Source organism: Humulus lupulus, chromosome 3 (assembly GCF_963169125.1).
Source record: "Humulus lupulus chromosome 3, drHumLupu1.1, whole genome shotgun sequence".
Taxonomy (NCBI): domain Eukaryota; kingdom Viridiplantae; phylum Streptophyta; class Magnoliopsida; order Rosales; family Cannabaceae; genus Humulus; species Humulus lupulus.
This window is the reverse complement of record NC_084795.1, coordinates 192,332,737-192,404,825: the sequence shown is the minus strand read 5'-3', so window position 1 is coordinate 192,404,825 and position 72,089 is coordinate 192,332,737. Positions and strand designations below refer to the sequence as shown.

The window sequence follows — 72,089 nt, the reverse complement described above, 5'->3', positions numbered from 1 at the left end:
CCCCAGACAGTGCTTGGGCACCTAATTTGAGCTTTGAAAGAAGTTTGGTTACTAAGGTGGTTGTCAAGATGGCGATAGGAACCAGGGAGGTTATTGGTATACATGAGGAAGAGGATGCCACCTGAGAGGAGGCCAGGTGAGGGCATGACTTCTACGTAGAATGACTCGAGATGTTAGGATGGATTTCCCATGGTGCGGGAAACGGAGAACTGGAATGCATCGATACATTCGAGGTTCGAGGCTGAGTCCTCAAGGATGAGCATTTAACTGACGAGCTTATGCTTTGGACATGTAACGAACTGGAAGGGCTCGGTGTTGGGAATGTTCCGAGAGGGAGATGGACATAGAGAGGTTGCCTCAAAGGTGCCATTTGAGAGGCCGAGGACAGTAATACTTATTGAGAAGGAATTAGAAACTCTGGCAGATGAATTGTTGAGGATATCATCTGGAGTACGTAAAGGAGACAGAGCTGATCAGTGGAAAAAATTACGTGGGTATGTAAAGAAAGATTTAGGGGATACTTCAAGGTCAGACTACAGATAAGGATCGGTATAAGGAATGTTGTAAAAGACGGTTTTGGCCGACAGAAAGTCTATTGAAGCAATCGAAGGAATCTGAGCCTGGTATAGCCAGTGTGCTATACTGCGGGGATTGTTGGCATCGTCGGGTTAGAACAAAAGTTTAATGTTGGATACAAGATGGGACGATGTCTCCAAGAGTTGATCTAGGACCTGGATTTTACCAGTTGGAAACCAAGGATAAAGACTTTTCGTGAATTGATTAGGTGGCACCGGGTAGGGTGTGAGAAATTGGTAACAAGGATTCTGGAACTGTTCAAGCTGCAGCAGCACAGGTAAATTCTTTAGGCGGAGAATGCGTGAACGGTATGGACAAGTCCCCTTCAAGCTCACGAGCAGTGCATGTGGATTACTCCCAGACGGAAATGGTGAGCAACTGATTATTAGGCTGAAGACGTTAGTACCCAGAAGGCGGTGTCTCAGGTAAGGTTCTACGGAGTGTTAGTTTGGGAGTCGTCAAGAGTATTCAGAATAGAGCTACAAGAAGAAAGGACAGGTATGAGGAGATTTGATCTGAAGCCGCAAGGAAGCTAATGAAGAACATCCAAAGAATTGAAGGCATAACAAGACTGGTAAGCGCGTCATCTACTGCATAAGCACCTCCGAAGATTACTACATCAGAGATGAGAAGAACAGTAAAGTTTGAGGTTAGATGGACTGAGTGGTGTCAAATCAGAAAGAAATTCAGAAGACAAGGTAAGATTTGATTGGTTACGGACGATGATGGAATTTGCGTGTGTTTTGGTTAAGTAAAGAGTGATTTCATAAAGGACCTGATCTATGGTAAGGTTATGAAAATGTGGGAGTGCATCACGGGTTGGGCACGCCCAGGATTAAATTGATGCGAGGATGGATTAAACCTTGCGGGAGGCGACAGAATGGATCATGGTTGATGCACTTGGAACATTAAGTCGACCGTTGTGTATGGCATAAGGAACTTAAGTCTTGAGTATTAGTAAGAAAGGTTATCATTGAGACTCAGTGCGGTGAAAAGTAACAGACGGATGATCAGTGTTTGAAATCCTTGATTGAAAGAAGGGCGATGTAATTGGAGGCGGAACTCCTAGCTGTGAGGCATGTATAAGTCAAAGGATAACGCCATAAATTGTAATAGAATAGACAAGGCAACGTCTGAGATTGGCATAATGTTAGTAGGCAATGGTTAGCTGGTGGGTGTCACTGAGCTATGGAATTCAAAGTGTTGGCTTGAGTTGAAACAGGGAAGGACCCTGTCATGGTGGTACAAGTAGGATACCAGGATCGAGTGAAGGATCCAGATAGGATTTGGTTTTGAATGAGGGTTCTGTATGGACATCATTCCACCTCCTAGGGTACGTCGTACCGGGAGGGTCGAGCGGGTGACGGAATCTTGTGTTTTCCTTTGGACCCTGAGGGGTTAGGTGATGTGGTAGTGTATCACGGGAATAGACCACTTTGGACCTTGAGTAAAGTGATTGGACATGAAAATTTTTTAACTCGGTGGTTTGAGTTGATGTAGTTGGTTCAGGGGAACTGGTAGCAGGGTAAAACGTCGATGATACGGAATTGAGACCCAAGAGTATTTTAAATTGTTGGAATGGATTTAGAGGACAAAAAGAACAGAGTGGGAACCTGGAATTATCAGTTGATTGCAAGTGATTGGCAGTCTGAAAGTTATCAAATGTCTTATCGAGTTGAGCGCTGAGTAGGCGAATACTTGAGGTATTAAGGGAAGTGTAATCCCTGATGGATTAGTCGTGGTGGCAATTGCTGGTGTCTTGATTAATGTAACGCGACATAGGGCTTGGTAAGAGGTGAAGGATAGTGAATGCTACAGTTTGGCTTTAGTTCAGAGTGAAAGCCAAAGAAGTCGTTGAAACTTCTTAAGGCAGGAGTGTCTGCCTATTTTGAAAGATTAAAGAGTTGGTAAATTGCTAATTTATGAGGAAATAAAGTTCCGGAAGGAAAGAGCTGCGTCTCTGCGTAATAACAAACGAGGATTGGTAAGGTGTTCAGAGGACGAAGGGAGAGTTCTGACTCTTAATTCAGCCTAAAATTCTGAAGTTGTATTAAGTGTTAGGCCAGCGGGGCCTACAAGCTGATCCCACCTAGTAGAGGTGATGACGTTTGAGAATCTCTGGAATCAGGAATAAGACAATGAATTGGTCATTGTAACCTAGGCAGACCCTGGGCATCGGCAGGGTTGCGGTGTAGCGAAAGGCTATCGAGAGTATGGCCGTGAGACAAGATCTTGTGAGGCAAGATTGTTACTCCTGTAAGACTGTTGTTGAAAAGTAAAGTAAAGGCGGTGGACCTTGGAAGTTATGGCCAAGAGCTGCGGGTTTATTGACTGATATGTTGGATAAATTTCGAGGACGAAATTTTTATGAGGAGGGGATAGTTGTAACGACCCAAATTCGCTAATAAGGCTTAAGGACCTTGATTAGTGTGCCAGGAGGGCAGGTTGGGATTTATGTGTGATTTTATGAATTAAATGCATGGTTATGATTTAAAGCATGTTATTTGACTATTTGTTTATCTGAGATGCATGACTATGTTTACTAGTATGCATGTAGGCCCGGATCGTGTTAGAAGGGCGTAAATGTAATTTTGGCCATGATTGGCATAACGGTATTGATATGTGATAATTGTATTCTGTGAATTGTACCACGTGGGTGTGGTTGTATTATTGTGATGCACGTGCCGAGACGGTCCTAGAGAGCTAGTTAACTCAAGAGTTGCAACGGGATTTCTGTACCCGGCTCGGGAGGAGCCTAGGGGTACCTCGGGAATTTTATGGTTAAGTTGAGATTTAGCGGGTAATGGTTATTGGAGATTTAGTAACCTGGGTAACCATTAGTTACTGCTGAGAGTAACAACTTTTAGAGAGAAAATGGTAGAAATGAAATAGAAATGAAAGGACTTAAGTGCCCTTGAGGTTTAAGTAGGAAAAGATAGGTAAGTAAGGGTAAAGTGGTCATTTGGCAAGGTTAATAGACAAATTTGGGCTGTGTATATGGGGTGTACGGTTTGGGGCTTATTTATGTTTAGTCTTGATAGAGTTTGAAGAGAAGAGAAATGAGAGGGAAAAGCTAGGGCATGAGGAAGAAGAAGAAGAAGAAGAAGAGAAGGAGAAGTGGGAGTCTAGGAAGGGGTCAAGCAAGCCTTGTGTGGATTCTCCATTGGAGGTAAGAGCTTTATACATACCTAAGTTTTGATTTCTGTTTTGAATTGTAAAATCTAGAGCTTGAGTTAGTTGTTTGAGTTTTGGGATGAGTTGCTGAAAATAGGAATCAATGGGTGTGAATCTTGGGTGTATTGATGTTTTGAGCTTGAACCTTGAGTTATGGGTTGTTATATAGTCTATTTGATGTTTGAAAATGATTTTGGGGTTTGGGTATTGGTTTAGTATGAATTGGGAAGGTTTTAGCTCGGAGAAAACGCAGGAGAAAACCCAGAATTCTGGGTCTGCGAAGGCGTGCCGCGACACAAGTTTTTCGTGCCGCGGCAAGGGAGCCTCTGGCTGGTGGGTGCCGCGGCACAAGGATGTGGTGCCGCGGCACAAGGCAAATTTCAGGGCATCATTTTTAGGCAATTTTAGGCCTTTGCTCCGGGGGTTCGGGGGATGACTCCGGGGTGTTGTTTTAAGGTTTTAGAAGTCCCGAGAGTGCGGGATTGGTCCCGGGAAGTGGTTTTGGGTTGATTAGTATTGAGGGATGTTTCTTGTGTGTTGTGACTAGGTTGTTGGTGAGGCTCGTGCTTGAGGACCGTGCTCGTGGCTTAAGTGCATCAGGAGGCTCGGTGTGCAGGTAAGAAAACTATAACACCCGAGGTTAGGGCATGGCCCCAGATTGTATTATGTGCAAATGTTTAAACCTTAAATGAATCATGATGTGAGTGAATGATTATTTTGAATGTACTATATGTGTGATTATGATGAAATGAGCGGCAAGGGCCGAGTACGGCGTAAGCCGGGGCGGCCGTGGGCCGGGTACGGCGTAAGCCGGGGCGGCCGTGGGCCGAAAGTAACACCTAGCACATGGGATGCTATATTCAGGGTGGGACCCAAGGGATACATGAGTTATCCTCGCGGTGAGAACCGATACCCCAGGCTTCGGTAAGGCTCTGGGGCGGCATGGCCGTGTTTGCTTAGTCTAATGATTGACTTGTTTAATTGTGGATTATCTGTTATGATAAACTGTATACGTTGCATATGTTATGTTCTGCATGAGTTTTCTTGCTGGGCTTCGGCTCACGGGTGCTCTGTGTTGCAGGTAAGGGCAATGATTGAGTCAACCAACCATGAGTACGGAGAGCGTGAAGCGATGCGTACATGTTTGGCCTGCCCGACTGCTTTGGTTGGGGGTTTATTCGAAAATGGCTGTAATAATCTATGATTTTGTAACCGATCAACTGTAAACTTATTTCATGATGTAAATAGTTTTCAAACCTTATTTTGGGATCCCAATTGTTTAAATACTAGAAGTTTTTATTGAGTCAACGCATTTTCAAAGAGTACAGCCTTAACTTTTTATTAGTCACACTTTTGTTTCAAAACCTCGGTTAGCGAGTTCATTGCACTGTTTTGTCTTAAAACTCACTTAGTAACGGCTCTAAGGATGTAGGGCGTTACACAAAATGCCCCCAACCAAAGCAGTCGGGCAGGCCGAACATGTACGCGCCGCCCCCACGCTCTCCATACTCATGGCCGGTTGACTGACTCCTTGCTTTTACCTGCCACACGGAGCACCCGTGAGCCGAAGCCCAGCAAGAAAACCCAAATAACACATAACATATGCAAAGTAAATAGCTGGCAATAATTCACTGATACATAAGAAAACCACCATAATAAACAAGTACGGCCATGCCGCTCCCAAGGCCTTACCAAAGCCTGGAGTTTCGGTTCTCACCGCGAGGATCACTCATGTATCCCTTGGGTCCCACCCTGAATATAAGCATCCCATGTGCTGTGTTACTTTCGGCCCACGGCCGCCCCGGCCTATGCCGTACCCGGCCTCTGCCGCTCGTTTCATCATAATAACACATATAGTACATTCAAAATAAACATTCACACACATCATGGTTCATTTAAGTTTAAGCATTTGCACGTAATACAATCCGGGGCCACGCCCTACAATCACACAGTGGGGCCATGCCCTAAACTCGGGTGTTACGGTTTTCTTACCTGTATCCCGTGCTTTCCAAAGTACCACGGTCACGAGCACGGTCCTTTAGCACGAGCCTCTCCGAAATCCTAGTCACAACACACATAAAACACTTTTAATACTAACCAAACCCAAAACCACTTCCCGGGACCAATCCCGCACTCTCGGGACCTCTAAAACCTTAAAACAACACCCCGGAGGCATCCCACGAACCCCCGGAGCTAAGACCTAAAATTGCCAAAAAGAGCTACCCTGAAAATTGCCTTGTGCCGCGGCACCACATCCTTGTGCCGCGGCACCCATCAGACAGAAGCTCCCTTGCCGCGGCACACAAAAACCCTGCCGCGGCACGCCTTCGCAGACCCAGAATTCTGGGTTTTTCCTGCAATTTTCCCCGAGCTTTAACCTCCCCAAATCATCCCAAACCAAAACCTAAACCCCAAAACTCAAATCCAAACCTCATATGAACAATCTAACACCCCATAAACACTAGAATCAAATCCAAAACATCAATACACACAAGATCCACTCCTTTGATTTCAAATTCAACAACCCAAATCAAAACCCATGAAAATCTTAACTCAAGCATTAAATTCCTCAACCAACACAGAAAACAAACTTAAATAAGCATAAAATCCTTACCTCAAGAGTAGAATCCACCCTAAAAGTTCCCTTGATCTCCTTCTAAGCTTCCCACTTCAGCCCCCTTTCTACACCTCTTCTTCTTTCTTCTTCTTTGCCCTAGCCTTTCTCTCCTCTTCTTTTCCTTCTCTTCTAATTTATCAAAGCCACAAGTGACCCAAATGCCCAAACCGTACCCCCTAAATCCCAGCTGCATAATGTCTATTTGCCTTGCCAAAAGACCAAATTACCCCTCCTTACTAATCCTTCTAAGCTAAACCTTCAAGGGTACTTAAGTCTTAACACTTTCATTTCAATTCTACCACTTCCTATCTTAAAACTTGTTACTCACAGCAGTTACAAATGGTTACCAAATTACCAATACTAATCACTCTTTCTAAACTCAACTTACAAGATTCCCGAAGTACCCCTGGCCTCCTCCCGAGCCGGGTACAACAACCCGTTGTGACTTTTAGACTAACTGGCTCACTAGGACCGTCCCGATGCGTGCATCCTGGTAAAACATCACACTCACATGGCACAATTCACATAGTATAATTATCACAGTTATGCCCTAACATGGCCAAGTTACAATCATGCTCATTTTAAGACAATCAGTTCTACATGCATACCGATTCACATAGTCATGCATCTCAAATAATCCAATAGTCATATAACGTGCAATAAATCATAATGATGCATTAAACTTAATAAAGTCACACACAAGATCCCATCATGCCCTCCAGGCACACAACTCCAGGCCCTTAAGCCTTAACATTGAATTTGGGTCGTTACAACTATCCCCTCCTCATGAGAATTTCGTCCTCGAAATTTACCTGAACAACTCGGGATGCCGCTCCCGCATATCTGATTCCAGTTCCCATGTCGCCTCTTCGACCTTGCTGTTTCTCCACAATACTTTAACCAAGGGGATGGTCTTGCTCCTCAAGACCTTGTCCTTCCTATCAAGGATCTGAACAGGCTTTTCTTCGTATGATAAGTCCCGATCCAACTCCAAGTTCTCATAGCTCAACACATGAGTAGAGTCCGAAACATACTTCCGGAGCATGGACACATGAAACACGTCATGAACTCCTGATAAAGCTGGAGGCATTGCTAACCTATAAGCCACCTCCCCAATTCGTTCTAGAACCTCAAATGGGCCAACAAACCTGGGACTCAGCTTGCCCCGAACGCCAAATCGTTTTACTCCTCTCAGGGGTGAAACCCTGAGGAATACATGATCACCAACCTGAAATTCTACGCTCCTGCGTTTCTGATCTGAATAACTCTTCTGGCGACTCTGGGAGGCGAGCATACGAGCTCTAATTTTCTCAAGTGCCTCATTGGTCCTCTGAACCATCTCAGGACCTAAATACCTTCTCTCACCTGTCTCATCCCAGTGAATCGGTGATCTGCATTTTCTACCATACAACATCTCATACGGAGCCACTCCGATAGTCGCCTGATAACTGTTATTGTACGAAAACTCAATCAGAGGGAGGTACTTACTCCAAGATCCCTCAAAATCCAAGACACAAGCTCGTAACATGTCCTCCAGTATTTGAATTGTCCTCTCAGACTGTCCATCCGTCTGAGGATGATAAGCGGTACTAAACCGAAGCTGCGTGCCCATTGCCTTCTGCAGGCTCTTCCAAAACTTGGAAGTGAAAGTGGGGTCTCTGTCGGATACTATTGACCTCGGAGCCCCATGAAGTCGAACGATCTCCTTAGCATAAAGCTCTGCATACTGCTCCACAGTATAAGTCGTCTTCACAGGTAAGAAGTGGGCGGACTTGGTATACCTGTCCACAATCACCCATACCGAGTCATGCTGACCCACGGTCTTTGGCAATCCTACCACAAAGTCCATGGCAATATCTTCCCATTTCCACTCGGGAATCCCAAGAGGCTGTAATAATCCTGCTGGCCTCTGGTGTTCCGCCTTAATCTGCTGACAGGTTAGGCATCTAGCCACATAGTCCACCACGTCCCTCTTCATGCCTGACCACCAATACAAAACCTTCAGGTCATGGTACATCTTCGTAGATCCTGGGTGCAAAGAGTAGGGAGTGGTATGAGACTCGTCCAAAATCTCTCGCCGAATGTCTGGATCAATCGGAACACAAATCCGTCCTTTGTACTTCAACAAACCCATCTCAGAAATAGAGAAGTCCTTAGCTGCTCCCGATAGGACGTTCTCTCTACGCTCAACTAACTGGGGGTCCTTTCCCTGTGCTTCCTTAATCCTCTCGAGGAGTGTTGACTGAAGAGTAATGTTAGCTAACCTCCCAACCACTAGCTCTATACCTGCTCTGGTCATCTCTCCTGCTAGTCTGTCAGATATCTGCCTCGAACTATACAACTGTCCTGGGCCCCTTCGGCTTAATGCATCGGCCACCACATTAGCCTTCCCAGGATGGTATAGGATATCACAATCGTAATCCTTTACCAGTTCAAGCCACCGTCTCTGGCGCATGTTCAAGTCCTTCTGGGTAAAGAAATACTTTAGACTCTTGTGATCAGTGTATATCTCACACCTCTCTCCATACAGATAGTGTCTCCAAATCTTAAGTGCGAATACCACTGCAGCTAATTCCAGGTCATGCGTGGGATACCTCTGCTCGTACTCCTTTAATTTCCTTGATGCGTACGCTATCACTTTCCCAGCCTGCATCAACACGCATCCCAGACCCTGTCTGGAAGCGTCACAGTAGACCACAAACTTCTCATTATCTGTTGGCAGGCTCAGCACTGGTGCAGTAATCAACCGCCGCTTCAGCTCTTTGAAGCTATTCTCGCATCGATCTGTCCACACAAACTTGGTCTTCTTCCTTGTCAATTCTGTCAACGGAGTAGCAATTCTGGAGAACCCCTCTACAAACCGCCGGTAGTAACCTGCTAGTCCAAGGAAACTTCTAACTTCAGGAACATTGCTGGGTCTAGGCCAAACCCTCACTGCTTCCGTCTTACTTGGGTCGACCAGTAACCCATCCTTACTGATAATATGGCCCAAAAATGAAACTTGCGATAACCAGAACTCGCACTTACTAAACTTGGCATATAGCTTATGCCCTCTTAACCGCTGCAACACTAGACGCAGATGATGCTCATGCTCTGTCTCTGTCTGGGAGTATACTAGGATATCATCAATAAACACAATCACAAACTTATCCAAGTAATCCTTAAAAATTCTGTTCATCAAATCCATAAATGCCGCCGGGGCATTGGTTAATCCAAAGGACATAACCAGAAATTCATAATGCCCATACCGAGTCCGAAATGCAGTCTTTGGTATGTCCTCATCTCTGATCCTCAATTGATAGTAGCCTGATCGGAGATCAATCTTCGAAAACACTATACTCCCTTGAAGCTGATCAAATAAATCGTCGATCCTAGGCAATGGATATTTGTTCTTGATGGTCAGCTTATTCAACTCCCTGTAATCGATGCACATCCTGAGCGATCCATCCTTTTTCTTAACAAATAAAACTGGAGCACCCCACGGCGAGAAACTCGGTCTGACAAACCCCAAATCAAGTAGTTCCTGCAGTTGAATCTTCAATTCCTTCAATTCTGCTGGAGCCATTCTGTAAGGTGCTTTGGATACTGGCTCTGCTCCCGGAGCTAACTCTATGACGAACTCGATCTCCCGCTGTGGCGGCAACCCCGGCAGATCTGCTGGAAACAAGTCTGGAAACTCGCAGACGACTCTGGTTTCATTCGGTCCCACTGCCGCCACCTTAGAGGAATCCACTATACTTGCTAGGAATCCTATGCAACCCTCTTGCATCAGGTCTCTAGCCTTTAGTGCCGAGATCACAGGTACCCGCGGTCCATCCACCGATCCCACGAACACAAAGGGTGCCTCGCCCTCCGGTTCAAAGGTCACCATTCGTCGCCTACAATCAATTGTTGCTCCATATCGCGTCAACCAATCCATCCCTAGTATTATGTCAAAATCGTCCATATCTAGTTCAATCAGGTCAACAAACAATTCTCTACCATCTACCACTACTGGTAAGGCTCTAACCCACCTCCTAGAGACTACCAGCTCTCCTGTAGGCAATACAGTCTGAAAACCCCTAGCATACAAAATACTAGGTCTACACAGCTGATCAATCACTCTAGCAGAAACAAATGAGTGCGTAGCACCAGAATCAATCAATGCAGTAAACAAGGATCCAGCGCTAAAAATCTGACCTGTGACCACTGATGGGCTGGCCTCTGCCTCAGTCTGAGTCAAGGTGAAGACCCTAGCAGGCGCGAGGCTGTCACCCTGCCTAGGCTCCTCCTTCTTAGCCTGCGGGCAATCTTTCTTCAAGTGGCTGGTGCTTCCACAAACAAAACATGCCCTGATGCCGGTACCCGCTCCAGAGGCGGACCGGCACTCGCCCTGATGCCGTCGCCTGCATCGAGGACACCATGGATAACTCCTCCAGTTGTCATTACCGCCCTGGCGGCCACCCACGGAACCGCGAACCCTCCTGTCGGAACCATAGGGAGTAAATGAGTCTGGTACTCTCCTCTTCTGCTCACTGGGGCCGCTGCCCCGACTAGGCCCAGAAGAAGAAGGCATTACCCTCCTGGTATCACGCCTAGCAGCGCTATCCTTCCAGATCTGATCCTCAGCCCTCTCAGCAGTGAGGGCCTTGTCTACCACTTGCGCATAGGTAGTCTCTGGAGCCATTGTAATACTCACGTCACGGGCGATCATTGCACCTAATCCCCGTACAAATCTGTCCCTTCTGGCCATATCAGTCGGCACAAGCTCTGGCGCAAACTTCGCCAATCTATCAAATACCAAGGCGTACTCAGTGACAGATAACCTGCCCTGAGTCAGACTGTTAAACTCATCCGCCTTCGCCGCTCGAACGGCTACGCTGTAGTATTTCTCGTTGAAAAGGCTCTTGAATTCCTCCCAGGTCATAATAGCAGTATCTCTTCGCTGCCCCACCACCTCCCACCATATTCGTGCATCATGTCTAAGCATATAACTGGCACAATCAACCCTATCCCTTCCTTCAACCCTCATGAAGTCCAGGATTACCGACATTGTACTCATCCACTGCTCAGCCTGCAGTGGGTCTGCTCCCCCCTCAAAGGTAGGAGGTTGTTGTTTTCTGAATCTTTCATATAGAGGTTCCAACCTGTTCCCAGTCACAGGTTGAACCGGAGCCGGTACCACACTAGGCGGTGGTGGTATCACAGTGGCCGGTGGAGGAGCTGGTTGCCTGTACTGACTAAGCTCATCCTCTGTTTTCTTCAACCTAGCCTCCATCTCTGCTAAAATCTGTTGCCAGTTCTGAGGAGCAGGTGGAGGGTCCTGCCCCTGGTTATCATCCTCGGCCTGAATGCCGCGGAGTCTCGATGATTGGCGAGGCATTGCAACTAAATGCCTGCAATCAATGACACCGCTCATTAGGCATGATAACAAGGTCCAATTTCCACCTCTCAATCTCAACAACAACCAAGATCAATCGACCAAAGTGCCATACAAATATCATGCAGCATACAACGGGCCTTGCCCTGGCATCATGCATATGTTATTTCAATGATCATGCTCATAATAATTTAGGCAGGCACACAAAGCATTAAACACATATTCATGAATATATCAACCGATCATACCAAACTACCCTGAGTCGAGCTTTTCAATGGCAGCGTGCGTACATGTTCGGTCGATCTCCAGAACCAATAAACCTTGGCTCGCTCTGATACCAAGTTGTAACGCCCTACTACCTTAGAGCCGTTACTAAGTGAGTTTAAAACAGAAATTGTGCATCTAATTGACTCAAGTGGTTTCTAAAACCAAAAGTGTGAATAAACCAGAGTTTAAGGCTGTACTCTTTGAAAATGTTTAGTTTCATTAAAAACGTTAATTATAAAACATCTGGGATCCCAAAATAAGGTTTACAAAATATTTACAACTCAAAATAGATTTACACTTGATCAGCTATCAAAAGAATGGTTAAATACAGCCATATACAAAATGCCCCCAACCAAAGCAGTCGGGCAGGCCGAACATGTACGCGCCGCCCCCACGCTCTCCATACTCATGGCCGGTTGACTGACTCCTTGCTTTTACCTGCCACACGGAGCACCCGTGAGCCGAAGCCCAGCAAGAAAACCCAAATAACACATAACATATGCAAAGTAAATAGCTGGCAATAATTCACTGATACATAAGAAAACCACCATAATAAACAAGTACGGCCATGCCGCTCCCAAGGCCTTACCAAAGCCTGGAGTTTCGGTTCTCACCGCGAGGATCACTCATGTATCCCTTGGGTCCCACCCTGAATATAAGCATCCCATGTGCTGTGTTACTTTCGGCCCACGGCCGCCCCGGCCTATGCCGTACCCGGCCTCTGCCGCTCGTTTCATCATAATAACACATATAGTACATTCAAAATAAACATTCACACACATCATGGTTCATTTAAGTTTAAGCATTTGCACGTAATACAATCCGGGGCCACGCCCTACAATCACACAGTGGGGCCATGCCCTAAACTCGGGTGTTACGGTTTTCTTACCTGTATCCCGTGCTTTCCAAAGTACCACGGTCACGAGCACGGTCCTTTAGCACGAGCCTCTCCGAAATCCTAGTCACAACACACATAAAACACTTTTAATACTAACCAAACCCAAAACCACTTCCCGGGACCAATCCCGCACTCTCGGGACCTCTAAAACCTTAAAACAACACCCCGGAGGCATCCCACGAACCCCCGGAGCTAAGACCTAAAATTGCCAAAAAGAGCTACCCTGAAAATTGCCTTGTGCCGCGGCACCACATCCTTGTGCCGCGGCACCCATCAGACAGAAGCTCCCTTGCCGCGGCACACAAAAACCCTGCCGCGGCACGCCTTCGCAGACCCAGAATTCTGGGTTTTTCCTGCAATTTTCCCCGAGCTTTAACCTCCCCAAATCATCCCAAACCAAAACCTAAACCCCAAAACTCAAATCCAAACCTCATATGAACAATCTAACACCCCATAAACACTAGAATCAAATCCAAAACATCAATACACACAAGATCCACTCCTTTGATTTCAAATTCAACAACCCAAATCAAAACCCATGAAAATCTTAACTCAAGCATTAAATTCCTCAACCAACACAGAAAACAAACTTAAATAAGCATAAAATCCTTACCTCAAGAGTAGAATCCACCCTAAAAGTTCCCTTGATCTCCTTCTAAGCTTCCCACTTCAGCCCCCTTTCTACACCTCTTCTTCTTTCTTCTTCTTTGCCCTAGCCTTTCTCTCCTCTTCTTTTCCTTCTCTTCTAATTTATCAAAGCCACAAGTGACCCAAATGCCCAAACCGTACCCCCTAAATCCCAGCTGCATAATGTCTATTTGCCTTGCCAAAAGACCAAATTACCCCTCCTTACTAATCCTTCTAAGCTAAACCTTCAAGGGTACTTAAGTCTTAACACTTTCATTTCAATTCTACCACTTCCTATCTTAAAACTTGTTACTCACAGCAGTTACAAATGGTTACCAAATTACCAATACTAATCACTCTTTCTAAACTCAACTTACAAGATTCCCGAAGTACCCCTGGGCTCCTCCCGAGCCGGGTACAACAACCCGTTGTGACTTTTAGACTAACTGGCTCACTAGGACCGTCCCGATGCGTGCATCCTGGTAAAACATCACACTCACATGGCACAATTCACATAGTATAATTATCACAGTTATGCCCTAACATGGCCAAGTTACAATCATGCTCATTTTAAGACAATCAGTTCTACATGCATACCGATTCACATAGTCATGCATCTCAAATAATCCAATAGTCATATAACGTGCAATAAATCATAATGATGCATTAAACTTAATAAAGTCACACACAAGATCCCATCATGCCCTCCAGGCACACAACTCCAGGCCCTTAAGCCTTAACATTGAATTTGGGTCGTTACATTTTTCTTCTATCTATTGGTCGTAGATTCTCACTTCCCCTTTGCTTTTCTCAGATTTTCATGTATGATCCCTGGGGAGGTGAGAGACCAATAGATGAAGATCTTCTCGCTCTGCTGTTCGAGGATCAAGAACAACCTTCTCTATCTTTTCCAGAGCCTCTGACACCACATCCAATTCCTACACCAGCCTTCCTGACAATCCTCCAAAGAACCAACCGAACATGGGTCGTGTCAAACACATTCCTCATAGGAAAGGAAAACCCACAAACTCACCTACTAGCCAGCCAGTTTCCAATATCGAGGGTCCTTCAAATGACCCTCAACCTTTGAACTTTGCTCCATCAGAGATTCAACCCATGGTCCGTCCTCATGAAGGCCCTCGAGCAGAAGAAATGGTTGAAAAATGAAACTTTTGGTGGTTGTTCGAGTTGTATTGGCATTAAAGATGAGTTAGAAGAAGTTTTGATGAAGTTTTGATGAAGGTCAGACTTAAAATGGTCAATTTTTGAAAAAAAAATAGAATTAGAGTCGTGGCATGGGCTTAAGAGCCACAACTTTAGCAAAGTCAGAAACTACCCAAATCTGGTAGGAATTAATGTCGTGACATGATGAGTGGTAGAGAGCAAAGAAAATCTGGGGTTTCACATGGGCCGCGGAATGGTCTTCTAAGGACTGCGACGCTTTAAGATGGAGGCGCAAATCTCCTAGGCATTTTGAAGACACGGGTCACGGCATGGAAATGCATGGGCCGCGGTGCACCTCCTTGAAGAGAAAAAAATATCTTATTTAGGTTAAAAACAATATAAATTAGGAAATGGATTATGGTTTTTAATTGACAAGTTTTTCAGAGCATTATTGACGGCTAAGCTTAGTTTCTGCATTTTTTTTTCTTTAATTTCTTTTCGAGTTTTGGATATTAAAGATGATAGCATTTATTTTTATGGTGTTAGCTTTGTTTGCCATGAACTAAATCCGTCCTTTTTTCTTCAGTAAGCCTGTCTCTGAGCTAGAGAAGTCCTTAGTCGTTCCAGTTAAACATTCTCTCTACGTTCAACCAACTGGGGATCCCTTCCCTGTGCTTCCTTAATCCTTTCAAGGAGCGTTGACTGAAGAGTTATGTTGGCTAACCTACCAACCACAAACTCTATACCTGCTCTGGTCATCTCTTCAGTTAATCTGTCAGATATCTGTCTCGAACTAAACAACTGTTCTGGGCCTTTCCGGCTCAATGCATCAGCCACTACATTAGCCTTCCCAGGATGGTATAGGATATCACAATCATAATCCTTTACCAACTCTAGCCATCGTCTTTGGTGCATGTTCAAATCTTTCTGAGTAAAGAAATACTTTAAACTCTTGTGATAAGTGTATATCTCTCACCTTTCACCATACAGGTAATGTCTCCAAATCTTAGGTGCGAATACCGCTGTAACCAACTCCAGATCATACGTGGGGTATCTCTGCTCATACTCTTTTAATTGCCTTGATGCATAAGCTATTACTTTACCAGCTTGCATCAACACACATCCCAAACCCTGTCTGGAAGCATCACAGTAAACCACGAACTTCTCATTGTCTGTCGGCAGGCTCAACACTGGTGCAGTAATCAATCGCTGCTTCAATTCCTTGAAGCTGTTCTCACATCGATCTGTCCATACATACTTGGTCTTCTTTCTTGTCAACTCTGTCAATTGAGTAGCAATTCTGGAGAACCCCTCTACAAATCGTCAGTAGTATCCTGCCAACCCAAGGAAACTTCTGACCTCAGGAACACTGCTCGGTCTAGGCCAATCTCTCACTACCTCTATCTTACTTGGGTCAACCAGTATCCCCTCCTTACTGACGATATGACCCAGAAATGTAACTTGCGGTAACCAGAACTCGTACTTGCTGAACTTAGCATATAACTTATGCTATCTCAATCGCTGCAATACCAGGCGCAGATGATGCTCATGCCCTGTCTCTGACTGGGAGTACACTAGGATATCATCGATAAATACAATCACAAACTTATCCAGATAATCTTTGAAAATCCTATTCATCATATCCACAAAAGCTGTTGGGGCATTGGTTAATCCAAAGGACATAACCAGAAATTCATAGTGCCCATACCTTGTTCGAAAAGCAGTCTTTGGTATGTCCTCCTCTTTAATCCTCAACTGATGATAGCCTGACCGGAGATCAATCTTTGAAAACACCGTACTCCCCTGCAACTGATCAAATAAATCATCGATCCTAGGTAGTGGATACTTATTCTTAATAGTCAACTTGTTCAACTCCCTGTAGTCAATGCACATCCTAAGCGATCCATCCTTCTTCTTAACAAATAACACTGGAGCACCCCATGGCGAGAAACTCGGTCTGATGAACCCCAAATCCAGTAGCTCCTGTAGCTGAATCTTCAACTCCTTTAACTCTGCCGGAGCCATTCTATAGGGTGCCTCGGATACAGGCTCCGCTCCTGGTGCCAACTCTATGACAAACTCGATCTCCTGCTGTGGCAGCAATCCTGGCAAATCTGCTGGAAATAAGTCTGGAAACTCACACACCAATCTAGTTTCATTCGGTCCCACTGTTACCACTCTAGAGGTATCTACAACACTTGCTAGGAATCCTATGCAACCTTCCTTCATTAGGTCTCTAGCCTTCAGTGCTGAGATCATAGGCACTCGCGGTCCATTCACCGTCCCCATAAACACAAAAGGTGCCACGCTTCTGGTTCAAAAGTCACCATTCGCCGCTTGCAATCAATCGTTGCTCCATACCTCGTTAACCAATCCATCCCTAATATCATATCAAAATCATCCATATCTAATCTAATCAGATCAACAAACAATTCCCTACCATCTATCTCTACTGGTAACGCTCTAATCCATCTCTTATAGACTACCAGTTCTCCTGTTGGTAACAAAGTCTGGAAACCCCTAGCATACACAACACTAGGGCTACAAAGCTGGTCTATCACCCTAGCAAATACAAATGAGTGGGTAGCCCCTGAATCAATCAATGCAGTATACAAAGAACTAGCGCTAGAGATCTGACCTATCACAACTGAGGGGCTAGCCTCCGCCTCAGTCTGAGTCAAAGCGAATACCCTGGCAGGAGCGAGACCATCTCCCTGCTTTGGCTCCTCTTTCTTAGCTTGTGGGCAGTGTTTCTTCAGATGGTTGGCACTCCCACAAAAAAAACATGCCCTAATTCAGCACTCGCCCTGATGTCGTCATCTGCATCGAGGACACTTTGGAAAACTCCTCTAGTTGTAACCTCCGCCCTGATGGCCACCAATAGAACCTCGTACCCTCTTGTCAGAACAAGGAGGAACAAATGAATCTGGAACTCTTCTTTTCTGCTCACTGGGGCCACTGCCCCGACTAGACCAAGTAGAAGGAGGCACCGTCCTCCTGGCATCGCTCCTAGCAACGCTGTCTTTCCATATCGGATCCTCAGCCCTCTCTGTAGTAAGGGCCTTATCCACTACTTGAGCATAGGTAGTAGTCTTTGGATTTAAGGTAATATTCACGTCACGGGCGATCATCACATTCAACCCCTGTATGAATCTATCTCTCCTCACTGCATCTGTCGGCACCAAGTTTGGCGCAAACTTCGCCAGTCTATCAAATCTCAGGGCGTACTCAGTAACTGATAACCTGTTCTGAGTCAGGTTGATAAACTCATCAACCTTCGCAGCTTGAACTGCTACACTGTAGTATTTCTCATTAGAGATACTCTTAAATTCTTCCCAAGTCATAACTATAATATTCCTCTGTTGAATCACTACATCCCACCAGATGCGGGCATCCTCTCTAAGCATGTAGCTATCACAAGCTACCTTTTCATTGCCTTCAACCCTCATGAAATCTAAGATTAAAGAAATCATATTCATCCATTGCTCGGCCTGTAGTGGGTCTGATCCACCCTCAAAGGTAGGAGGTTGTTGCTTTCTGAATCTTTCATACAAAGGTTCCCACCTATTCTCAACCACAGGCTGAACCGGCACTGGCGCTACATTCTGCTGAATTAGCAACCCAGAGACATGTGAAGGGGCCTGCTGCCTCAACTGACGAAGTTCTTCCTCTGTTCTCTGCAATCTAGCCTCCATTTCGGCTAATATCTGTTGCCAGTTCTGTGGGGCAGGTGGAGGGTCCTGACCCTGGCTGTTATCCTCGGCTCTGCTACCGCGAAGTCTAGATGATTGCCGAGGCATTACAACTATATGCCTGCAATCAGTGGCACCGCTCATCAGGCATGATAACAAAATCCAATTCCAGCTCCCATTCTCAACAACCAACCAAGATCAACAATCCAGATAACATACAGATAACATATAACACACAACGGGCCATGCCCTGACATCATGCATATGTTATTTCATTCATCATGCTCTTTTAAACTAAACAGGCAAACAGGGCATTTAGGCACATATTCAAGCATAATAATCAACCATACCAATCAACCATGAGTCGAGATTTTCAATGACAGCGAGCGTACATGTTCGGTCAATCTCCAGAACCAATAAACCTTGGCTCGCTTTGATACCAAGTTGTAACGCCCTACTACCTTAGAGTCGTTACTAAGTGAGTTTAAAATGTGCAATTAACTCGCTAAACGAGGTTTTTAGAACAAAAGTGTGACTAAGCAAAAGTCAAGGATGTAATCTTTGAAAATACTCTATTTCATTGAAAGTCTCAAGTGTCTAACATTTGGGATCCCAAAATAGGTTTACGGATAACTAACTATCAAAATCACAATTTAATACAGCCATTTCTCAAAATGCCCCCAACCAAAGCTATCGGGCAGGCCAAACTTGTACGCGCCGCCTCACGCTATCCGTACTCATGGCTGGTTGACTTTTTCCTTGCCCTTACCTACAACACAGAGCACCCGTGAGCCGAAGCCCAGCAAGAAAACTCAGACAACACATAACATATGCATATTATATAACCATTATATCAGATAATCCACAAATAAACAGATAGTCCATCAGACTAAACATATACGGCTATGCCGTCCTAGAAGCATTACCAAAGTCTGGGATCTCGGTCTTCACCGTAAGGATATCCCATGTATCCATTGGGGTCTCACCCCTAGTGATATGCACTCCACGTGCCAAATCTTACCCTCGACCCCACTGCCATTCTTGGCCTTCGCCGTTCCCGGCCCTTTGCCATTCTCAGCTCCTTGCCGTTCCCGGCTCCTTTGCCGTTCATTCTACTATAATCACATATAGCATAACTCAAACAACATTCAAGCAGATAATAATCCAATCAAGGCTACACCCTAACATGTAATACAATATAGGGCCGTGCCCTGCAACAACACTATGGGCCCATGCCCTGCTCTAAGAGTACTACAGTTTTCTTACTTGTATCCCGAGCTTCACAATGGACCAAAGTCACAAGCACGATCCTCTAACCCGAGCCTCTCCGGAAACCTAGTCACAACACATATAAAACACTCATTAATACTAATCAATCCAAAACCACTTCCCGGGACCAATCCGGTACACTCGGGACCTCCAATTTCCCTAAACAATGCAACAGAAACATCCCCCGAGCCCCCCCCGGGGGTAAAAGCCCTAAAATGCAAAATATCCATGCCCAGAATTAGCCTAGCGCCACGGCGCCCAACAAGAAGGGCTGCGGCGCCTAGAAACTTCTCTGCTGCCTGATGCAGCCTTTTTCCGCGGCACCAAAGAACAGGGCCGCGGCGCCCCTTTGCGAACCCAGATTTCTAGTTTTTCCCCTGCATTTTTCCCAAGACAAAACACCTACAATCCAACCCAAACACATACCTAAACCCCAAAAATAATTTGAAACCTCAAATGAACCATCTAACAACCTATAAACACCAGCAACAAGGTCAAACACACAATCACACCCAAAATCCACACTTTGGTTTCAAACTTCAGAAACTTAAACCAGTAAGCCATAAACTTAAACCAAAGCTTGAAAAACTTAAACCATGCTTCCAAATTCTTAAACCACATTAGATACGAAAAATTCAAAGATGTTTAAAACTCTTACCTCAATCAATAGCTCAGCTTGAACTCCCTCCAATCCCAGCTTTAAACCAATTCCTCTTGATTATCAAGCTCTGAATAATCCTTGGCCTGAGTTTGATTTTACACCCTTAAGCTCTTCATTAGCCTCAAAGAACTCAGCTCACTTCCTCTTCTACTTTGCCTTCTAGGTTCTTAGTTTTCCTTTTCCTTCTTGATTCCTCTAGCCTTCCAAAAGTTAACTTCAGTCACACTTAGCATAAAGTATCGTGAATATTCATTTCCCTCAGCTGAAGGTTCCTATACCCTGCCAAAAGACTACTTTACCCCTCCATATAATTTCTTTCCTAACTAAACCTCAAGGGCATTTTGCCATTTCAACTTTCCTACAATTCTACCATTTCACATCCAAAATCTGTTACTCTTAATGGTCACTCAAGTTACTCAATTACCATTAACCATTAACTCACAAACTCAAATTTTAAAATTCCCAAAATACCCGTTGTGACTTTTAAACTAATGAGCTCCCTAGGACCATCTCGGCACATGCATCACAATAATATCACCACTCACACGTGGTACTAATCATATAATACAATTATCACATTTATGCCATCAGCGGGCTAAGATTACCAATTTACCCCTAACAAACAAACGGGGCCCACATGCATATTTATTCCACCTAAACATGCATTCTAATCACATATTCATTTAAATTCATTTATTAACATGTTAATTCACTTATTGCCCTCCATGCACGCTAATTAATGTCCTAAACCTTATTAGCAAATTGGGGTGTTACAGGTATTAGATGTATTATGGGGTTATCGGGTTATGGAAATAAATATTTGGAGATATATTTGAGGTTAGAATGTCTAGGAAGGGATAATGGGGAAATTTACCATTTTGCCCTCGGGGACGTTTTTGGCACCCCGAGCCTTGAGGTAACCTTAAAGCTTGAGTTAAATAAAAAAAAGTCTAGGAAGCTTTTGGAGACTTAGAAACCGACATTCACCTTCCCTACTCAGCTGAAGATAGTTTCTATTCTCTCTCATCTTTACTCTCTAAGACAATTCAAGGACTCAAGCAAGGAAAAGAAAAGCAGCCAAGAACTAAGAATTGGGGCATAGCTTAGGAGATTCTAACCAGTAAATCAGGGCTTGGAGCTTGAGGAATTGAATTTGGGAATTTAGGGGATCAGCTCTGAATCATAACTCAGCAAGGGTAAGCTCTAACTTTGGGAATTATGGTTGATTTCTACTGTTTTCATAGGAAATGCATGTAAGTAGGATTTGATCTGTTCAAGGGTGTTCAGCAGAGTTTTTGGAGCAGGTTTTTGATAGGTTTTGATGTTGAAACTGGGCTAGAACCTTTTTGATGATTATCTGGAATTTCTAGTTTGGTTTTGGGTGAGATGGTTTGAAAAAAATGCAAGAAAAGATGGAGATTTCTGGGTTTGGAGGCGAGGGCCACGGCCTGTGTGCATACGAGGCCTTAGGAGGCCATGATGCTCGAGGCGCGCTGCGACGCTCGGTCAAGTGCACCGCGGCCCGTGCGTGTTTTAGGGAGGTGTTAGCCTCTGTTTAGAGGCTAGTCGCGATGCTTATGGGGTTGGGCCGCGACTCTTAGTGCCATTTTGTGTTTTTAAGTGTGTTTAGGCTTGGGAACTCAAAGGATAAGGCTTGGGATGGATTTTATCACCCAGATTGATAGAATTCAAGGTCCCCGAGATTAGAGATATGGCTCTAAGTTATTTAATGGATTAGAACTTGATGGATGAATATTGTTAATGTGTTGGGACTAGGGTTTCGGCGAGGCTCAAGTTAGAGGACTGTGCTCGGGATTTCGGTGCTCGGAGAGCTCGGGACGTAGGTAATAAAACCACTGTTCCCGTAGAGCTTGTATGTAGGGCTGAGCCCATTATGATTGAATTGTAGGGTGTTGCCCTTTGTCTGAATTTGTTAATGTTCAGTATATGTTTATTATGCTATGAATGGTACTGTGTAAATGTTCAGCAAGAGCCGGGAATGGCGCAGGCCGAGGTCGGCAGGGGCCGGGAACGGCATTGGGCACGTTGAGTGCAAGGCCGAGTACGGCAAGGGGCCGGGAGCTCTCACAGGTGCTCTGTGGTGCAGGTAAGGGCAAGGAGAAAGCCAACCAACCATGAGTGTAGCAAGCTTGAGGCGCCGTGTACATGTTTGGCCTGCCTGGTTGCCACAGCCTGTGGATTTTGGGATATGAATGTAATAAAACCTAGATTTTTTCATTTAGCCGACTTTGTTGTACTTACAGGTTGTAAATATTTCTAAACAGTATTTTGGGATCCTAAGTGTCAAATACTTTATGATTTTCAGTAAATGGAATTATTTTCAAATTTTATTACTCTATTTATGATTTAATTACACTTTTGACTTTAAATCTCGATTAGTGAGTTAAATACACGTTTTTAAACCCACTTAGTAACGACTCTAAGGAGGTAGGGCGTTACAGTGCGACCTAAGGGCGTTGACCCTGGTTATCATATGTGAATTTGTTATTAGTATTAAATGATGAATTTGGTATGCTGAATACTAGATTATTGTGAATATATACATTGTTGAGTATATGATTGTACTGCATGGGTTATCTAGTTGTTTGTTTGATGATTATGCTCTATTATTGTGTTTTCTTGCTGGGCCTCGGCTCACGGGTGCTATGTGGTGCAGGTAAAGGCAAGGGCAAAGTGGACCAATCCTGAGATGGAGAGCTTTGGGGCTGAATGTACATAGTCAGCTGATCGGCCGCCATGACCGAGGAGTGGTACAGGACGAGAAGAGCCTAATTGTCTGTTTTGCCCTTAGAGTGGCTAGTAACTGTACTTTTACCCTGAAATTTTGTAAAGTGTCTTTTAACGTTACTACTTTTGGGATCCCATGTAAAAATGTTTGATTATAAGAAATGAGGATTTTGTGACCAAAATCTTTTAACCCTAGTTCAACTGTAGTTTCAGTAACACGTTTCTAACTAAATGACTTGATTAGCAAGTATTGCACATTTGTAAACACACAGTGTAACAGTCTTGGCTATCCAGGGCGTTACACCTCCCAGTTTGGTCCAAGTACTTCAGGAGCCTGATCGTGAGTGTTGAGAAAAACTCTTCTAAGTACCAAGTCTCCTATGTCAAACTTTCTTTTACGTACTTTAGAATTAAAATATTGAGTGACCTTTTGTTGGTAAGCTGCCACTCGTAATTGAGCCTGTTCGTGCCTTTCGTTAATAAGGTCCAAAGGCTCCATTAATAACTAGTTATTCGTATTCTGGTCATATGTTATCCATCTATGCGACGGTGGATCTAACTCAACTAGTAACATGGCCTCATACCCATAGGCTAAGGAAAATGTCGTATGGCCTGTTGCTGTTCGGTGTGATGTTCTATAGACCAAAGTACTTCGAGCAATTGTTCCGGCCATGCTCCCTTCGTTTCTTTGAACCTTTTATTTAGTGTCCTTCAGAGTTTTGTTCATAGCTTCTACTTGTCCATTGGCTTGTGGATGGGCAACTATTGAAAAGCTCTTCTTTATGCCATGCCGGTCACAGAAATCGGTGAATAGTTCGCTGCCAAATTATGTGCCATTATTCGATACAATTTTTTTTTGGCAACCCATATAGAATGTTTTTTACAACGAAATCTAGCACCTTCTTAGTCGTGATTTTCGATAGCAACTACTACATACTTGACATTCCCTTATCCTGTGGGCAAGATTCGATCATATCTATTCGCCAAACTGAGAATGGCCTTGGGCATTGCATTTTGTTGACACGGTTTTTCGCCAACATTGTATTAATAAATAGTAAGGCAAATTAGTGCTTAATGGTAAACCATAATATATAATAATATGAATTCACTGAAGAACGCAGAACTTTTACGTGGTTCAGTGGTTAAAATCCACCTAGTCCACGAGTCAATATTATTGTTGTTTCTCTCTCTATTTTGGCTGAGTTTTGGTATTACAGAATAATGCCCCCCCTTCCTGTCCAACATTCCCAGAATTTATAAGGGAATTCCATGGACATGTTTGGGTAACTGCGTGAGTCAATCACACATTTACATAATAATAACATTTGATACAAACAATTCCCATTTATACAGTGTTGACGGTGAGAACTCGTCAACGAAGTTAAGTTGGAAAAATTATCAAATTGAAATCGCTAATTAGAAAGCTATGAAAACTTGAACAATGACTCAAGAACAATGGAATAACAACAATGGAGAATTCAGTATCTCATTCACACTAATGTCTCTGCTACAGTAAAATTTCCAACCCCTCTACAGGTGGCCTTGGAATTCAATTTATAGTAGGCTCTAACGGCCTTAGGTACATAGTGGTCCAGGGGACCAAACGGTACAAACGTACTGTACTAGGGGAGTGGTTTCAGAGGTTGTGGCTGTACATCCCGTACAGGAGCAGGTGTCAGGGGGATGTCTCCACTACTTGTCTGTACTCCTTCTTGAGGCGTGGTAGCAGGCGTGGTGGCACAGGAGGTAGTGGTGTCGGCTCTGACCCATGGCCGTAGACGTACGAACCACGATCCTCGCTGGCACTGGCATCCGTACCTAGTACCCGGTCGTACAAATATGTCTCATTCGACTCGTTCTGGATCTACTAAGCATAGGGACTTTGAGGTTGTGAAAAAGGGGATCTTTGGTGTCCGTATTGGCTGTGGCGTTGAATAGGGGTCTTGGGCCCATGCGCATCAAGTCACGGTGTGTCGGCCTCCTGAGAAGATGGTGGGCTGGTGGACCTCCCGGGGCGCGCGCGCGTGGGACCTTGCGCGGCCTTGCGCATGGGGTGCCATTGGCGGCCTCGCAGCCTCCCTCGGCCCCGCGCATGGGCATGGTAGGAGTGGCCCAAGGGCCTCGCTGAATAGGGCGCCTCGCCCTATGATGGCCTCGCTGGACAAGGCACCTTGGCCCTATGGTGGCCTCGCTAAATAAGGCACCTCGCCCCTATGGTCTCGCGGATCAGGAGGGCCTCGCCATATGACGATCTCGCGGATCAGGAGGGCCTCGCCATAGGACGGTCTCGCGGATTAGGAGGGCCTCGCCACTTGGTGGCCTCGCGGAAGGCGACTCGGTGGCCTCGCGGAACAGGGTCCTCGCGAGACGGGGTGGTCTCGCGGATCGGGGGGCCTCGCCACTTGGTCGCCTCGCGGAAGGCGACTCGGTGGCCTCGCGGAAGAGCATCCTCGCGAGACGGGGCGGTCTCGCGGATCAGGGGGGCCTCGCCACTTGGTGGCCTCGCGGAAGGCGACTCGGTGGCCTCGCGGAAGAGCATCCTCGCGAGACGGGGCGGTCTCGCGGATCAGGGGGGCCTCGCCACTTGGTGGCCTCGCGGAAGGCGACTCGGTGGCCTCGCGGAAGAGCATCCTCGCGAGACGGGGCGGTCTCGCGGATCAGGGGGGCCTCGCCACTTGGTGGCCTCGCGGAAGGCGACTCGGTGGCCTCGCGGAAGAGCATCCTCGCGAGACGGGGTGGTCTCGCGGATCAGGGGGGGGAGTACGCCCAGGTGACTACCTTGCATTTCCCCTTGATGAGATTATGAGTATCAACATACAGGGATATGATTTGATAATATAATAAACAGGTTCCCGCTATCTCGAATAATTAATATGTTAATCTGGTCATAAATAAACATATAAAGGGAATCCGAGTCTCTGGGGATCTGCGGGTATGCAATATACTAGAATTATCACGAGCTGGATATCTCCTCCAAGCTCGTGCTTTGACAGCTATTAAAATTATCAGCTCGCGCTTCATAGCCATTGAATCCTTAGTTTGGGATAAACTCAGGACGCCTTACACCACTAATGACCACTATGAATCTCGAGTTGTCCACGTGGATAAAAGCAGATATCATTCTCGGCTATTTCTCCATATAATTATCTGCCAACTTTACTTGAGCTGAGTGCATGGACTCGAGCTAAAATCATGGTACAAAATTTTCCCCCTAAGCTCCTTCTCGTGTATGATGTCGTCACTTTCTGACCTACACAATAGGGGCTTTTAGACTTCTGTCCCATAAAACCATGCCTGCGTACTACTCGAGTACTGGACATGTGGTGTACAACAAATGGCATCTCTTCGGGTTTTGAGGACTGCAGCAATTGTCTTATCAACTATTTTTCGCCGTTTGGTCCATTTAATCTTGGCCCTTGGATCTTGAACTAACCCTATTTGATGGCCCAAATTAATTTCCACAATTTACGTATAAATAGGATGGTAAAATTTCAAACTTTGCCACCTTTGTATTTAAAAATTTCCTTTTTCTGAACTTCCAAACTTCCTTTCTTTCTTCAGAATCCCCAAAATCATTCATCGTGCCCAAACATTCAGAAGCTTTCCCAGAGCTTCTTGCTGCCGAGTCTACATCTTACCATCGACGAACACACTTCCTGTAAGTATCTAATTCTTTGGTTTGAAGATTTTTTTCCTCTTTTTTTTTTTTATACAATGGAATTTATGTTCTTACCCATGTTCATCCACAACACATATTGTAGTTACTGGTAGGAGATTTCTAAATCTTCATAGGGAATAGGTTTCGATTTGAAACTCCATAAGTGATACCGAATATGAAGGTATTCATAAAACTAGGTAATTTTCTAGGTCAATCTAGGGTAATTCTAATCTCAAATAGGTTTAGGAAATACCTTTTGGGGGCATAAGAAATCGTAAGGTTTCTAGGTTAAAAAACCAGGTAGCTTAAGGGTTATGATTCCTTCAGTGGTTTTGCACAAATCCGCTTTTCAGAGGAAAGTAGTGGCCCGCCATTTCTGACACACAGATCCCTAAATATCAGTGGACTGTTAAGAAACCGAGGCACGTGGCCTAGGATATCGCGTGGCATCATGCGAAGTGGCTGAGGCAAACTGTAACACCCTATATAACCAAAGCCGTTACACTGTGTATTTTTGATGGTGCAGGACTTGCTAACCAAGTTATATAGTTGAAAACATGATCCTATAATCATAAACAGGTTTGGTTTAAAAGATTTTGGTCAAAACAGATAATCTTCATGAAAATAATTATTTAGTCCATGGGATCCCAAAACAGGGTTTAAAAGTCATGTTTACAAAATGTCCAAAGGTTATAAACAACCATGGCCACTATAATGGTAAAATATACAATTTTAGGTTTACTGCCCCTGAACAAACCCTCGACCATGGTGACCGACTAGCTGACAATGTACACCTCGCCCCAAGAGCTCTCCAACTGATGGCCGAACCACCAAATCTGTAACGCCCTACCTCCTTAGAGCTGTTACTAAGTGAGTTTAAAATGTGCATTCAACTCGCTAATCGAGGTTTTAGGTCAAAAAGTGTAATTAAATCATAAACAGAGTTATAAACTTAAAAAATAATTCCATTTACTGAAAATCATAAAGTGTTTGACACTTGGGATCCAAAAATACTGTTTAGAAATATTTACAACATATAAGTACAAACCAAGTCGACTAGACGACAAAATCTAGGTTTTAATACAATCATCTCTCAAAACCACTGGATGTGGCAGCCAGGCTGGCCAAACATGTACGTGCCGCTTCACGCTCTCCGTACTCATGGTTGGTAAATTTTCCCCTTGCCCTTACCTGCACCACAGAGCACCCGTGAGCCGAAGCCCAGCAAGAAAAGCCCCACAAGCAGTAAACATATGCATAACAAACCCTTAGCATATAAACAGGCCATCAATAGGCTAAACACATACGGGCATGCCGTCCCAGGAGCTTTACCAGGCCTTGGGTTTGTGGTCCACATCGTGAGGATATCCCAGGTATCCCATAGGGTCTTGCCCGATTAACTCGCTCCCCACGTGCTCAACGTTGCTCCCGGCCCCTTGCCGCACTCGGCCTTGCGCTCCACGTGCCTAACGCCGTTCCCGGCCCCTGCCGACCTCGGCCTGCGCCGTCCCCAGCTCTTCCGAACACTTACACAATTGCATTCATAGCATCATAAAAAATATAAAGAACATTAACAAATTCAATCAAAGGGCTACACCCTGCAATTCAAGCATATTGGGCTCTGCCCTGCATACAAGCTCTATGGGAACAGTGGTTTTCTTACATGCGTCCCAAGCTCTCTGAGCACCGATATCCCGAGCACAGTCCCCTAACTTGACACTACAAGAAAAAATGCTTGTAATAACACCAAAAATGTGTTATCAAAACATACCATAACAGTTTCTGATGTGTTAAGACCGACTATGTTATCGTAGGTCAGGGTACTTTACATAACACTTTATCATTGTTATACATATGTGTTATTATATTGTCAACGATAACACATTTTCTGTGTTATTTTAATATATAGATAAGTGTTTAATTATGTTATTTATAGTCGTTTATATAACACATTTCAATACATATAAATTTGTGTTATACTACACTTTAGTATAACACTTTTTTTGTGTTATACTACACTTTAGTATAACTCATTTTTTGTGTTATACTATACTTTAGTATAACACATTTTTTCAGTTATACTACACTTTAGTATAACACATTATTTGTGTTATATAATGAAGTTTGCATAACACAATTCTTTGCATAAAAAGTGTTATTGTAATAGATATTATAACACATTTTTCGTATTATTTTAATATTTAGATAAGTTTAAATTCTCATTATATATTCATTTATATAACACTAATTTATTCTATTCTATTTTAATTTTTTTATATAATTAAAATTAGCTTTCTAATATATACTAGCATCATCAAATGAACTTGATTTTCAAATAACAAATAGTAAAAACATTCAACATTATATTAACTATCCACAAATTAATTTAAAACATTCAACACTGTCATCAACAACAAAATGTTCTTAAAGTATTTAAGTAGTCTTAAATATTCAACATATAAGCCTTGAATAAGAAAATTCAAGGACGTGTCTAATTTGTTCTTGAGGTATCTGCTATACGAGAATCTTTTCAAGTGGAAAACAAGAATCTCGGGCAACATCCACAAGTCTAGTTTCTTGGTTGCTTGTCTATGTTCCTTGCACCTGGGGCAGTACCTATTGAAAACAAAATGAACAAGACATCGATTAATGGCAATTTATTTCAAAGGTCAAAGTATAAACTTATCTGAATTTGAATAGGTATCCCATCACATGTCATCAGTCCCAGAGGTTCTTCCTTCAGAAATGCCTCCAAGGATGTAAACAAAGAAATAGCTTCTGGTCGAGTTTTCTTCACGGTAAACCCAGCCTTGTGAACCTCAGCGAGATCCTCGAGAAAGCTGATATCATACAAGTTGTGTTCTTTGTCAGTCCAGTCCAAATATACCTTTACAACTCTACTAGAATTTAATAAAGTGTCCTTCTCAATGGGCTTGCAGCTCGAACTGTTTCCATCAGTAACAAAAAGTTGAAAGGATAACGCTTCGCTGGATTTTTCCTCTACTTCTGCATCATCCATTTACAAGTTCTTAGAATTGTAGCTGTTTGATGGTTCTTCAATAACCTCTTTTTCAAATCCATTTTCCTTACCATTCTGGAGCTTAACTGAAGGACACGTTCTCTTCAAAGGTGACAACAATCTAGTAACAGCTGCTTCAACATTGGCTCCACATATTGGCTCTTTTAAATAAGTAACAAAAAGGGTACCGATAAGCTTTCCCTTACAACCCTTAAAACTGTCTGAAGGGCATCTAAAAAATCCAACTATCTAAGTAAGGAAATCCAGCAGAAGTCTAACAAGCAGTCTGCGTAGATGATCCAAGACATAAAATGACTAGGATACAAAAAATTAAAACACATATTTCTCATAAGCAGATAATATAGCCAGTATTATCCAGTCAACACTTGACTTGGAGTGCTTGAACTTTATTCATACGGACTTCAGCTTCTTAATGAACAATTCTTACTTATGTAAGGCCAATAATTATTTTAATTGATACTATAATCCCCTTTTGAAATTACTTAGTTAAAGCTATTTTTCAATAGAAGGATTGGCAACACCAGTTTGTACATCACATGTTTACCAGTGCTATTTACCAATTACATAAGGATAGGGATGCAAGCTTAATTTTCATGTGGTCGATGAATTATTTCAACTCTGGATCTTCCCACGACGTTTTTAGAAAGTCTATAAGCCACAATATGGCCATCCTCCTTAATTGGAGCCAATAGCTCTGAGGGGTTTTCCAAATATCGAAAAATCTTATGTTCATAAACCTGGCAATCAAAATTAGTGTTACTCAACCACTAGAACTAAAAATAAGGGAATAAATAAAATAAATTGTTGTAGATATCAATGGAAACCAAATTTACCTCTGCAAGCAGAAGAATCTCATCAGCATTCAAGCAACAAGCATTACTTAGTTGTTCACTAAGATCTTTACAGCAACCTTGCTTTAGCAAACTAACAGTGTATGGCATAGGAAGACCACTTCCATCGCCGTAAAACACAGTCACAGTTATTTGCCGAGTTGCAGTTGAAGGTAGCGGCAACGACAAATACATGAAGGGATCAAAAGTGATTGAAATATTTCCACATGCTGGGCAAACCAGTGTTGACTTATATTGACCCTGACCATTAACATATAAACATTGTAAGAGAAGAAAATACTTTTGTACCAGTACAGGAAAAAATAAATGCTTATGGTTCAAGGAAAGAAGAAATATAGCTTTCAAGAAAGAAGACTTTAATTCCCACTCACCTGGCAAACATCCACTATCAATGAGTCATTCCGGGCCCTATGATTTTTCCAACACTCAACGACAACTTCCTCATCTGGGCGACCATCTAAATCCTTTGCTTCTATGTAAGGTTTTCGTTTAACATGATGTAAATCCTCTTGCAGTCCATCCAACAAAAATGCAAGAAGTCCTTGCAAAGAGAAAATTTTATGACATGAAGCAATATAGTGATCGTAAAAAAAAGTAAACTATACAAATATATTTATATATATATAAGAGTCAGTTCAATCGGTATGCTTCTTTAGCCTATTGATAGGAACAAATAATTTGTATGAAAAGTAGTATTTAAATTTTTTGGGGATTGATGATATATGGATAAAGGTGATATATGGTGGACTTTAGATTAAAATCAAGAAGTCAAAATTGATTTCTCGATTGATAGTGAAAAAAATCCTGTTGTGACGACCCCATATTATATATACATGTATGTGTGCTACATGTAAACTACCCTGAATGGTTTATCTCATTTACAATATGGACAAACTAATCATACAAAACATATCTAACAGACCCTAACGTCATAAAGTACAGATAAGCACAATACAATTTTTTTTGCTGAAGCCACACAAAGAGGTTTTAATTTTAAAATCATCAGCTCAATGAAGTGACTAAATATTAGTAAGAAAAGCATTTGCCCAATTTAAAAAGGCTGACAAAAAATAAAAGCAAAACTTAGACTTAGTCCCCGTATCATCTGCAAGCACAAGTCCAAAACCAGAGTACTATAAACATAAATAACTGATTGATTTCTCTAACTTCATGCGCTAAAATTTCTCCCAAAAATAAACATCAGGACATAAAAATACATTAAACATTGACGTATTCAGTATTGAAAGCTTTGCGATTATTATTCAATATACAATACTAACTTGAGAATCATGGTGGTTATGGCCACTGAACTGGGGAGTAAATCGAGCTAATTTTCCCTTGAAAACACGTGGTGCAATTGTAGTTCGCCCTGAGGACCATAATTTCCTCAACAAGTCACCAAAGGCGATTGCAAGCTTACCCTGCACAGTTAAAATATACTTTAGAAATTGTATAAGCACTAGACCTACTTAAAATTCAAGTTATCCCCATAAAATAAAATAGAAAGAAGATAAAAAAAGAACTAAAACCTACATGCATTCCCAAAGGATTTTCAGTATTGATCTCATCTTTGTAATCTTGCAAGAAATACTCAACAAGAGGAGGCGTGTGAACTAAACATTGCAGGGCACTATTCATAAAGCAAGTATTTTCCAGATTCTGCAATCCTGCCAAACCTCCCCTTTCTACTTTTGTTGACTTGTAAACATCATATCCATCATCTTAGAGAAGAAAATAAGAATCAAGACCCAAACCAACACTAAGCTATTATCCCTTTTTTCCCTCAAGAAATGTGAGCTAAAACCCTAAATAAAACATACCCATAACAATAGAAGCAAAATAAGTATAAAACATTAAGTATAAACATATAAACCAACTGCTAAAGAACCAAAATATTCCACTTAAAACAGGTTGTGAAATGTGTTTGTATGCTTAATGGTCAAAATGCATGTTTAGAAGAATTGATTACAGAACTTGAAACTCTGTCAATATGTACCAACAAGATAAGAGAATTATCTACACTTGCTTATTATCCAACATAATCATATAGAAAAACAATAATAAAAAAAATGCACCTGAAAAATTTCTTTAGCATTTTAATCAGTTAAAGGTTTTAGCCCAGTTTCTTCAATATTGCTTACTGTTAGCCAAAATACCCATATAAGTGCATAACAAGTTTTATTTGATGAAAAGTGCACCAAAAGCACCCCAATAAGGGATCAAAATCATTGGGTCAGATCAAATCATTAGTTCCATGTGGTTGTTATTTCAATATTGCTGCAAGCCCAAATATGAATGAAAGCTAAATGGTAATTGGCACCAATCCTTCCATAACTTCTACAATTTATTTTAAAATCACAATAAATAAAATGGAAAGGGGATATTTTTAATATAGAATAATGTACACTAAACAAATAGAAGAAGAAAAAACATATTTAAAATGTCATAAACAGAGAAAATAAAATATGATCACCATTAGATAACATTATAAAATATTCAGCCAATTATTTAAAACAAGTTTTTCTATTATAAATTAATATTTTTAATGAAAAATAAACTTAATCTAACTAGCTAATGCTAAATGTCCAAAACAAGAGAGAAATACACAAGCAAAAACATAAATCAATGTTTAAAACAATGAGAAAGTATATATACCATGGACATGAGTGCAAGGAGTGTTCTCAGAACAATATATATAAATATATATATATATTCAATTAGTATTGTATTATATATGTTCCAATAAATTAACAAGCAGGAATAGAAATAAGCATTAAATATGCATGCACAAAAATAAGGCAGAAGCAAATGAGGGAACACTTGAGAATAGGCATTTCAACACAACCCATGAAATCATAAACTTAATTTAGGATCAACAGTAATAGAATTGAAATTTAAACCAGATGCATAAAAAATAAATCACATGAAAACAGAGGAATGTATCCACAATATGGCACTAAAACTTCAATCCAAAGTCAAAAAACACATAGCAATTCATATCAGTGGAAAATTCTAGCCATCAAAATCTATCGCTGACAAACTTTGAGGATATGCAAGAGAGTACTATAGTATATATATAGTATATGTATGTATATATATAGTATATGTATGTATATGTATGTATATATAGATTATTCTGTCTTTGGCCATCAAACAATTTTAGTTCTTTCCCATTTCAAATCCAAAAAAAAAATAAGCCAAGACAAATAAAAAATACACTTACAAAATTATGCCTTCTTATCATTTATATATCTCAGTGCTCAGAAATGCAAGTCCAAAAACAAAAATGTTTAAAAATTATGAGATAAGAAAAATGCCAAAAGCTCACCAGTAACAAGAAAAAGCCAATATGAGAGTTGCTTAAGGAAAACAACTCATTTCCCCTTAAAGCGAAAAATGAAAGTGGAAAACTTATAGAAATAGGGATATTGGACTTAGAAAATTAGTAAATATGTTAATAAAAAGAGTCAGTTGCACGTTTAACACATTCATATCCTCCATAAGATATCTCACCCCATCCTTTCCAACCACAGTCCTGAAAATTTTGACAACAACACATTAGTATATGCACCAGAGCTCCAAATAAAACTTTCAAGCACAAGCATGGTACACGAAAAGAATAAACCTCCATTTGCTGCTTATGTATTACATAATGAATCAGCCAGAAATATTAAAAGCATCACCTTTGGAATCAATTGCAGGAGTTTTTTAGGGACCGAACCAGCAGAGGATTTTGCTCCAACACAAAGAACCTTGCAACTATGCTCATGATTGTGAATGATAAAATAATACATTTTTTTTGTAAAATTAGCTCGAAGTTTATCAACGAATCACCAAATTTATTTTTACAATCAAGAAATGTAATCTATTAAGGTTTACCATAGCAATATCGATGCTAGTTTGTTCAGATGGTGTATAATGTCCCCTATTAATATAAATTAGAAAACCATTACTGAGAACAAAATAATTTAAGATAAAAAGCAAGATAAGATCAGTTAATGATGCAAAGAATCACACATGGTAAAAGGTTCAATACTATGCATTACCATTTGAAAATGAAAATAGCATTTGGCTGGTTGCCTTTGACTTATAGACAATATCTGAACAAACTAAAGTTGTTATAATATATAACGAAAATAATTTCATATGCACACACACATGTGTGCTCTAATATCCCAGCATAAATCCCCAAATCTTGCTTGGTGGGTTCAAGTTCAAGTTAATCCCCAAAACTTGCTTGCTTGTCTGATTGCTTTTCCAGACTAGAATGAAAATTATGTTTCACTATGGCAAGAGAAATAGTTTTCTGAAGCTAGAGCTCCCACCATAAGAGTGAAATGAAAAGGAACCTATAAATGAAAATCCCTAAAAGTATGAAAAATAAGATATAAATATTGAGAACAGATTCATAACAAATGCACCTTAACAGTATTAACAAACACTTTTCATTTTCATAAAAGAAAAGCAATGCAAAACTAATACCCTCCAAGCTAGCAAGACTTCTCTTTCTGTATCAAAGGACATCACGTCGACACCAACTATAGGAGAACATGACTTAAGGGTCATGACATTACGGATTAATGGTTCAGTATTTCCTTGTAAAGTTAACAGATTTGCAATCTACAAATAAAAGAGCAATATCCGTTATCAATTTTCTTATAAACAGAATGACCAATAAAAAAATTTAAAATAAATAATTAAAAGTCAGTAAATTTTATATAAACTATAACAGATGAACATGTCCGACCTGGATAACAGTCTCACATACCATCAATCCAAGTCCTTCCCCATTTCATTCTAAATAATAAAGCTGTCCTGTACTTTTCTACTTGTCTAATCCTGCAACTCAATGACTAAAGATATTTCACTGTATTGACTTATACGGTGCTCTCAGTTCCTCCTAAATTAAAAAACAAATAAGGGTTCAGATATCCATGCTAATAAGAGGAAAAATTGTAAGTTAAGAAAAACTGTAAGTCTCAAGTTTCCTAGTCCAAGAAAGAAGGAAATAAAAAAGCCTCCAATCTTACAGGAACTGTGAAAAATCTTCCAGGCCTTAATCTTATTCTCCATTTCATTGCTTTAAATTCTGGATTGTGACGATTTGAAATCCCTTCATTTCTGAATATTCGACCAATCTCATAAACTTTTTCAAACCCTCCAACCTGTCATCCACAGAGATTTAATTTTAGTGAAAAAGATTAAAAATAATATGGAGAGAAAAGTAAATGACGATAGTCGATTTTTTTTTTTTTATAATGGGAACCAAAAACGTGCATGCAAGTGAAAATGTTTGGTAGAACAAACCAAAAAGAAAAAAACAAAAATAAATTAGATGGATATGCAAATATGCATTGATCTTCACGGACAAGATTATAAATGTCGACACTGAGAGTACTAAGTAGAAAACTTCGCACTGTGCACATCTCTCTCTCTCTCGATAAATATATACATTTATACATATATATATTGTAAGAAATGAGAACTTTAATAAACTAATGAATGGGAATAGTTATATAAACCAATTTTAAAAAAAAGTAAAATCTATAAAGAGGAGAAATTTGGTGTAGGCATAGAGACGGATAAGAATTTTTCTGTATGTGTTCTCTTGTACAGATATCCAAAAGATTCCACTCTCTTGCATAACTTTGATACAATCTAATCCACCAAAAAGAAAAAATAGCAAAACATCTTTAATGTATAAACAACAAGATGCCTCAACCACTCTATCTAGGGAATAATATTGAATTTATATATGTATACTTCAAAATGCCCAAACTAGAAACAACTTGGTATACCATCCTTCTTTTGCTCAAGTTTTCAACAACTTCATAATTGCTAAATACATTCAACCACCGTAAGCACTCTAATATTTAGAGCAAATTTGTTCAAAAGAAAGATAAAATATCCATAACTTGCATAAATAAATTATCTCCTTAAGTGTTAATGCTGTTAAGGAACTTAATATAGAAATTATAACCCAGTAACCTTTTTTTCAGAAAAAAAATAAAATCCAATGAACCGTGCTTCAACTTAGGAAAGGTCATTTAATGCTATTTTTGTTTATTCAAATACTTCATCAGAAGCAAAGTACACTTGAAGCAATCATGTAAGATAGTTCTAAGGTCCTCAAGTTAATAAAAATACTATTTCTGGAAAGAACATATACTTTAAATAACTAAAAGGTCTTTATTTACTCCTCAGCCTAACTTACCTTTGCTCTCTTCCGAAATACATCAGCAACTTCAGGATTGGAAATCATATCAATGTACCTTTAAAAGAAAAGTAAAGTTCAGTTATAACCAAGTATACCCCAAAAAATATATATTTTCTTTAAAATTCCATTTAGACAAATCTTTTGCAAGCCATTTAAGAGCACAACATTTTACTCTGTTTTTGTATAACAGTAACGAACATAAGGTGTTGGTTTCAGATTTCGATGTATGAACATAAAATTTTACTCTATTTAAGTAAAATAGATAACAAAGATAAAGATGATGTTAGTTTCAGAATTCGACATACGAACACAACATTTTCAGCAAAAATACCATCTTTTGTTGAGGATTCTTTTAGTGTGATAGTTTCTTAACAAAAGTAAGCATCTAATAATGATTTACAGGTGGTAATTTAGTAGTCTTTAGATATATCCATTTTCTTTTCTCTCTTTGGCTTCCTTCAAAGTTGATTCATCCAATTATTTGGAGATGACTCCAAGAATTCCAAATATTCTTAAATTATGTCAAATCAGGCACTAACAAGTTTTGACTAAGGACAGGACCACAGACTGAAGGTATAAAAGTAAAGCACATGCAGTTGAAACAAGCAACTTAAGGCTTATTAGAATTATATGAGCAATGAGATTATTACTCGCGGCCTAGAGTCTGTAGTATCCACATGGTAGTCCAAGTCATCTTGCACAACAACATAGTTGCATTATTACTCGTACAGAGTAAAGTGCATTTTAAAATATAAACAATCAAGGTGAAATATCATAGACAAAACCCATACAATAAGTTTGGTGTGCAGATCTAGTTCTTCATTAACTGCCAGTGCAATATGCTTTGTGCTTATTACAGTTTCCTCCAACTTCTCAAGGCCTTCATCTTCGCCATTTTAAATTTTTATAAGTCTTGCTCACCATTCATTTCTTCGCCATTTTCTAAATTTTTATAAGTCTCTTGCAGCTGATTAGCAAAGTGAGTCCTGTCCCACTTATATGCATACAGTTCCAGCCCTTTGCTTCTCAATTCTTCTATTTACACAAAACACATCCACACAGACCTATGTTTATTGAGCAGTATTGAAATAACAATGTCCCTCTAACACACATTTCAAAACCTAGAGTTGGGAGTTAATCATCTTCACAATTTTCTAAAACAAAAATACATATATATATGTATAATAATCAATTATCATAGAAATACCTCAATCAAAACTTTGGAGAAACCAATTCAAAGAAGAATGATAAAGAACAGACCTTCTGCAAGCGAATAGCTCGAATTGACTCTGGTGTTGTGTGAGGGCTTGGGTCCGTGTGGTTGAAGCTTCGACGGCCTCTGAAGATCCCTAGCCGGCACTTGTAGGGGAAGGTAGCGGTCGGTCTCCACAAAGACAAAGGTGAGAGAGAAAGAGTGAAGGAGAGAGGTGTGGTGGGAGAAAGAGATCCGAGAGAGAGGAGAGAGAATGATGAGGAAAAAGGAGAAGGAAATGAATTGGCCCCAAATGAAATGAAAAAAAATGAATAAAAAAACTAAGTGTAAGTGGCGGGATGGTTTTATTATTACTGCCCAATTTTCATAAAGTGGCACATACTCTAGCATAATACTTTTTTATTAGTATTATATTCATGTGTTATGGAAATGGGTATTTGGTGTAGTGTGAGCCTCGCCGAAACTCTAGTCACAATGCATTAAAAATATTCATCCATCAAGTTCTAATCGAATAATTAGTCTCAAACCATAATTATAATCTCCGGGGTTTTGAATTCTATCAATCCAGGTGATAAAATCCATCCCGAGCCTAAAACCCCTCTAGAACCCAAAAATACCTTAAGTGTCGCGGCCCTAGGGACCCATGCTGCGGCCCCCCAGCTTAACCCAAGGATTTGCCTCAAGATAGCCCACATGCGTCGCGGCCGTTGTTGAAGGGCGCCGCGGCGCGCCTCCAATTCCTGACGTCCCAAGATCAAGGGGGCTACGGCTCAGCAAGAACAGAGCCGCGACCTGTAACACCCCAAGTTGCTAATAAGGTTTTAGACCTTGTTTAGCATGCTTGGAGGGCAATAACTGAATTTACATGATAATATATGAATTTGAATGAATATGTGATTAGTAATGCATGTTTAGGTGGTATATAGATGCATGTGGGCCCCGTTTGTATGTTGGGGGTAAACTGGTAATTTTAGCCCGTTGAGGGCATAAATGTGATAATTGTATTATGTGATTTGTACCACGTGAGGGTGGAGTTTTTATTGTGATGCACGCGTCGAGACGGTCCTAGTGAGCTAGTTAGTCTAAAAGTCACAACGAGATTTTGTACCCGGCTCGGAAGGAGCCTAGGGGTACTTTAGGAATTTCGTAAGTTGAATTGAGAACTAATGGTTATAGTTATTGGCGATTGAGTAACCTGTGTAACTGCTTTGAGTAACAAGTTTTAGATGGAAAATGGTAGAATTGAATAGAAGTGAAAGGACTTGAGTGCCCTTGAAGGTTTAGTTAGGAAGGATTATTAGGAAGGGGTAAAGTGGTCATTTGGCAAGGGATTTAGACAATTTTCAGCTGGGATATTGGGGTACACGGTTTGGGCATTGGGTCATTTGATGGTTTTGATAAAAATTGAAGAGAAGAAAAACTAGAAGAAAGAAAAAGCTAGGGCAAGAAGAAGAAAAAGAAGAAGAAGAGTAGAAGGGGCTAAAGTGGGAGTTTAAGAGGAGATCAAGGAAGCTTTTGGGTGAATTCTCCACTTGAGGTAAGGATTTTATGCATATTTAAGATTTGTTTCTGTTTTGATTTGAGAAATCTAAAGCATGAGTTAAGTTTTTAAAGTTTTGGGTTGAGTTGCTGAAATTAGAAATCAAAGGGTGGATCTTTGGGTGGGATGGTGTTTTGATCTTGATACTAGTGTTTATGGGTTGTTAGATGGTTCATATGAAGTTTTAAATTGATCTTGGGGTTTAGGTATTTGTTTGGGAGGATTTGGGGAGGTTGTAGCTTGGGAAAAACGCAAGAGAAAACCCAGAAATCTGGGTTCGCGAAGGAGCGCCGCGGCCCTGTTCTTGGGCGCCGCGGCGCGAGGATGCTTTAGGAAATGGCCTAGTCGCTGGGCGCCGCGGCCCTTGAGGGGAGTGCCGCGGCCCTAGGCCATTTTGGCAGCCAAAAATTTGGGTTTTTAGGGCTTCTTCCCGGGGACGCGGGTGATGGTTCCAATGTATTGTTTTAAGGAATTAGAGGTCCCGAGGGTACGGGATTGGTCCCGGGAAGTTGTTTTGGGTTTGGTTAGTATTAAAAGTGTTTTATGTGTGTTGTGACTAGGATTTCGGAAAGGCTTGTGCTAGAGGACCGTGCTTGTGACCTTGGTGCATCGGAAAGCTCGGGATACAGGTAAGAAAACTGTAGCACCCGAGAACAGGGCATGGGCCCATAGTGTTATTGCAGGGCATGGCCCTAGATTGTATTACGTGCTAATGTATAACCTTAAATGAATTATTATATGATTGAATGATTATTTCGAGATGTACTATATGTGTGATTATAATGAAATGAACGGCTAAGGCCGAGAGCGACGAAGGCTGAGAACGGCCGTGGGGCCGGAAGTAACACCTAGCACATGGGGTGCTTATAGTCAGGGTGGGACCCAATGGATACATGAGTTATCCTTACGGTAAGGACCGAGACACCAGGCTTTGGTAAGGCCTTTGGGGCGGCATGGCCGTGTTTGTTCAGTCTGATGGTTTTCCTGTTTATCAGTGGATTATATGTTAACTTTATTATATGCATATGTTATTTACTGTATGAGTTTTCTTGCTGGGCTTCGGCTCACGGGTGCTCTGTGCGGCAGGTAAAAGCAAAGGGTCAGTCAACCAGCCATGAGTATGGAGAGCGTGGGAGCGGCACGTACATGTTCGGCCTGCCCGACTTCTTTGGTTGGGGGCATTTTGAATATGGCTGTATTAACTTATTCTTTTGATAGTCAATCAAGTGTAAATCTATTTTTGAGTTGTAAGTATTTTGTAAACCTTATTTTTGGGATCCCAGATGTTGATACTTAAAGTTTTTAATGAAACTAAGTATTTTCAAAGATTACAGCCTTAACTTCCGGTTAGTCACACTTTGGTCTTTGAAAACCTCGTAGAGTCAGTTAGTTGCACAATTGTGTTTTAAACTCACTTAGTAACGGCTCTAAGGTAGTAGGGCGTTACATGACCCTACCCTTCAAACCCAGAAAATCACCTTGTTTTTACCTCAAAAATCAATCCAATTATACCCAAAATCAAGCTAGCGATTCCAGATAATCATCACAAAGATTCTAGCCCAGTCTCAACATCAAAACCTATCAAAAACCTGCTTCAAAAACTCAACTAAACACCCATGAACAGATCAAATTCTACTCACATGCATTTCCTAAGAAAACAGTAGAAATCAACCATAATTCTCAAAGTTAGAGCTTACCCTTGCCGAGTTATGATTCAGAGTTGATCCCCTAAATTCCCAACTTTAATTCCTCAAGCTCCAAACTCTGGTTTTCTGGTTAGAGACTCCCAAGCTCTGCTCCAATTCTTAGTTCTTGACTGCTTTCTTTTCCTAGCTTGTTTCCTTGAGTTGTCTTAGAGATTAAAGGTGAGAGAGAATAGAATCTATCTTCAGCTGAGAAGGAAAAGTGAATGTCGGTTTCTAAGTCTCTAACAACTTCATAGGCTTTGTTTTATTTAACTTAAGCTTTAAGGTTACCTCATGGCTCAGGGTGCCAAAAATGTCCCCGAGGGCAAAATGGTAAATTTCCCCAATATTCCCTCCTAGACATTCTAACCTCAAATATATCTCCAAATATTTATTTCCATAACCCGATAACCCCATAATACATCTAATACCCAAAATACCCCTCGACTCGCCCTGAGTCGGATTCTCAACCCCGTTGTGACTTTCTAGCTAACTGCTCTGTAGAACTGTCTCGGATCGTGCTACACAGATATATATCACATACATATCATATTTATCACATTTATGCCCTCAACGGGCGAAAATCACAAATGTAACGCCCTACTACCTTAGAGCCGTTACTAAGTGAGTTTAAAACAGGAATTTTGCATTTAATTGACTCTAAGTGGTTTCTAAAACCAAAAGTGTGAATAAATCAGAGTTTAAGGCTGTACTCTTCGAAAATGGTTAGTTTCATTGAAAATGTTAAATGTAAAACATCTGGGATCCCAAAATAAGGTTTACAAAATATTTACAACTCAAAAATAGATTTACACTTGATCAGTTATCAAAAGAATGATTTAATACAGCCATATACAAAATGCCCCCAACCAAAGCAGTCGGGCAGGCCGAACATGTACGCGCCGCCCCCACGCTCTCCATACTCATGGCCGGTTGACTGACTCCTTGCTTTTACCTGCCACACGGAGCACCCGTGAGCCGAAGCCCAGCAAGAAAACCCAAATAGTACATAACATATGCAAATCATATAGCTGGCATAATTCACTGATAAACAGGAAAACCATCATAATAAACAAGTACGGCCATGCCGCCCCTAAGGCCTTACCAAAGCCTGGGGTTTCGGTTCTCACCGCGAGGATAACTCATGTATCCCTTGGGTCCCACCCTGAATATAAGCATCCCATGTGCTGTGTGTTACTTTCGGCCCCACGGCCGTACCCGGCCTACGCCGCACTCGGCCCTTACCGTTCATTTCATCATAATCACACATATAGTACATTCGAAATAATCATTCACACACATCATGATTCATTTAAGGTTAAACATTTGCACATAATACAATCTGGGCCATGTCCTACAATCACACAGTGGGGCCATGCCCTATTCTCGGGTGTTACGGTTTTCTTACCTTTAGATTCAGTAGCCTTGATCAACCTGACTCCTTGAGCACGATCTTACCCGAGCCCTAGCGCTTACCTAAGCAAAATCCACAAGTCAAAGTCATCACCAAACCTCAAGTCCGAAACCTATCCTCGGGACTAATCCCGAGCCCCCGGGAAGTCCTAGATCCCCAAAACAACGTGGCGGAATCGAGCCCCGAACCCTAGGTCAAAATCCCTTCACAAAATCCCAAAAATCCCCTCTGTGAACAGTGCAGCGCTACAGCCCTCAAAAGAGGGCGCTGTAGCGATACAAGCAGAACCACCCTCACCAGACAGGGGCTAGCGCTACAGCGCCCCCTGCCTAGCGCTGTAGCGCTAGTTGCAGAAGGCCAAAACCAAAAATCGCATCTTGCGATTTTCTTCCCCCATTTCGACCCAAACTTGCCCAACTCTTTCTCAAGCCCAAAAACAAACTTATACACACCACACACTCATCCCAAGCACCCCATGAACTCAATCCCAAGCTCAAGCAACCCAAAATTCAAAATCTAACCCAATGAACCCAAAAACTAGAAAATCACTCAAACAACAAGGATAGGGTCTTAGAAATCATACCGTGGGTGGAATTTTGACCTTGAACTGAACCCTAGACCTCCTTGGCTTGCACCTTCATAACCTTGACCTGTTTTCCCCAAAAACCCCATCCATTTAGCTCAAAAACACAGCTCAAAACCAGCAAAACCCTAAAACCGAAAACCTCAAGAACTTACCTCAAATCTCTGATGTGATCTTGCTAATCCCTTGCCAATCCTCAAGCCTAGCTTAGGATCCTTGATGCTCAGCTAACCCTAGCTTCCCACTGAGCTTAACCTCAAGAAAAATCAAGGGAAATAGTTGGGGGAGCCACAAACCGAATCTTCAAAGCCAAACCCTTCAGCTTTCCCTCTCTTTTCCTTTCTCTTCTTTCTTTCTTTCTTTTCAGCCTATAACTTTTCTCTACAAAATCCACTAAGTATAAAGAGCTTCCTTATTTTATCTCTTACAAGCCTAATGACCAAAATGACCTCCTTTACTAATTCTAAACCTTTATGTCCATAAAAGGGCATTTTAGTCATATTACCCAAAATCCCACTAATTCCTCAAGTGTTCCTAATAATTCCCGCTCGCTACCCAATACCGGATTAATCATCAAATATATTCCCAGATTCTCAATTAAACTCCCCAGGCTTAACCCAAGCCTGGCACAGGTTCCCGCTTTGACTTTCCGCTAACCGGCTCATTCTAAGATCGTCTCGAGTCATAGATCACAGGTATCAACATAGTCATGCCCAACATGGCCAAATTACAATTATGCTCAATCAGGTCTACATGCATACTAATTCACGTAGTCATGCATCACAATTAATCACATAATCATATAACGTGCATTAAATCATAATCATGCATAAAACTCATTAAAGACACACACAGAATTCCTTTATGCCCTCCAGGCACACTATCCCAGGCCCTAAGCCTTAATACCGAATTTGGGGTCGTTACAACAAACATACCCCTAATATTCAAACGGGGCCCATATGCATAATCAATTCAACTAAACTTGCGTCTCTATCACACAATCACATAAATTCACATATTAACATATTAAATCATTTATTGCCCTCCAGGCACGCTAATCAAGGCCTTAAGCCCTATTAGCAAATTTGGGTCGTTACAAAATCCATGTCTTTACCTACACCACGAAGCACCCATGACCCGAGGCCCAGCAAGAAAACATAATATCATAGCATGATCAATATCAATAACTAAATATTCCACAAAGCATAACCAAGTATTTAGCAATTCATAACATTCACCTATCTAGAGATAACAATCAACAAGTTAACAGCTTGTCATCCAGATAATCAACATATCATATTCATCAGATTAACAACGATAATCACATTAATAACCAACAGTTATTGCAACCATTACACAAAGTTCAGGGTTGGCACCCTTTGTTTAACCCATTGTCTTCGGCTCACTTTGGTCGCCCCCAGTGTTATACCCACACACTCCAGCAAGCTTAACCGAGCTTAGTGATAAATAAGCTGTCCTCAGGCCGTTTATCACATGTCCCCATGGCATAATACCATCTCATGACATTATACAAATATAGGGAGCTCTTAGTCCCAACATATTCACATGGTTCATCACAATCACATAACAATGCATATAAATACAGGGTACACTTAGTCCTAACCAAACCAAATAATCAGGTGCAGTTTTCTTAACTTTGATTCCTATAGCTTTGACTAGTGAAATCAACCTTCAAGCACGATCCTATCTGAGCCCTAGCGTACACCTAGTCACAGCCATAAATTAGAACCAACATTAACCTGAAATTCCAAAATCTAACCTCGGGACCAATCCCGAGCCCTCGGAAAGCCCTAATTCCACCTAACAGGGTGTTGGAATCAAACCCCGAGCCCCTGGGAAAAAACCCTAAGAAATAACTCAAAAACCCACTTCTGGAAACAGGGTAGCGCTACAACGCCACAAAGGGAGTGCTATAGTGCTACAAATAGAGCTAAAAAGCTCCCAGACATTCAAGCCTAGCGCTGTAGAGCCCCAAGGCTAGCGCTACAGCGCTAGTCACAGCACACCAAAACTCTGGTTATCTTCCTTTGATTTTTCCCGAGCCAAACCTCTCCAAAACTCTTCCAAACCTCAACCATACCCCACATTGAGCCTACCATCATCTACATCTCACCCCATATGACCCAACCATGTAAAGCTTAGACACATGCATCCCAAAATAATGAAAAAGCCATGATTGAGCTTGAAGCTCAAAAACTCAACGGAACACCAGAAACTTAGAACTTTAAAACCAGAATTTGTTAACTTGTATGGAGAATTTCGGCCATAGGTTATCTTCTAAACCTTCCCAGCTTCCAACTCGTCTGTTCTTCAAGCTTAGATCCCTCAATTTCCACCAAAAACCAGGTTTCAGTAAACCAGTCCAACCTTAAAACCTTACCTCAATTGGGTGAGAACTCCTGCTAAATCCTCAAGATTTATCAAGTATCCAAATGTTAAGCCTTACTCTAAACCTCCTATAAATTTTAGCTTCAAATTCCAGAAAAAATGGTGAAGAAAATGGTAAACCGAGAGAGAGAAAGGGTAAGCTTAAGATTTATGTTTTTCTTTCTTTCTTTCCTCCTTCTTTTCTTTTCTTTCAGTTTCCCTTAGTTTCTAAACATTCCACTATATCTGATAAGGCTGAAAATGACATATTTTTTTTTTAGACAAAATGACCCTATTGCCCTCCCATTAAAATCTAAACCTTAAAACATTCTAAGGACATTTTGGTCACTGCTCCCAATTCCCGCTAATTCCTCGAGTGTCTCTAATAATTATCGCTTAAACCCCGACACCTAAATAATCACCAATTATTTTCCTCAATATCAAATAATCTCCAATATATATCCTAAATTGCCAGAAATACCCCCAGGCTTACCTCGAACAGGGTATAAATCCCCACTGTGACTTTTTCGCTAAACCGCTCACTAGGATCGCCTCGAGCCACAATTTGGAAATATATCCACATAATAATGTGGTCTCACAATTTATTGCAATTATTTACATTTATGTCCTCAACGGGCCAAAATTACAATCATGCCCTTAAGAACAAAACAGGGCCCACATGCATATTCAATACTCATAAACATGCATCTAATTATATCCATATACTCATTCGATCATGCATGCCATACAATCATGCATTTAATCATTCAATCACATAAATACCAATTATGCCCTCCTGACACACTAATCAAGGCCCTTAAGCCTTATTAGCAAATTTTTGGGTTCTCACAACTATCCCCTCCTTATAACAATTTCATCCTTGAAATTTATTCAAACACCCATCAGGTAGTAAATCCCACATCTCTGACCATAACTCCAGAGTCCATTTCTTTATCTTTAACTCTGCAATAACCCTCTTACTAGTGTGACAATCTTGTTCCATAAGATCTTATCTTATAACTATAATTTCATTAACCTTTTCTTGCTTCAAAAACTCTGTTGAACCCCAGAGTCTATTCCTCTCATCAGCGATCATTTTTCTGTCTTGTTATTGACACTAATTAAACCCATAAGCCATTACCCATACTAGGGTAAGACAAACTGGTAGGCCCCTAGCCTAATTCTTGGTACGATCTCATAATTCTTGTTAAACCGGGAACCGAACTCCCCCTTATTTTTTTCTTCCTCCTACTAACATATTCTTTCTTGTCTGCACTGCTTGGAGACTTACAAGTCTCCCATTATGGAATTTTGCATTCCGACACTTGATTCTTACAAACCCTTATGTCCTTTCAGATAGGCAGATTCTTCTGCCCTAATGATTTTCACAATTTTGTTGGTTTTCCCCCAACCCATACTGAATCATAATACTCGTTGTCTTTCGTTTGCTTACTTAGAATCAGCATCACATGCCTCCTATTTTACCATAACTTATTTTGTGTCACCTCAGCCACAAGCAAGCATTCAACACTGTGGCTGCTCACCATCGGACTATACTTTTCTTAATATACCAAATACTACACATCATAAAATAGCCATCAATCCTTTAGATTGCCATTTTATCTGTAGACAGTCACCAATTCTAAGATCCAATCCTATCCCCTTCGTTCTCTAATTTCTTTCCAAAACCTGGAGAATTAAAGAGTCTCAGTCTGTTATCATCAATTATCACATATGCCACTCATTCACATGAATCCAAAATGTGCTAACTCAATCTGTCGAGTTAAAACCTTTCATGTCCAATTGTTCTACTTGTAGTCCAACATGGTCCACACCAATGTTTTTGTAACGCCCTACTTCCTTAGAGCCATTACCAAGTGAGTTTAAAAACGTGATTTCAACTTGCTAATCGAGGTTTTAGGTCAAACAGTGTAATTAAGCCATAAACAGAGGAAAAAATTTAGAAATAATAATTTCCATAGAGAATCTTAAAAGTTTTACACTTGGGATCCCAAAATACAGTTTGGAAATATTTACAACATAAAAATAGAACCAAGTTGGCTAAACGACAAAATCTAAGTTCATTTACAAGAATCTACCAAAAATCCCTCTGGCTGTGGTAGCCAGGCTGGCCAAACATGTACACGCCGCCTCACACCTGCTACACTATTGGTTGGTTGACCTTCTCTTTACCCTTACCTGCACCACAGAGCCTCTGTGAGCCGAAGCCCAGCAAGAAAACCCAAAAATAGATAACATATGCAACACATATATCAAGCATATAAACAGGCCACCAATGGGCTAAACACATACGGCCTAGCCGTCCTAGGCGTTTACCAAGCCCTGGGTTCGCGAACCACGCCGTGAGGATATCCTAGGTATCCTTTTAGGGACTCGCCCTGGAAACTCGCACTCCACGTGCTCAACGCTGCTCCCGGCCCCTTGCCATTCTCGGCCTTGCACTCAACGTGCCCAACATCGTTCTCAGCCTACACCGTTCCTGGCTCTTGCTGATCATTCACATGGTAACATACATAGCATAACAAGCAAGTACATAATTCTAGCATAATCAGTTAAAGGGCTACACCCCGCAGTTCAAACATATTGGGCTCAACCCTGCATACCAATTCTATTCAAACACATTGGGCTCAGCCCTACACACAAGCTCTATGGCAACAAGGGTTTTCTTACCTGAGTCTCGAGCTTTCCGAGCACCGATGCCCTGAGCACAGTCCTCTAACTTGAGCCTCGCCGAAACCCTAGTCACAACACATTAACAATATCCATCCATCATGTTCTAATCCAATAAATAACTTCGAGCCATAACCCTAACCTCTGGGACCTTGAATTCTATCAATCCGGGTGATAAAATCCATCCCGAGCCTTAGCCATTGAGTTCCCAAGCTTAAACACCCTTAAAAATGCAGACTAGAACTAAGAGCCGCGACCCCACCCTCAAGAGTCGCGGCTAGCTTCAAAACAGAGGCTAGCACACCCCTGCAACACACACGGGCTGCGGCGCGCACACTAAGCACCGCGGTGCGAATGAACTCCTCGGCCACACACGGCCGCGCGCGCACATGGGCCGCGGCGCGCCCATCCTAGGGCCGCGGCCCTCACCTCCGAACCTAGATTTTCTCACCATCTTTCTACTCGTTTCCTCAAGAAAACTCACCCAAAATTAGCTAACAATCCTAGATAACCAACACAATCATTTCAGGTCAATAACAGCACCAAAACCCCATTGAATCCTACTCCAAAGCTCAACTAAAACACTTCAGATAGATCAAACTTAACCAACATGCAAACTCTTACAAACCAGCAGCAAATCTAAGCATAATCTTATAATTAAAGCTTACCCCTTGCTGAATTCAATCCCTGAAGTTGATCCTTAATCCTCAAGCTCCAATCTCCCAAGATTTCTCAGCTGAAATCCTTCTAGTTTCTAGCCAATTCCTCCAAGTTCTCCTTAAGCCTCCAAATAGAAGATATCCACTTGCTTAGAGAGAAAGAATGAGTCGGTTCCTTAAGTGTTCTGTATAGTTCTAAAGTTTGTCTTATTCAACTTATGTTCATGTGGTTACCTCAAGGCTCGGGGTACCAAAACGTCCCTGAGGGCAAAATGGTAAATTTCCCCAGTATTCCCTCCTAGACATTCTATCCTCAAATATATCTCCAAACATTTATTTTCATATCCTGATAATCCCATAACACACCTAGTACCCAAATTACCCCTCGACTCGCTCCGAGTCCGAATCTCAATCCCGTTGCGACTTTCCGACTAACCGCTCCCCAGGACTGTTATGGGATTATCACATATATATCGCGTTTATCACATTTATGCCCCCAATATCCAGACGGGGCCCACATGCACATTTAACTCAACTAAACATGCATCATTATCATATATTCGCATAAATCCACATATAAGCATATTAAATCATTTATTGCCCTCTAGGCACACTAATCTAGGCCCTAAGCCCGATTAGCAAATTCGGGTCGTTACAGTTTCCCTACTATACAATGTTACGTTTAGGATCTTCACCTCAACATCAGGTTCCATCGAATCACTCACTCTATCTTCATTTCTTAACTTATATCACAATGGTAGGTTTCTTAATCATTCTCATAAAATCTTCTTCCTGAATTTCATTGCCCATTGAGACATATACCTATCCACAACCAACACAAACCATTCCTAGTAAGAGATCGGCCTCCAAATTAATTTCCCTCTTGTACAGCCGAGGATTCTTAACGTAACTTACCCAGTAAGTCTCAATGGATCCTGGTCTCAGGATTATTCCTTTACAAACAACCAAGCGTTCAACTCTCTTACACTTTACCCTTATTGTCAACTGGGTATTCTCTATACACCCTCCATATTCCCATTCCTTCACCTACCGTGAGGCTCAAACCATCCTCTCTGCAGTCTATATCTAGGCGCCTCTTAAACTTGATGTGCTGTTTACAGCTTCATTCATTTTTTTAAAAAACAACATCAACGTCCCTCATACTACCCTTCTGTAACCATTTACTACGCACTAACTTTTATATTATGAGGTGTTAACCAATCCTTATTCCGTCTTCTGAAAATCTGATATAAAGTTGTCCATTCAGTCTACCTTTAGGTTCTTTTGTCATTCTAATTTCTGATACGACCATCTTCCAAAGATTTTTGTGTGGTAGAAGACATGTTCACCGGTCTCGTTGTGCTTCTTATCCTTCAGACATTTTTTTTAATAATCTCTGTGTGGCTTCTGACTGAACCTCTTCATACTTGATCCCTTCTCTTCTTGTAGCATGACCATGAATACCCTTGGCAAGATTGAAACCAACACCTTTTGGAGGCTTACCTATTACCCTACTTCTTCAGTCTTAGTATCGTCAGTGCAGTAGTCGTTCACATTCTAATTCTAGCTAGAAAGTAGTTCAACGCATCCTTGATGAACCTAGACGTGACTTATTCATATCCTTCTTGTACTCTCTACTTGTTAAACTTACTTGTGTTGTTGAAGCTTACGTCAGTTAAGAATCTTTACCGGTAATCCATCACACCCCACTGGGTACAAGCGATAATTCCTGAAATGTCTCTTTCCTTGATCCTCAGCTGGTAATAACCAGATCGAAGATCAATTCCTAAAGACATTGTCCTGTCTTGTAACCGAGCATTTAATCTCTTCATCCTTAACAGCTGATAACAACAAATTCCACAGTACGACGCTCTGTCCAATCTCTCCCTAAACCAGATACTCCCTCTGTTGTACTAGTAATTCTTTCTGCCAACTTAATACCATTCTCCACACTGTCCCTGATACTGAATCTGCCCATAGCCGACTCCTGAAGCGTACTCAACAACTCCTTACATACCCATCTAAATCCCTACTGATCACTTCAGTTTCTATTCAATCCAACTTATATACTTCAACTAATGTCCCTCACAATCCATGGTTGTCTCTTAACAAATTAGCTCTCACTCAAGCTCACAACAAGGCTCTCATATGACGAGCTCAATTACTTTCACCACGAACCTCTTTATCAGTTACATTCTAACTCCTCTCTTAGAAGTTTCTAATTCATCCCCAATAAACACTAGTATTTCCAGCCACTTGTATAACAACCTTGAGGCATATACTTCATATCGGAATCTTTTCTGGAAGATACGCAGCACCGAACCCTGTCAGCCAATATATAACCAAGAACGAGGATTATCAAGTCAACCTGTCACCTTCGAGGAATTATCCTCGAGCTTCAAATGTAACAAGACATTCCAGTCTTCCATTCTCTAGTCCTAGGCAATCCCTAATCAACCCTAACGTACTGAACCATTTCATATAGATAATGTGCCCTTATCTGGCATCTTTCCAATTGGCATCTCCTGCATCAGGTGCATACTGATTAATCCTCACTAAACCTTATCACTGTCCTGATGGCTATCCTATAAACTATACCCCTTCCTGTCAAAACCAAAAGACAAAGAACTATCAGAGGCTCTTTTGTTCCAATTACTGAGTATTTGCCCTGACCAAGTTCCACCATTAGGAACACCTCCATTCACATTTCTTGCCCTTTGACACTCACGCTCCATACTTAATTCCTTATATCTCAGATACCAAGGCCATCCCTGCTGCTAAGTACCAAGGAAAAATTCATGCACCGGAGCGGCCCTGATGCTCTGGGTCATCCCAGAGTTTAATCCTTAAACGAGTCACCATTTTTGGTTACATCCATTTGTGTCAACTTCCAAAGCGGATTGACTAACTCACCAAACTTATTGGCATACTTTGTTGTTGTCTTACCATTCCAAATCATATTCATAAACTTATTAGTCCCTATAGCCCCAACCACTTCATAGTAACCTCTTCATCACATCTCTGTCCGAGTTTCTCCCCCACCCATCATGCTAACACTTCGGGTCTGGGGTACCATTTCTTTGCATCCTTTTGCCACAACTACTTGACATAACCACTCTGCCATGGCCTATCACCTTCATATAATCAAGGATGGGGTTAGTTGCGCTCATCCTCTAATCAATTTCAGAATACATCCAAAACTTCCTCAAAACTATGGAATTATGCCTCTAAAGCCTTCCATATAGTACTCTTGTCTGTCTGTTACACTATACAAAATAGCTCTTTTCCCAGAAAAACCCGCTGTTTCATCCATCCAATCTCCTCTATCAGACCTCACAGCTTACCCACTTACCAGTGAACGTTCGCTGCAACCTTCAGGGGCAGACGGAGGGTTCAAATCCCTATCTATCATCTGTAACTCCTACCATATCATTACCAAGAATATTTAACCATTCCGAGCACAAACAATCTGAATTCACCCGCCTTTACTGACTAAACCCCTCAGCCCTGATGTTCATATCCAGAACCATTCCACGGGCAGGTCCAAACAATCACAATAGCCATACACACATAAAGCATAACAAGCACCAATCCACATTACTTTGCATTAATTAACAACTTCTCTACTATTAAATATAATCATGTTCATCATGCTTTCCATATACCAATAAACAGATAAGACAAGTAAATTCAATTTTACCAATTAACCACATGTAATCAATACACAAACAGTTACTCAAATATCCATCTACATGCAATAGCAATGCTAATCAGCACACCTCGACATCATCACATAGCAGTCAAGGGCCAGGCCTCATCAGAATCTCATGCTTCTTATTGTACACACAAATTAATGCATTCAAATTCCATTCAAGCACTTAAGCATATAATCTCATGTATTCACTTATGGGACCCTGAGTCGAGCTTGTCTTTTGCAGCGAATGTACATGTCCAGCCAGTCTTCAGGAACCCTTAAACCTAGGACACTCTGATACCAAGTTGTAACGCCCTGGATAACCAAAGTCGTTACACTGTGTATTTTTCATAGTGCAGGACTTGCTAACCAAGTCATATAGTTGAAAACATGATCCTATAATCATAAACAGGTTTGGTTTAAAAGGATTTTGGTCAAAACAGATAATCTTCATTAAAATAATTATTTAGTACATGGGATTCCAAAACAGGGTTTAAAAGTCATTTTTACAAAAATTCCAATGGTTATAAAAAACCACGACCACTCAAATGGAAAAATATACAATTTTAGGTTTTCCGCCCCTGAAAAACCCTCGACCGTGGTAGCCGAGCAGCTGAAAATGTACACCTCACCCCCAAAGCTCTCCAACTCATGGCCGAACCACCAAATCCATGTCTTTACCTGCACCACGAAGCACCCGTGACTCGAGGCCCAGCAAGAAAACATAATATCATAGCATGATCAATATCAATAACAAAATATTCCACAAAGCATAACAAGGTATTTAGCAATTCATAACATTCACCTATCCAGTGATAATAGTCAATAAGTTAACAACTTGTTGTAACGCCCCAAACTCTAGGGACCGTTACAGTGTGCCTTGTAAATAGTGCTAAACTCACTAATCGAGTCATTTGGCCAAAATCGTGTAACTAAGTATGATTAGCGGTTTAGGGATTAAAAATTTTGGTTAAGATATAATGTTTCATTAGAACGTTTACTGTATACATTGGGATCCCAAAAATATAATTTCAGAGTCTACTACAAGAAAATATTTACAACAGGCCGATCTAAGTGGCAAAACAGGGTTTAACCCTAATTCCTCTTTCAATCCTCGGCAGTGGCGGTCGAGCAGCCGCATATGTACACATCGTCACCTAAGTTCTCCAGCTCAAGGATGGTCTAGCTTTCTTTTGCCTTTACCTGCACCACATAGCACCCGTGAGCCGAAGCCCAGCAAGAAAACTTAATATGCTCATGAACAGTAATAACATGTCATCAAATTATAAGGCACACGCCTAGCAGATATAGCCCTATTCCAGCAGGCAAACAAATCCATGTAATGTTGAGTATAACACATCAACCAATGACCATAATAGAAAAGTGACAGTTGTACTAGTCATTGAGGTGGGTTCCGTTCCCAAAAGCCATGTGATGATAGGGTCACCAAGGCTTATAGATAAGTGATCCTTTCACTAGCTTATACAAGATAGGTATCTAGTGAAATAGTCACCAGCATAAACCTGTCGAGTAAATAAGTGATCCTTTCACTAGCTTATACAAGATAGGTATCTGGTAAAATAGTCACCAGCATAAACCTGTCGAGTAGATAAGTGATCCTTTCACTAGCTTAGATAGGATAGGTTCATGATGACTAGTCACCAACACAACCTTTCTCATGACCATGGAGTCATAACCCTGGAACATCGTTCCCTAGCCATGTGACAAACAGTCACCTAGGCCGTAGGCCCTGGCTCTGAGTAACTAGTCCTAGACTAGCCAAGCGCTTATAAATTTCATCAACCTTAGGGTCGGTCCAGCATTAATACCCCATATGAGTCATTCAATGCTGATATCGATTAGATCTAATCTTCATTCGACCCCGCATTCAGGACGCTTATGCCATTTCTGACTCTTAGGTCAATGTCCCTGACTAGTCAGTGCCATATACAAGTAAGCAATGCCGCCAAACATATATCACATATCCAATATCTGAATACAGGGCATTCAACATGCTTACTTAACAAATACTAGCACAATTAGGATCATGCATAAACACAGAGGCTCAAGCTCTAAATAATATCATACTCAGTATACAAAGCATGTCCTAATCACATGTTTCTCATGCATTACATTTAAACATCCAACATGCATCAAGAATAACCATGCATGTCACATATACACAGGGTGCAGTTTTCTTACCTCCGGTTCGAGCAAGAATTAGAACAAGAACGACCCTTGAGAACGATCGATCCTGAATCCTTTAGTCATAACCAAATACAATATCCGATTAATGAAAATTAACCAAGATAGGGTCTTGACCTAAACCCCACTCTCGGGACCTCGAAACATGCCCACACGGTGAGTAGATTCGATCCCGGGCCTTAAGGATTGAAACCCCGAGCCAAAAACCCTTAAAAACACTCAAAACAGGGTTCTGAAGAAATAGGGTAGTGCTACAGCGCTGCCCTCCTAGCTCCCCAGCGCTCAAAACAGAGCCAAAACGCCCTAGCCTCCTCTGCAGGTAGCGCTACCTTCAGCCAGCATCTGCCCAGAAAGTTCTTCCTTCGATTCCACCATTTATAACCCAAACCAAAAGCTTCCAAACATCAAATTAAGTCCCAAATGAACCCAAATACCACCTCCACATGTCCTAGGAACCACAACCCCAAGAACCCTAGCCAAAACTCCAATCAATTCCCCACTTTCCAACCCAAAAACCATCTGGAACTTAACTAAGAAAACAGAGCAAAAGCAAGAGTTCAAATGGCTAAAAACTCACCTCAATCTTAGCAACACACCCTCTTCAATGGTGGAGCATAACCCTAGCATTTCCCAACTTGGTTCCTTGCCTTAATTCCTCAAAAAGAGCTTGGAAATTCAAAGAGAAAATGGAGGAAAAAGACAATCGGGAGAGAAGGAAGGCAACACTCTGTTTTCCTCTTCTTTCTACAGACGTAATGGCTTATATCAATCTCTAAGGGTGAAAAGACCTAAATGCCCTTAGGTCTAAAATAAAACCTTAACAACCACCAAGGGCAAAACCGTCCTTTTGCAACTATTTCGTTAATCATAATTAACACCCTCCAATTCCCGCTATTCTTAATAATCTCAAACACCAATAAATCATATCCCATTACCCTTTAATTCCCAGTAATGCTCTAATCATCGAAATCACCCCGAGACTCACCCCAAGCCCCGAACTTAAACTCGTTATGACTAGACCGAACACTTGCATTTCATGACCGTCTCATGCCAAAAGGCTCAAACAAATCCACTTATAACGTGGTACCAATCATAACTCACCAACATGCACAAAAATACACAATTACGCCCTCAACGGGCCAAATTACCAAAATGCCCTTATAATTAAAATACACCCATATGCATGCATTCATCATCATATAATAATATAATTCACATAAACATGCATATGGTCACTAAACAACATAATAAATCAATTATGGCCCTCCCGGCCTCCTAATCAAGGTCCTAACCCTTATTAGGAAATTCGGGGCATTACACTTGTCATCCAGATAATCAACATATCATATTCATCAGATTAACAACGATAATCACATTCATAACCAACAATTACTGCAACCATTACACAATGTTCAGGGTTGGCACGCTTTGTTTAACCCACTGTGTTTGGCTCACTTAGGCCGCCCCCAATGTTATACCCACTGACTCCGGCCAGCTTAACCGAGCTCAGTGATAAATAACCTGTCCTCAACTACCAATGGCTGAGCCGCGTCCAGTGTGCAAATATTGATTCTGTCACTCTTAGGCTGTTTATCACATGTCCCCGTGATATACTACCATCTCATGACATTATACAAATATAGGGAGCTCTTAGTCCCAACATATTCACATGGTTCATCACAATCACATGCATACTAGGAAACACTTAGTCCCAACCTAACCACATAATCGGGTGCAGTTTTCTTACCTTTGATTCCAATAGCTTTGACTAGTGAAATCAACCTTCAAGCACGATCTTGTCTGAGCCCTAGCGTACACCTAGTCATAGCCATAAATTAGAACCAACACTAAACTTCAATTTCAAAATCTAACCTCATGACCAATCCTGAGCCCTTGGGAAGCCCTAATTCCACCAAACAGGGTGGTGTAATCAAACCTCGAGCCCCCGGGCAAAAACCCTAAGAAATAACTCAAAAACCCACTTCCGGATATAGGGTAGCTCTACAACGCCACAAAGGAGGTGCTATAGCGCTACAAATAGTGCTAAAAAGCTCCCAGACATTCAAGCCTAGCCCTGTGGCGCCCCAAGGTTAGCGCCACAGCGCTAGTCACAGCACACCAAAACTCTTGTTTTCTTCCTTTGATTTTTCCCGAGCGAAACCTCTCCAAAACTCTTCCAATCCTCAACCATACCCCAAATTGAGCCTACCATCATCTACATCTCACCACATATGACCCAACCATGTAAAGCTTAGACACATGCACCCCAAAATAATGAAAAAGCCATGATTGAGCTTGATGCTAAAAAACTCAACAGAACACCAGAAACTTAGAACTTCAAAACCAGAATTTGTTACCTTCAATGGAGAATTTCGACCATAGGTTATCTTCCAAACCTTCCCAACTTCCAACTCCTCTGTTCTTCGAGCTTAGATCCCTCTATTTCCACCAAAAACCAGGTTTCAGTAAACCAGTCCAGCAAAACTCAGAAACAACCTTAAAACCTTACCTCAATTGGGTGAGAACTCCTGCTAAATCCTCAAGCTTTATCAAGGATCCAAATGTTAAGCCTCAGTCTAAACAACCTTTGAATTTTATCTTCAAATTCCAGAAGAAATGGTGAAGAAAATGGTAAACCGAGAGAGAGAAAGGGTAAGCTTAAGAGTTATGTTTTTCTTTCTTTCTTTCCTCCTTCTTTTCTTTTCTTTTTAGGCGAAGAGATGGAACAACCAGGAGCTCCTGACCTACGATCTGCCTTTCAAGCTAGGAAGGTTGGTGCGGGCCCTGTTGTGAAGAGGCTTAGGGTGGCAAAAAAGAGCACTCCTTCGGCGGGGAATACCTCAAAGTCCCCAGCTAAGAGCAAGGACACGAGCTCAAGAGATGCTCCCACCTCCTTAGGTCATCAGCCAACTCTGGTGAATGTTGCTACCGAGCCATTTCCCCCTCCCCCTTCTCGAGAGATGCTCCCACCTCATCAAGTCATTTAGGCCGAAGCTCCCAATGTCCGAATACCAGTGGATCCTATGGACTTGGAGAGGATCCCTGAGGTCTTTCAGGGAATAATATATGAGACAACGTCTAATATGGTGGGCCACACATACAAAGTCAGTGTGAGGGACTTGAGGCCTATTGAGGAGTGTAGCACAGAGAATGTCTTTGAGTCTACTATGGAGATGAATCTTACTATAAGTTTTCTCATGTTTGGTGATGAATTTTTTTTATACATTTGCTGAGTTCTGACTTGTTTTGTTATTTTGCAGTCCATCCTGGCCAAATGCCGCAATATAACTCAGGCTCAGACCAGAAACAATGAGCTCCAGGCTGAGTTGGATGCTGCTAGAGTCGCCTTGAATGCTGCCAAGGAAAGTGAGGAGGTCGCCAAAGCTTCCCTGATAGCTTCTCAAAAGAATGAGCAAGCTGCCAAGGCTGCTCTCACCACCTCCCAAGAAAATGATCAGGTAGCAAAAACCGCATTATCTGCCTCACAAGCTCAGGCTGCTGAAGCTCAGGTCGAGATTGGTGAGCTTAAAGCAAGAATACTTGAGGCTGAGATCAAAGCCAAGGAGGAAAGGGCGGCATCATCATCATCATCATCCATGGAAGAGATGTTATACTAGTGTTGGGCTTTCATCCAGGATGGGATCTTCTCTTTTTTGGAGCCCGGGTTATGGGACCCGTACCTTGCTAAATTAAAGGTTAAGCTTCTGCAAGAGCCCTCGGAGACGGGTGATGCCTTTGGTGCAGCGGAGGGAGATGGCGAGGAGGTCACCTTTTTGGGGCAAGCTGGAGGAGCCCAATGATCTCCTTTGTATTTGTTTTTCTTTGTAATTATTTAATAGTTTTTTTATATTATTTAATTGCCTTCGGGCTCGGTTCGAGGTTTTTTCTCCTCGTGTAATTTATTTGCTTTATTTCGATATATATCTATCTTTTGATACACTTATCTTTCCTTTATTATTTCTCATGCTTATGAATCCTTAGACTTGTACATTCGAGATTTTAGGAATCGATTTTTAGATCAAGATAGATTTTATCGAGCTTAGTTATATCCAAGTTTTTGTTTGAATATTTGCATTATACCTGTGAATAATTAGGCCTCGAACCTGGTTATATCAAGGGTTTTTTAATGATTTAAACTTAGCTCAGTTTAGGTTCATTGAAAACTCGAGCTAAAACAAGCCCTTGAATAATCAATTTTCCCAAATTTCCAAGTTTTTTACATAGTTATGTCCAGGGTTTTAAATGATTTATACTTAGTTCGCGCTAGGTTTATTAAACACTCGAGCTTTACAAAGCCATTGAATAATCAATTTTTCCAAGCTTCTATGTTTTGGACCTGGTTACGCCCAGGGTTTTAAATGACTTTAAACTTAGTTCGTGCTAGGTTTATTGAAAACTCGAGCTTTAAAATGCCATTGAATAATCAATTTTTCCAAGCTTATAAATTTCTTAATCGTATCAAGAAGGCTTAATTTTGCCAATCTCGAGTTATGTGCCCCCCAAGTAACCAGAAAGTAGAAACTTTCTTGGTTGCTTTTACAAATATTAGAACACGAACTAATACACCTTAAAAAAATTATTTAACAATCCATCTATTATTTAATCAAATGGCTTTTATAAATAAGCCTGACATTGATGATTGTACTACTGATAATACTTTTTCAAATGTAGGGCATTCCAGGTCCGCGAGACTACTCTCCCATTCATCCAAGTTATCTTGAAACTTCAACGACCTGATATGGTCCCTCCCAGTTTGGGCCAAATACACCGTCCTTGGGATCTTTATTTGCAAAAAAGACCCTTCGGAGAACCAGGTTGCCCAGTCTGAGTCTGCGCTTCTTAACTTTAGAATTAAAATAGTGAGTGATTTTTGTTGATAATGGGCGAGCTGTAACCGTGACTCTTCTTATTTTTCTTCAATCAGATTTAGAGATTCGTTATGTAGTTAATCATTCTATTCCTGACTAAATGACCTTCTCCTGTGGGTGGCTACCATGGCTTCGACTGGAAGCACAACCTCACTTCCGAAAGTTAAGGAAAGAGGAGTATGTCCTGTGGAGGTTCTGTGAGAAGTTCGGTAGGCCTAAAGTGCTTGTAGGGACTCCTCAGGCCATAATCCTTTGGCTTCATCAAACCTCTTCTTAAGGATCGCGTTAAGGGTTTTGATCACAGCCTCGACCTGCCCGTTGGCCTGCGGATATGCTACTGAGGAGAAACTCTTAGTGATGCCACATTTTTCACAGAAGTCGGTGAAGAGATCGCTGTCTGACACGATCTTTTTAGGAAACCCAAACTGACATATAATACTCTTCACCACGAAGTCTAGGACTCTTTTTGAAGTGATGGTTGCCAGAGGTTAGACTTCCACCCACTTCGTGAAATAGTCTATCGTCACCACCGCGAAAAAAACTCCTGCCTTTCCCATAGGTAGGGAACATATTAGGTCAATTCCCATACCGAAAATGGCCATGAGAATGACATCATCGTTAGCTCAACCAGAGCAGTTCGGGAAATCTTAGTGAACGCTGACATTTGTCGCACTTATGAACATATGAGATTGAGTCTTTTGTCAAAGTGGGCCAAAAATAACCCTACCTCAATATTTTCAGTGCTAGGTTTTCCCCCAGTGTAACGACCCAAATTCGCTAATAAGGCTTAAGTGCCTTGATTAGTGTGCTTGGAGGGCATAATGGGATTTTGTGTGTGACTTTAATGAGTTAAATGCATGATTATGATTTAATGCATGTTATATGACTATTTGACTATTAGAGATGCATGACTATGTGTATTAGTATGCATGTAGACCTGATTATCATAGAAAGAGCATAATTGTAATTTGGCAATTTTGGGCATGCCTGTGTTGATATCTGTGATCTGTGACTCGAGACAATCCTAGAATGAGCGGGTTAGCGGAAAAGTCAAAGCGAGATTTTGTACTCGGCATGGGGTTAAGCCTGCGGAGTTTAAATGGGAATTTGGAAAATATATTGAGGTTAATCTTGATGATGAGGGATATATTTGGTGACTAATCAGGTATTGAGTAGCAAGCGGGAAGTTATTAGAGACACTCGAGGAATTAATGGGAATTTGGTAAAATGACTAACATGACCCTACATGGACAAAAAGGTTTAGAATTAATAGGGAGGGCATTTTGGTCTTTAGGCTTTTTAGAGATAAGTTAAAGGGAGCTTTATACTTAGTGGAATTGGTAGAAAAGAAGTATAAGGCTGTAGAAAAGAAAGAAGAAGGAAGAAAAAGAAAAGAGAGAAAAATCAGTGTGGGTTTTCTTCAAAAGATCGGTTTGTGGTTCTCCCACCATTTCCCTTCATTTTTCTTGGAGCTAAGCTCAGTGGTGAGTTAGGGTAAGCTGAGCATCAAGGATCCTAAGCTAGACTTGAAGATTGGCAAGGGATTAGCAAGAACTCATCAAACATTGAGGTAAGTTTTAGAAATTTCAGTTTTAGGGTTTGACTGGTTTGAGTTGTGTATTTAAGCTAAATAGATGGGGATTTTTGGGGAAATCAGGCCAAGGTTGAGAAGGAGCAAGCTAAGGAGGTCTAGGGTTCAACTCAAGGTCGAATTTCCATCCACGGTATGATTTCTAAATCCTTAACTTTGATGATGGATTGAATTTTTGGGTTTAGGATTCATTATGGTAGATCTTGAGTTTTGGGTTGCTTGAGCTTGGGTTATGAGTTCTTGGGATGCTTGGGATGAGTGTGAGGTGTTGATAAGTTTGTTTTTGGGTTTGGGAAAGATTTGGACAAGTTTGGGGTTGAAATGGTTGAAAGAAATCGCAGAAATCGATTTTGGGTGTTGCCTGTCTGCAACTAGCGCTACAGCGCTAGTCTTTAGGCGCTGTAGCGCTAGGCCCTGTTTCTGGGGATGTGTGGTTCTGCTTGTAGCGCTCTAGCTCCCTCTTAAGAGCACTGTAGCGCTGCACTGTTCACAGATAGGGGTTTTTGGGCTTTTGTTGAGGGATTTTGACCTAGGGTTCGGGGCTCGATTCCACCACCTTGTTTTGTGGATCTAGGACTTCCCGGGGGCTCGGGATTGGTCCCGAGGCTAGGTTTTGGACTTGAGGTTTGGTAATGACTTTGACTTAGGGATTTTGGTTAGGTGAGTGCTAGGGCTTGAGTAGGATCGTGCTCGAGGAGTCAGGTGATCAAAGCTATCGAATTGAAAGGTAAGAAAACCGTAACACCCGAGAACAGGGCATGGGCCCATAGTGTTATTGCAGGGCATGGCCCTAGATTGTATTACGTGAGCATGTATAACCTTAAATGAATTATTATATGTTTGAATGATTATTTCAAAATGTACTATATGTTTTATTATAATGAAATGAACGGCTAAGGCCGAGAGCGGCGAAGGTCGAGAACGACCTTGGGGCCGGAAGTAACGCTTAGCACATGGAGTGCTTATAGCCAGGGTGGGACCCAATGAATACATGAGTTATCCTTTGGTTGGGGGCATTTTTATATGGCTGTATTAACTTATTCTTTTGATAGTTAACCAGGTGTAAATCTATTTTTGAGTTGTAAATATTTTGTAAACCTTATTTTTGGGATCCCAGATGTTTGACACTTAATGCTTTCAATGAAACTAAGCATTTTCAAAGACTACAGCCTTAACTTCTGATCAAGTCACACTTTTGGTTTTAGAAACCTCGTAGAGTCAGTTGGTTGCACAATTTCTGTTTTAAACTCACTTAGTAATGGCTCTAAGGTAGTAGGGCGTTACAACTTGGTATCAGAGCGAGCCAAGGTTTATTTGTTCTGGAGATTGACCGAACATGTACGAACGCTGCCATTGAAAAGCTTGACTTAGGGTTGATTGGTATGGTTGATTATTATGTCTGATTATGTGTTTGAATGCCTTGTGTGCCTGCTTAGGTTATTATGAGCATGATGAGTGAAATAACATATACATGATGCCAGGACAAGGCCCGTTGTGTGCTGTATGATATCTGTATGTTATTTGGATTGTTGATCTTGGTTGTTGTTGAGATTGAGAGGTGGAATTGGATCTTGTTATCATGCCTGATGAGCGGTGTCACTGATTGCAGGCATTTAGTGTAATGCCTCGGTAATCATTGAGACTCCATGGCATTCGGGCCGAGGATGACAATCAGGGTCAGGACCCTCCACCTGCTCCTTAGAACTGGGAGCAGATATTAGTCGAAATGGAGGCTAGATTGAAGAAAACAGAGGAAGAACTTAGTCAGTTGAGGCAACAGGCTCCTCCACCAGTCACCGGGCTACCACTACAGCCGAGTGTAGCACCAGCCCCGGTTCAGCCTGTGGTTGAGAACAGGTTGGAACCTCTGTATGAAAGATTCAGAAAACAACAACCTCCTACCTTTGAGGGTGGAACAGACCCACTGCGGGCTGAGCAGTGGATGAATATGATTTCTGTAATCTTGGATTTCATGAGGGTTGAAGGAAAGGAAAGGGTTGATTGTGCCAACTATATGCTTAGAGATGATGCACGAATATGGTGGGATGTAGTAATGCAGCGAAGAGATACTGCAACTATGACTTGGGAAGAATTCAAGAGCATTTTTAATGAGAAATACTACAGTGTAGCAGTTCGAGCTACGAAGGTTGATGAGTTTATCAACCTGACCCAGAGCAGGTTATCAGTCACCGAGTACGCCCTGATATTTGATAGATTGGCGAAGTTTGCGCCAGAGCTAGTGCCGACTGATGCGGCCAGGAGAGATAGGTTTATACGGGGACCGAATGTGATGATCGCCCGTGATGTGTGTATTACATTGGCTCCAGAGACTACTTATGCACAAGTGGTGGATAAGGCCCTTACTGCTAAGAGGGCTGAGGATCAGATCTGGAAGGATAGCGCTGCTAGGCGCGATACCAGGAGGACAGTGCCTCCTTCTTCTGGGCCTAGTCGGGGCAGCGGCCCCAGTGAGCAGAAAAGAAGAGTACCAGATTCATTTGTTCCTTATGGTTCTGATAGGAGGGTTCGCGGTTCTGTTGGTGGCCGTCAAGGTGGAAATGACAACTAGAGGAGCTTTCTGATGTGTCCTCGATGCATGCGATGGCATCAGGGCGAGTGCCGGACTAGGGCATGTTTTATTTGTGGGAGCACCAATCACTTGAAGAAAGACTGCCCACAAGCTAAGAAAGAGGAGCCAAAGCAGGGAGGCCAGTCCCTCAGTTGTGACAGGTCAGATTTTTAGCGCCGGTTCATTGTATACTGCATTGATTGATTCGGGTGCTACTCACTCATTTGTATCTACTAGGGTGATTGATCAACTTTGTAGACCTAGTATTTTGTATGCTAGGGGTTTTCAGACTTTATTGCAAACAGGAGAACTGGTAGTCTCTAGGAGGTGGGTTAGAGCATTAGCAGTAGTAATAGATGGTAGGGAATTGTTTGTTGACCTGGTTGAACTAGATATGGAAGATTTTGATATAATACTAGGAATGGATTGGTTAACGCGGTATGGAGCAACAATTGACTGTAAGCGACGAATGGTGATGTAACGCCCTACTTCCTTAGAGCCGTTACTAAGTGAGTTTTTAAGACAGAACAGTGCAAAAGACTCGCTAACCGAGGTTTTGAAACAAAAGTGTGACTAATAAAAATTAAGGCTGTAATCTTTGAAAATGAGTTGACTCAATAAAAACTTCTAGTATTAAACAATTGGGATCCCAAAACAAGGTTTGAAAACTAATTACATTTTAAAAAGGGTTTACAGTTGATCAGTTATAAAATCCTAGATTATTACAGCCATTTTTCCGAATAAACCCCCAGCCAAAGCAGCTGGGCAGGCCAAACATGTACGCGTCGCTTCACGCTCTCCGTACTCATGGTTGGTTGACTCAAGCTTTGCCCTTACCTGCAACACAGAGCACCCGTGAGCCGAAGTCCAGCAAGAAAACTCATGCAGAACATAACATATCCAATTTATACAGTTTATCATAACAGATAATCCACATGCAAACAAGTCAACCATTAGACTAAGAAAATACGGCCATGCCGCCCCAGAAGCCTTACCGAAGCCCTGGGGTATCGGTTCTCACCGCAGGGATATCACACGTATCCCCTGGGTCCCGGGCCCTGCCCTGACCATAAGCATCCCATGTGCTTAGTGTTACTTCCGGCTCCGCTGCCGTACCCGGCCTACGCCGCACTCGGCCCTTGCCGTTCATTTCATTATGATCATACATAGCATAAATCAAACAGCATTCATACAATTATCAATACATGTAAGTCTACACCCTAACCTGTAATGCAATATAGGGCCATGCCCGGCAATCATCTCATCATGCAATATAGGGCCGTGCCCCGCAATCACACTATGGGCCCACGCCCTATCCTACGGGTGTTATAGCTTTCTTACCTGTATTCCGAGCCACCTGATGCACTAAAGCCGCGAGCACAGTCTTCTAGCACGAGCCCCACCAATAACCTAGTCACAACACACAAGAAACATCCCTCAACACTAATCAAATCAAAAACCGCTTCCCGGGACCAATCCCGCAATCTCGGGACTCCCAAAATCCTAAAACAATTCATCGGAAACATCCCCCGAACCCCCGGAGCAAAACCTCAAAAATGCAAGTTTTGGGCTACCAAAATGGCCTAGGGCCGCGGCACACCCCTCAAGGGCCGTGGCGGCCAGAGCCCATGCCCCCATCCTGAAGCCTCCTCGCGCCACGGCGCCCAAGAACAGGGCCGCGGCGCTCATACGCGAACCCAGATTTCTGGGTTTTCTCTTGCGTTTTCACCGAGCTAAAACCTTCCCAAATCATACCAACCAATACCCAAACCCCAAAATCAATTTAAGACTTTAAATGGACAATCTAACAACCCATAAACACTAGATTCAAGCTCAAAACACAATCACACTCACAAATCCACCCAATTGATTTCAACTTCAACAACTTAAACCCAAACTTGAAAAACCCAAACCATACCTCAAAAATCTTAAACCACAACAGATAAAACCCTTAAAATTGTCTAGGATCCTTACCTTTAAGTGGATAATCCACCCTTTGCTTCCTTGAATCCATCTCCAAGTCTCCAAAATCATCTCCTTCCCGTCTTCTTCTTTTTCTTCTTCTAGCTTTTCTTTCTCTTTATTTTTAACAAAACCAAACAATAACCAAGCCCCAAACCGTGTACCCCATATAACCCAGCTGCCATATATCAAATTCCCAGCCAAATGACCATTTTACCCCTCCTTGCCTATCCTTTCCCAACTAAACCTCAAGGGCACTTAAGTCCTTTTACTTCTATTTCATTTCTACCATTTTCTATCTAGAACTTGTTACTCTCGGCAGTAACTAATGGTTACCCAGGTTACTCAATCACCAATAACCATACCCGCTAAATCTCAATCTTAACCATAAAATTCCCAAAGTACCCCTAGGCTCCTCCCGAGCCGGGTATAGAAATCTCGTTGTGATTCTTAAGTTGACCAGCTCTCTAGGACCGTCTCGGCACGTGCATCACAATAATAACACCACACTCACGTGGTACAATTCACAGAATACAATTATCACATACATGCCCTCAGCGGGCTAAAATTACCAGTTTACCCCTATCATGCAAACGGGGTCCACATGCATATTACTTCACCTAACATGCATACTAACCACATAGTCATGCGCCTCAATGTTCAATTAGTCATATAACATGCTTTAAATCATAACCATGCATTTATCTCATAGAATCACACATAAATCCCAATATGCCCTCCAGGCATGCTAATCAAGGCCCTTAAGCCTTATTAGCGATTTTGGGTCGTTACAACTATCCCCTCCTCATAAAAATTTCGTCCTCAAAATTTACCCAAACACATCAGTCAGCAACCCGCAACCTGACCATAATCTCCAAGGTCCATCGCCTTACTTTAGTTCCCACCAATGCTCTTTCAGGAGAACAATCTTGGCTCGCAAGATCTCGTCTAATAGCCATACCAGGATAGCTTCTTGCTTACACCGCAACCCTGCTGAAACCTCAGGGTCTGCCTAGAATACAATGACCAATTCATTGTCTTATTCTTGATTCCAGAGTTACTCAAAAGTCATCACCTCCACCAGGTGGGATCCACTTGTAGGCCCCACTGGCCTAACCCTTAGTAGAACTTTGGAATTTTATGTTGAATCAAGAGTCAGAACTCTCTCTTCTTTCTCTGAATACCTTACAGATCCTCGTCTGTTATTACGCAGAGATGCAACTCTTTCCTTCCGGAGCTTTATTTCCTCATAATTTAACCATTCACAAGTTCTTTACCCTTTCAAATAGGCAGACACCCTTGCCTTAAGAATTCCAACCACTTGTCTGGCTTTCACTCTGAACCAATGCCAAAACGTAGTATTCGCTAACCTTCACCTCTTAACATGTCCTATGTCGTGTTTCAGTAACCAAACACCAGCAACTGCCACCACGACTAACTCATCAGGGATTACGCTTCCCTTAATACCTCAAGTATTTGCCTACTCAGCGCTCAATTCTTTAAGATATCCGATAAACTTTCAGACTGCCACCCCACTTGCAATCAACTGATAATCCCAGATTCCCACTCTGTTCTTTTCGTTCTCTAAGTCCATTCCAAAATTTAAACTCCTAAAGGGTCTCAATTCGATATCATCGACGCTCCGTCCTGAAACCAGTTCACTCGACCCAATCAACATTAACTCACACAACCGAGTTAAATTTTTCATGTCCAAATACCTTACTTAAGGTCTAATGTGGTCTATTCCCATGATACACTACCACATCACCTAAACTCTGTCACCCGCTCAACCCTCCCGGTACAACGTTCCCTAGGAGGTGGAATGATGTCCATTCGGAACCCTCATTCAAAACCAAATCCTAACTGGATCCTTCACTCGATCCTGGTATCCTACTTGTACCACCATGACAGGGTCCTTCCCTGTTTCAACTCAAGCCAACACTTTGAATTCCATAGCTCAGTGACACCCACCAGCTAACCATTACCTACTAACATTATGCCAATCTCAATCGTTGCCTTGTCCATTTTATTACAATTCATAGCATTATTCCTTGACTGGAACACGCCTCCCAGCTAGGAGTTCCGCCTCCAATTAAACCTCCCCTCGCTCAATTGAGGATTCAAATACTGATCATCTGTCTGTTACTTTTCACCACATCTGGGTCTCATCGTTATCTTTCTTACTAATACCCAATACTTAAGTACCTTATGCCATGCACAACAGTCGACTTAACGTCCCAAGTGTATCAACCATGATCCATTCAGTCGCCTCCCGCTAGGTTCAATCCATCCTCGCGTCAATTTATTCCTGGGCGTGCCCGAATCGTGATGCAATCCCACATTTCCATAACCCTACCATAGATCATGTCCTTTATGCAATCACTCTTTACTTAATCAAAACATACGCATATTCCAGCATCACCAGATACCAATAAATTCTTACCTGTCTTCTGAATTTCTTTTGATGTGACACCACTCAGTCCGTCTAACCTCAAGTTTTATTGTTCTCCTCGTCTCTGATGTAGTTGTCTCCCGGAGATGCTCGTGCAATAGATGACGCGCTTACCAGTCTTGTTATGCCTTCAATTCTTTGGACGTTCTTCATTAGCTTCTTTGCGGCTTCGGATCAATTCTTCTCTTACCTGTCCTTTCTTCTTGTAGCTCTAATCTGAGAACTCCTGACGACACCCAACTAACACTCCGTAGAACCTTACCTGAGACTCCGCTTTCTAGGCACAACGTCTTCAGCATAATCATTTTCTCACCATTTTCGTCTGGGAGTAATCCACACGCACTGCTCGTGAGCTTAAGGGGAACTTGCTTGAACCATTCTTGTATTCTCTACTTAAAGAACTTACCTGTGCTGCCGTAGCTTGAACCATTCCAGAATCTTTGTTACCAACTCCTCACACTCTAGCCGGCGCAAACTAGACAATCCACGAAATGTCTCTCTCCTTGGTTTCCAACTGGCAATAACCAGGTCGTAGATCAACTCTTGGGGACATCGTCCCATCTTGTATCCAACATTGTACTTTTCGTCCTAACCCAACGATACTAGCAATCCTCGCAGTATAACACACTAGCTATACCAGGCTCAGATTCCTTCGATTGCTCCGATAGACTTTCTGTCGGCCAAAACCGTCTTCTACAACATCCCTTAAACCAATCCTATCTGTAGTCTGACCTTGAAGTATTCCCTAAATCTTTCTTTGCATACCCACATAACTTCCCACTGGTCAGCTCTGCCTCCTTTACGTACTCCAGATGATATTCTCAACAACCCATCTGCCAGAGTCTCTAATTCCTTCTCAATAAGTATTAATGTCCTCAGCCTCTCAAATGGCACCATTGAGGCAACCTCTTTATGTCCATCACCCTCTCGGAGCATTCACAACACCGAGTCCTTCCAGTTCGCTACTTGCCCAAAGCATAAGCTCGTCAGTACTCCTCCTTGAGGACTCAGCCTCAAACTTGTAATGTATCGACGCATTCCAGTTCTCCGTTTCCCTCACCATGGGAAATCCATCCTAACATCTCAAGTCATTCTACGCAGACGTCACGCCCTCACCTGACCTCCTCTCAGGTGGCATCCTTTCCCTTATGCATACAAAATAACCTCCCTAGTTCCATTCACCAACTTGATAACTACCTCTTCCATCGGGCTTCTTTCCAATCTCAAATCAGGTGCCCAAGCACTGTCTGGGGTCCTTCTACCTCAAAATTGAGAATCCAACCTTGCTGCGTTCTATCAACACAAGTACCATCTTATCAATCAGACTTTTCCCTCTTTCTGGCAAACCAGAAGCCACAACCCTATCCGGGGATCTTTTAACTTGATTATCACGAGTCTATCTTTACCAATCCCATCAAAGGAAGCACTGCCCTTGCGACTCTAGCACTCATGCTCTAATCATCAACCATCAGTTCCTCGAACCACATGGCCCTCTCCGCCATCCACATGCGGACGATAATTCCTTATATCAGGGCGGCCCAAATTCCCTAGACTATTCCAGATCTCATATCCTTAAATGGGTCGCCATCTAATCCCGGTACATCCGCCAGTATAAATTCCCAAATGAATTATCCAATTCACCAAACCCATAGTTCTACACTGTTGTTACTCTATAAGTCCAAACCGAATTTATAAGTCCACCTGTCTCCACAGTTCAAATCACGTCTTTATAACCTCTAACAATTCATCATCTAGGTTCTTCCCAACCCATTAAGCCAGTACCCCAGCCCGAGTACCCTTTCCAGGCATCTCCCTGCCTCAACATTTAACACAACCCTCTAATCAGGATATCTCATCCTCTTAACCAAGGGTGGAATTAACTCTGTTTATCTTTTGGTAAATTCCTTGTCAAGTCATACTTTCCTCAAAACCCGAGGATAACACCCTTTAAACCTCTCATATGATACCCTTATCCGTCCATTCCTCACAGTAAACCAACACTGGTAACCTTACTGTTAACACATCGAAACCAGCTATTTCCCTCAGAGAAATCTGCTGTTCTTCTATATCCCATCTCAACTAACAAACTGCACAGCTTACTCACACACTAGTGACCCCTCTGCTGCTGCTCTCAGGGATAACTAGAGATCTCAACTCCAACTTACATCTAGAATCCCTCTTTCAACACAATATCAGGTCCCCGAAACCCTTCTAGGAACCAACAACTCCAGTTCACCCGTCAAACTGACCAACTCCTGAACTCAGAGGTTCATACCCAGAACCAAACCACCACTAGACCAAACATCCACAGGTATAATGCACACACAAGCATATACTAGGTCAAGTCCACAATAATATACATTTAGCTACCAAATTTTTATCACCACTAAGTGTATCCACACTCATCATGCTTCATACAAGCCAATAAACAGATATAACATATGAATTTAATTCAGAAAACTAACCACATACGCTCAATATGCGAACCATTATGCCAATATTCATCCACATGCATAATAATGTTATTCAGCACACATTGATCTCAACATGCAATAGTCAAGGGCCAGGCCCTATCAGTATCTCATGCATATGTCATCTCATTCAACATGCTCCATATCAACAAGCAGGCAAACAGGGCATTTAAACACATATTCAAGCATGTTAATCAATCATACCAACCAACCCTGAGTCGAGCTTGTCACTGACAGCGAGCGTACATGTTCGGTCAATCTCCAGAACCAATAAACCTTGGCTCGCTCTGATACCAAGTTGTAACGCCCTACTTCCTTAGAGCCGTTACTAAGTGACTTTTTAAGACAGAACAGTGCAAAAGACTCGCTAACCGAGGTTTTGAAACAAAAGTGTGACTAATAAAAATTAAGGCTGTAATCTTTGAAAATGAGTTGACTCAATAAAAACTTCTAGTATTAAACAATTGGGATCCCAAAACAAGGTTTGAAAACTAATTACATTTTAAAAAGGGTTTACAGTTGATCAGTTATAAAATCCTAGATTATTACAGCCATTTTTCCGAATAAACCCCCAGCCAAAGCAGCCGGGCAGGCCAAACATGTACGCGTCGCTTCACGCTCTCCGTACTCATGGTTGGTTGACTCAAGCTTTGCCCTTACCTGCAACACAGAGCACCCGTGAGCCGAAGTCCAGCAAGAAAACTCATGCAGAACATAACATATCCAATTTATACAGTTTATCATAACAGATAATCCACATGCAAACAAGTCAACCATTAGACTAAGCAAATACGGCCATGCCGCCCCAGAAGCCTTACCGAAGCCCTGGGGTATCGGTTCTCACCGCAGGGATATCACACGTATCCCCTGGGTCCCGGGCCCTGCCCTGACCATAAGCATCCCATGTGCTTAGTGTTACTTCCGGCTCCGCTGCCGTACCCGGCCTACGCCGCACTCGGCCCTTGCCGTTCATTTCATTATGATCATACATAACATAAATCAAACAGCATTCATACAATTATCAATACATGTAAGTCTACACCCTAACCTGTAATGCAATATAGGGCCATGCCCGGCAATCATCTCATCATGCAATATAGGGCCGTGCCCCGCAATCACACTATGGGCCCACGCCCTATCCTACGGGTGTTATAGCTTTCTTACCTGTGTTCCGAGCCACCTGATGCACTAAAGCCGCGAGCACGGTCCTCTAGCACGAGCCCCACCAATAACCTAGTCACAACACACAAGAAACATCCCTCAACACTAATCAAATCAAAAACCGC

The 72,089-nt window shown here is 41.9% G+C and overlaps 1 protein-coding gene and 1 pseudogene across 1 annotated transcript; one reads left to right on the top strand and one right to left on the bottom strand.

Moving 5' to 3' along the window:
- Positions 1-29,357: 29,357 nt before the first annotated feature.
- LOC133825287 (ubiquitin carboxyl-terminal hydrolase 9-like) lies at positions 29,358-32,425 on the bottom strand (annotated as a pseudogene).
- A 25,185-nt stretch (positions 32,426-57,610) lies between these two features.
- On the top strand, positions 57,611-58,507 carry LOC133825286 (uncharacterized). Its single transcript, XM_062258250.1, has 2 exons — positions 57,611-57,805; positions 58,151-58,507. Exons 1-2 carry the CDS (start codon positions 57,611-57,613, stop codon positions 58,505-58,507), a joined length of 552 nt encoding a protein of 183 aa, XP_062114234.1.
- The last annotated feature ends 13,582 nt before the right edge of the window (positions 58,508-72,089 follow it).

Bases quoted from the DNA above. Each gene is read 5' to 3' on its own strand.
- LOC133825286 (XM_062258250.1), top strand. From the start codon at position 57,611: ATGGAACAACCAGGAGCTCCTGACCTACGATCTGCCTTTCAAGCTAGG. The intron at 57,806-58,150 runs GTGAATGTTGCT...GTTATTTTGCAG, and splicing joins TAGGTCATCAGCCAACTCTG to TCCATCCTGGCCAAATGCCG.